The sequence below is a fragment of the Bufo gargarizans genome, unplaced genomic scaffold (assembly GCF_014858855.1).
Source record: "Bufo gargarizans isolate SCDJY-AF-19 unplaced genomic scaffold, ASM1485885v1 original_scaffold_1172_pilon, whole genome shotgun sequence".
Lineage (NCBI taxonomy): Eukaryota > Metazoa > Chordata > Amphibia > Anura > Bufonidae > Bufo > Bufo gargarizans.
This window is the reverse complement of record NW_025334267.1, coordinates 197,174-269,262: the sequence shown is the minus strand read 5'-3', so window position 1 is coordinate 269,262 and position 72,089 is coordinate 197,174. Positions and strand designations below refer to the sequence as shown.

Below are 72,089 nucleotides of genomic sequence, written 5' to 3'. Positions count from 1 at the left end.
TCCTGTTCGTCTGCCGGCAGCTTTTGCGAGGTTCCAGTTTGGAGTGCTATTTTGTATCCAGTTCGGGAGGTTGGTGTTCTGCAGTAGCTGTGCCTGTCTCTCAGAAAGGGGCATATCGCCTAAACGGATTTTAACCCCTTGTCTGCTGAAACGGTCCGTTACAGACACTAATATGGGGGAACTGTGGATGACACTATTATGGGGGATCTGTGGATGATACTATTACGGGGGATCTGTGGATGGCACTGTTATGGGGGATCTGTGGATGACACTATTATAGGAAATCTGTGGATGACACTGTTATGGGGGGTCTGTGGATGGCACTATTATGGGGGATCTCTAGATGGCACTGTTATGGGGGGATCTGTGGATGACACTGTTATGGGGGGATCTGTGGATGGCACTGTTATGGAGGAGATCTGTGGGTGACACTATTATGGGGGATCTGTGGATGGCACTGTTATGGGGGGATCTGTGGATGGCACTGTTATGGGGGGATCTGTGGATGGCACTGTTATGGGGATCTCTGGATGGCACTGTGATGGGGCATCTGTGGATGACACTGCTATGGGGGGGATCTGCGGATGACACTGCTATGGAGGGGATCTCTGGCTGGCACTGTTATGGGGGGCTCTGTGTTTGGCACTGTTATGGGGGGATCTGTGGATGACACTGCTATGGGGTGATCTGTTGATGGCACTGTTATAACATCTTATGCTTTGTGCCATCCACAGATCCCCCCCATAACAGTGTCCCTGCAGTGTGAATGACCCTGAAAACAGGGGCTGGGGGCCGGCATCTGGATTAGGAATGACCGTGGGGACCGGTGCAGTCCCTGTATTCTAATGCACCGGCCCTGCTCACTGTTGTATGATCTTATCTAACCTGCATTGCTAAGATATAATAATCATGTGTAATCCAGCTGTATTACTTACAACTAGATTCTGTAGCAGGGAGGACGCTGCCTGCTTCATTCATAAAGTGGGCGGCGCAGGTGCATGACGTAGTGAGTGACGCGTCGCCTGCCCGCCCTCCCGGCCTGCCTCCTCCCTCCTCCCTGCTACAGAACTTAGTTGTAAGTAATACAGCTGGATTACACATAATTATTATATCTTAGCAATGAAGGTTAGATAAGATTATACAACAGTGAGCGGGGCCGGTGCATTAGGATACAGGGACTGCACCGGTCCCCACTGTCATTCCTAATCCAGATGCCGGCCCCCAGCCCCTCCTCCCTCTGTTCATACAACCGCCGACCGCGCTGTGCGGCATCGCGGGCGGCCGTGTATCATTGTAGGTTATCACAGCATTTTTGGGTTGGCCAACTCACCATATCACAATCGTTGATTATCGGGATACGATTGCTTTGGCGATATATATATTTTTTTTAAATAGCACTCCTGCGCCCCGTTATGGCCCCCCACAAGTTCCGCGCTCAGTATTCCAATACGGAGAAATGAGGAGGAGGCGGAGTCTTTCTCTCTGGGCGTCTCCTTCTCCCTGGCTGTGACGCTCTGCGCTGCGATTGGACAGCTCTACCGCCAGGGAGAAGGAGACGTCCACAGAGAGACTCCGTCTCCTCCTCATTGCTCCGTATTAGCATACTGAGTGCGGAATTTGTGGGGGGCCAAAACGGGGCGCAGGAGCGCTATTTTAAAAACCAGGCAGGGTGGCAGCACAGATATTTATCTCAATTACTACACACCCAGGAAAGGTCCTCTTTAAAGGGATATGTCACAGAAGTCTTTACTGCCCGTTAAAACCAGACAGTGACACACAAGTCCTTTGGTTCTAATCTAGTTTCATGGCAGACTTTGTTCCTTCTATCTTCCGACCCGCACTGTGGAGGCAGCCATCTTGCCTGAGCGGTCTGACAGCAATTGCATTTTTTTTACGCATTCTCTTATTAGCTGTATGATGAGGGTTCTCTGGAAATGGTAAAAGCTCTGCTGTGCCCATTCACGTGACGCCGCCATGTCACTTTATTACTATTCGTCACAACGTTGGGATGCATACTTCTAGGCCTCTCACTCATTGTGGCTTCTCTACAGCAAAGCTTGGATGAACCTGTGTGCAGCCATAAGGTATATGTTGGCCGGTGCACTGAGGATATGACAGCGGAGGAGCTTCGCCATTTCTTCACGCAGTACGGGGAGGTTGTAGATGTGTTTGTCCCAAAGCCATTTAGAGCGTTTGCCTTTGTGACCTTTGCCGATGACCAGGTAAGAGGCAGCTCAGGTATATATTGTATCTGTCATCTGTTCTGCATGAGTAAATGGTTTTTAACGTGTTCATTCATACATTTTAAAGGGGTTGTGCCAAGTTTTCAAGCTGTCCCCTGCCCACAGGATAAGGGATAACGAAGTACCTGATTGGTGGGGGTCCAGTTTCCCACATACACCCTGCCCATCCTGCTGTAGTCTTCAGAGGCTCCCATGGAGAGTGAATGCAGAGTCAGGGCTGTGGAAGACTTGGGGCACTCCCTTTAAGTCTTCAGAGGCTCCCATGGAGAGTGAATGCAGAGTCACGGCTGTGGAAGACTTGGGGCACTCCCTTTAAGTCTTCAGAGACTCCCATGGAGAGTGAATTCAGAGTCAGGGCTGTGGAAGACTTGGGGCACTCCCTTTAAGTTTTCAGAGGCTCCCATGGAGAGTGACTGCAGAGTCAGGGATGTGGAAGACTTGGGGCACTCCCTTTAAGTCTTCAGAGGCTCCCATGGAGAGTGAATGCAGAGTCAGAGCTGTGGAAGACTTGGGGCACTCCCTTTAAGTCTTCAGAGGCCCCCATGGAGAGTGAATGCGGAGTCAGGGCTGTGGAAGACTTGGGGCACTCCCTTTAAGTCTTCAGAGGCTCCCATGGAGAGTGAATTCAGAATCAGGGCTGTGGAAGACTTGGGGCACTCCCTTTAAGTCTTCAGAGGCTCCCATGGAGAGTGAATGCAGAATCAGGGCTGTGGAAGACTTGGGGCACTCCCTTTAAGTCTTCAGAGGCACCCATGGAGAGTGAATGCAGAGTCAGGGCTGTGGAAGACTTGGTGCACTCCCTTTAAGTCTTCAGAGGCTCCCATGGAGAATGAATGCAGAGTCAGGGTTGTGGAAGACTTGGTGCACTCCCTTTAAGTCTTCAGAGGCTCCCATGGAGAGTGAATGCAGAGTCAGGGCTATGGAAGACTTGGGGCACTCCCTTTAAGTCTTCAGAGGCTCCCATGGAGAGTGACTGCAGAGTTAGGGCTGTGAAAGACTTGGGGCACTCCCTTTAAGTCTTCAGAGGCTCCCATGGAGAGTGAATGCAGAGTCAGAGCTGTGGAAGACTTGGGGCACTCCCTTTAAGTCTTCAGAGGCTCCCATGGAGAGTGAATGCAGAGTTAGGGCTGTGAAAGAATTGGGGGCACTCCCTTTAAGTCTTCAGAGGCTCCCATGGAGAGTGAATGCAGAGTCAGGGCTGTGGAAGACTTGGGGCACTCCCTTTAAGTCTTCAGAGGCTCCCATGGAGAGTGAATGCAGAGTCAGGGCTGTGGAGGACTTAGGGCACTCCCTTTAAGACTTCAGAGGCCCCCATGGAGAGTGAATGCAGAGTCAGGGCTGTGGAGGACTTGGGGCACTCCCTTTACGTAGATGAAATCTTCTGCAGAACTAAGCAGTGATGTCTGGGGGGCTGAGTGCAAGCGCTCACTTTCTCTTAACCAGGTATTCCTGTTTTATGGAGCAATTTACTAATATACATCTATTTAAAATTCTGTTCATGGACCTTTTTATATCCGTGCCTTTGTCACAGTCCATTGTAGTCCTGTAAAATGCATCCGTAGGAGGGCTGGTTAGGACTAAACATGGCGTCAGTAATGTCATACATTGTATGGTGAAGGGTGTGGCATGACGGCCATGGATACATTACACAGGACTGATACATGGGCTGTACCATTCTTCTTCATATAGGGTCAGCTGTCTGATATGAGAGGTATGTATGCAGAATTTTATATACATGCATATTAGAGGATTGTATCATTTCCTATTATATAAGCACATAAACATATCCCCCTGTATGTGGGCAATATAGCTCTGGCTTCCACAGATCAGACCTTCCATAGCACATCTATGGAGAAAATACTAATGGATCCAGTTCTTGCCTGAGCATTGGGTAGGTTCTGAAAAGTGCTCACACTGACAATTGTGGATATGACGGACCACCAGTTTTCTTAGCTTTCCCCTTTTTGGCATGTGGCTGTCTGGATTTAAAGGGGTTGTCCCATCTATACTTGTGGCACATCCACTGGTATGTCCTAAATGTCTGATGGAGGCAGGTCTCAGAAGTGGGACCAGCACAACAATCTTGAAAAGGGGACCCATGCTTGGCTATTTTTGAAACTTCCATAGAAGTGAATGGAGATCCATGCGTGCACAGCCTCCTATCAGGGTAAGGTAGGGCCCCGTTCTCAAGATAGTAGTGGGTCCAAGAGTTTATGCCCTTAATCCCCAGATGAGAGCACTCACTTACATTCCTAATACAAGTCATTAAAGGAGTGGCTGCGTCCAAAGCTGAACCTGATAGAAGCTCCCCTTTCCTTGCATCGTGTAGCTTGTTGTCAGCTGGTGACGTACCGAGCTTCACATCAGTATGCTAGGCAGAGACTTGTGCCTAGCAGGGAACCCGGTGATGCCACTGGCACAAATGGGCCGTGTAGATAGCTGTTCTGGGTGGTTTTAGAGGCAGTACCACTGATGCCCAGGACAGTGCTATACACTACCCATTTGTGTTGGTGACGTCACCAGGCTCACTGCTAGGTGGAAGTCTCTGCCTAGCATACTGATGTGAAGCCTGATCTGTCACCGGCAGTAAAACAGACCGTGCCCTGCACAAGTGGAGCATCGGAGCAAGGAAATGCTGCACTCCTACATGGTAATGGAGTGAAGGGGAGCTTATATCCGGCTTCAGCCCTGAACCTGGACAAGCCCTTTAACCCGTAGGACACCAGCACTGTACCTGTGCGGCGCTGGTATCAGGGTCACAAATCCCAGCACCATACGGCTACGGTGCTCTGTGCGGGCACAGGAGATGCTCCCGTCCGATCAGCCGCAGTGGTCCGGCAGTCACTGATAGTCGGACCTCTGCTGTATGAGCCAGCATCGGTGAAAACGCTGATGCCCGGTGCATTAACCCTTGCACTGCCTCGGTCAGCACTGACCGTGGTATCCTGCGGCGTGCCCAAACTATGCCAAAACAGCCATTTTTTTCCACCTTGCCTCACAAAGTTTAATACCAAGCGACCAAAATGGTACCAATCAAACGGTCACATCATCCCGCAAAAAATGAGCCCCCACGTAAGACAATAAAAACCAATGGCACCCGTAAACCAATCCATCAAAATCTGCGCTGCAAAAGCCATATGGCGCTCCTTCTCTTCTGAGTCCTGCCATGAGCCCCCACAGCAGTTTATCACCACACATGGGGTGTTACCGATTCAGGAGAAAATGGGTAACAAATTAGTTGATGCTTTTTCTCCTGTTACCCCTTGTGAAAATGAAAAATTTGGGGCTAAAGCAACATTTTATTGGAAGAAACAAAACTTCATTTTTACAGCGAAGCGTTTCCAAATTCCGTAAAAGGCTTAGGGGGTCAAAGTGCTCAATTCCAACCTTAACATAATCTTTAAGGGGTGTAGTTTCCAAAATGGGGTCACTTTTTGAGGGTTTCCACTGTAGGGGTATGTCAGGGTCTCTTCAAATACAAAATGGTGCCTAATAACCAATCTTGTGAAATCTGCCTCCAAAATGTTTATTTTGCTGTTAACCCTTGCTGTGTTGCAAGCAAAAATCGATTAATATAAAAAATCTACCAAAAAAGAGAAATTTAGAAATTTCACCTCCATTTTCCTTTAATTCTTGAGGAATACCTCAAGGGTTAACAAAGTTTGTAACATCAGTTTTGAATAATTTGAGGGGTGTAGTTTCTAAAATGGGGTCATTTATGGGGGGTTTCCATTACGTAAGCCCCTCAAAATCACTTTATAACTGAATTGGTGCTTAAAAAATGGTTTTGGAAACTTTGTTGAAAGTCTTCTAATGTCCTAAAAATAAAAGGAACATTTACAAAATGATGCCAACACAAAGCCGACATATGGGGAATGTTGGTTGGTAATCATTTTATGAGGCATTACTAGATGTCTTAAAAGTAGAGAAATTCTAATTTGGAATAATTTTATAAATAAAGGTGAAATATATCGACTGAAATTTCCCACTGTCATGAAGTACAATGTGTCACGAGAAAACGTTCTCTGAATGGCTTGTATAAGTAATAGTGTTCTAAGGTTATTACCACACAAAGTGACACATGTCAGATTTGCAAATATCAGCCTGGGATTTAAGGTGGAAAGTGGCCCGGTGCTGAAAGGGTTAACCAATGTGCCGTTGTTTAGAAGCCCGGTAATTCCAATGTTTTTCCCAGTCATTGGTGCTAGAATTGGATTTGTAGATGTCACCTCGGTGACTGAATGTCTTTATTTTTTTCCCAAGGTTGCGGAGTCTTTGTGTGGAGAAGATGTGATTATCAAAGGATTCAGTGTTCACGTATCGGCAGCTAAACACAATAGAAAGAGCCCTTTGGAGAGCGGTGGCAGAGTCCCAGGACCCATCTTTGGGAATTGTGGATATCCTAATAACAGGCCAAACAATGGAGGCCTTGCGCACAACCAGCCTAATAACATGGGGGATGGTGGTGGCATGAACTTTGGGCCATTCAGCATTTACCCTACAATGATGGCTGCTGCTCCGGCAGCCGTACAGAGCAGCTCGGGGATGATGGGTATGCTTGCTAGTCAGCAGAATCAGCTTGGTCCACAGGGTATCAATCAGTGGCAAGGAAATCAGCCAAGAGACCGGCCACAGAGTTTTGGCTCAGGTAGTAATTCTTATGGCTCGAACTCTGCTATAGGCTGGGGTTCTCCTAATGCTGGCTACTGGGTTCATTGGGGGCTTTAGCTCGAGTCCAAGTCCTCTGGTTGGGGTATGTAGATAGTATGGCTTAGTGAGGGGGGTGGGTAAGGCAACATTTCCTAATTTTATAGTAATTACAACTGTAAAATGTAATTTACAGACTTTTTCTCTAGAGGTTTTCTTCAAGCTTGCTGGTGGTTCAGCTGCATATCTTCTATGAAGGGATTAGGGTCCATTCACACATCTGTGTGTGTTTTTCAGATCCGCGGATCCGCAAAACACGGACACCGGCAATGTGCGTTACGCATTTTGCGGACCGCACATCGCCGGCACTTAATAGAAAATGCCTATTCTTGTCTGCAATTGCGGACAAGAATAGGCATTTTCTATTAAGTGCTGGCGATGTGCGGTCCGCAAAATACGAAACGCACATTGCCTGTGTCCGTGTTTAGTGGATCCGCAAAACACAAACCGATGTGTGAATAAACCCTGAGTACGCACGGCTGTGAGTTGGAACCGGAAGGCTGTTTGAACTGTGGGATTGTTGGTACCAAGGCATGAGAGGCTTGGGGTATGAGTGAGATCCAGAGAGCGAGCAGTGACCTGGGGGTGCATTTTGGGATTTTTTCTTTCTAAACGTTGGAGATGTGTCTCTCGAGCCAGTGGCCATAGTGAGCGCGTGCAGAGAGCAGTGGGAGCAAGTAACGCACCAATGTTCTTCTTCATTTGGAAGACTGGAGCTTATTTCATTCCCCGCCTAAAAGCTATAACTGTTTGAAATGCGTTTGTGTACAAATATAATAACTTTTCCTCTCCTTGAAATGTCTACTGCTGTGAATGCTGTATGAGGTGTGCGTTCTTTTCTGTGTCCTGACCAAAAACTCCTTTTAGAGGTCCTATCGATATGTTAAAACTTTAACCTCTATTATTGACTTTTAAAACTAAAATACTCGGAGAAACCAATACTACAAGGTCATTTAGAAATATCAGGTAGCAGTTTCGCACGCTGGGAGATCAGGCAGTTTGCCTCCAGACATTCGCACAATATTTATGGAGCTGGACAATGATTGCGACCCTACTGGTTGTAGATCTTGCCCTATACTGCAACCTGTCTAAAAATTGTAGATTGTCCCTACCCCGCGATGCGGCTTCATCAGGTGAGTTGGAGTAATAGCGTGACACGCTCTGTTTCGCCTGCCTAAACTATCTATCCCCTCCCAATCTATGGGTTCCACCAATCGAGTTGTGTTGCTGTGATTGACATGTGTACAATAGAAGCTCCTATACTTAGGACCTATAGGGACACCAAATAATTCACCATTGAAAACACACCTGGTAACCTGCGGTGATACATGGCCACAGAGTATCTATGACAGCGCCCCCAAAAAAGACATAAATTAACTGACTTAGCCCGAAACTGCTGCCTGATATTTTTAAATTGCCTTATAAGATTGGTTTCTCCGAGTATTTTAGTTTTAAAAGTAAATAATAAAGGTTAAAGTTTTAACATATAGATAGGACTCCTAAAAGGAGTTTTGGTCAGGTGACCATGGTTTGATTTTTGTTACAATCTCCTGAGGGCCCTATAGGGACAAACATCTGGTTCTTTTCTGTTTAACGCCAATGAGTCCTTGTGAACGGCATATGATGCTGGTGGCGGCGGGTGGTAAACGCTCTGGAGTGAAATGAAACATGCTCCTGTTCATAGTGTTGGGACGGTTTAGGTTTGTAGGTAATAACCAGAATGCTGTTTGCTGCAGTCATGTCTTCTGTGTTTGGATGTCAATGGATTCTTAAATAAAACTGTTTAAACAAATGCGTTTTGGTTTCTTTCCGTGGCCTTATAGTGGAAAAGATGCATTCCCTCCAAGTCATCTGTAGGTGCAATGGCCTGCATAACTTGAGCATTGCTGTGCATGGATGCCTTCCTCCACTCACAGCATGCTGCTAAAGGCTTTGGCCCAGGGGCGTAGCTAAAATCTCATGGGCCCTGGTGCAAGAGTTTAGCTTGGGCCCCGTCCCTCAGTGCTTGTTGGCAGGGGAGCACGTAGCCTTTCTGCTGCCTGAGGCAAACATTGAAAGGGCACCCCCTCATGCCAAATTCATCACCTAACCCCTTCCCTCCAGCCAATGGTGTAAATTGACCAGTATTCACCATCTGTAATGCCAGTGTCTTATGTGGCACAAAGGGTCTTTGGGCCCCCTTAGGCTCCTAGGCCCGGTAGTGACTGCTACCTCTGCACCCCCTATAGCTATGCCCCTGCTTAGGCCCCATTCACACAAACTTAAAGGGTTTCTGTCACCAGATTTAACCCCATTCAGCTAGCTGACATTAGCGGTGTGCTAATGTCAGCTAAACCTAACTAGCCTATTCCTACTTTTATCAGTGTCTGTGAGGCGCCTCCCCTGCTGGGATATCATCAGAGAATTATGATAAGTAAGCTCAGTGTACAAGGACATGTGGCTGTCCTGCAGTGTCTGTGAGGCCCCTCCCCCTGCTGGGGAATCATCAGAGATCTGTGATAAGTGAGCTCAGTGTACAGGAACATCTGGCTGTCCTGTAGTGTCTGTGAGGCCCCTCCTCCTGCTGGGGAATCAGAGAGCTGTGATAAGGGAGCTCAGTGTACAGTAACATGTTGCTGCCCTGCAGTGTCTGTGAGGCGCCTCCCCCTGCTGGGGAATCATCAGAGAATTATGATAAGTAAGCTCAGTGTACAGGAACATGTGTCTGTCCTGCAGTGTGTGTGAGGCCTCTCCCCCTACTGGGGAATCAGAGAGCTGTGATAAGTGAACTCGGTGTACAGGAACATGTGGCTGTCCTGCAGTGTGTGTGAGGCCCCTCCCCCTGCTGGGGAATGATGTTACCCCAGAAATCTAACTTTTATAATATGCTAATTAGCCTCTAGGAGCAGGGGGGGGCATTGTTCCTGCTCCTAGAGGCTCCGTTCTACCAACTTTGTTGCCTACCACCAAGTCCTGATTGACAGGGCCAGGCAGCGCTCACATCTGTCTGCCAGCCCTGTGCTCAGGTGAAATTTTGCGCCGTTCAGCATTTGGCGCAGGCTTGGTGAGGGAAAGACGCTCGAAGGCTGCCAGCTTCCTCACTGCGCCTGATTTCACTAGAGCTCAATGTACAGGAACATGTGGCTGTCCTGTAGTGTCTGTGAGGCCCCTCCCCCTGCTGGGGAATCAGAGAGCTGTGATAAGTGAGCTCAGTGTACAGGAACATGTGGCTATCCTGCAGTGTCTGTGAGGCCCCTCCCCCTGCTGGGAAATCAGAGAGCTGTGATAAGTGAGCTCAGTGGACAGGTACATGTGGCTATCCTGCAGTGTCTGTGAGGCCCCTCCCCCTGCTATGGTATCAGAGAGGGGTGATAAGTGAGCTCAGTGTACAGGAACATGTGGCTGTCCTGTAGTGTCTGTGAGGCCCCTCCCCCTGCTGGGGAATCAGAGCTGTAATAAGTGAGCTCAGTGTACAGTAACATGTGGCTGTCCTGCAGTGTCTGTGAGGCGCCTCCCCCTGCTGGGGAATCAGAGAGCTGTGATAAGTGAGCTCAGTGTACAGGAAAATGTGGCTGTCGTGTAATGTCTGCGAGGCCCCTCCCCCTGCTGGGGAATCAGAGAGCTGTGATAAGTGAGCTCAGTGTACAGGAACATGTGGCTGTCCTGCAGTGTCTGTGAGGCCCCTCCCCCTGCTGGGGAATCAGAGAGCTGTAATAAGTGAGCTCAGTGTACAGTAACATGTGGCTGTCCTGTAGTGTGTGTGAGGCTCCTCCCCCTGCTGGGGAATCATCAGAGAGCTGTGATATGTGAGCTCAGTGGACAGTAACACGTGTCCTGCAGTGTCTGTGAGGCCCCTCCCCCTGCTTGGGAAATCAGAGCTGTGATAAGTGAGCTCAGTTTACAGGAACATGTGGCTGTCCTGCAGTGTCTGTGAGGCCCCTCCTCCTGCTGGTGAATCAGAGATCTGTGATAAGTGAGCTCAGTGTACAAGGACATGTGGCTATCCTGCAGTGTCTGTGAGGCCCCTCCCCCTGCTGGGGAATCATCAGAGAGCTGTGATAAGTGAGCTCAGTGTACAGGAACATCTGGCTGTCCTGTAGTGTCTGTGAGGCGCCTCCCCCTGCTGGGGAATCAGAGAGCTGTGATAAGGGAGCTCAGTGTACAGTAACATGTTGCTGCCCTGCAGTGTCTGTGAGGCGCCTCCCCCTGCTGGGGAATCATCAGAGAATTATGATAAGTAAGCTCAGTGTACAGGAACATGTGTATGTGAGGCCCCTCCCCCTGCTGGGGAATCAGAGCTGTGATAAGTGAACTCGGTGTACAGGAACATGTGGCTGTCCTGCAGTGTGTGTGAGGCCCCTCCCCCTGCTGGGGAATGATCAGAGAGCTGTGATAAGTGAGCTTAGTGTACAGGAACATGTGGCTGTCCTGCAGTGTATGTGAGGCTTCTCCCCCTGCTGGGGAATCATTGAGCTGTGATAAGTGAGCTTAGTGTACAGTAACATATCGCTGTCCTGCAGTGTCTGTGAGGTTCCTCCCCCTGCTGCGGAATCAGAGAGCTTTGATAAGTGAGCTCAGTGTACAGGAATATGTGGCTGTCCTGCAGTGTCTGTGAGGCCCCTCCCCCTACTGGGGAATCAGAGAGCTGTGATAAGTGAGCTCAGTGTACAGTAACATGTGGCTGTCGTGCAGTGTGTGTGAGGCCCCTCCTCCTGCTGGGGAATCATCAGAGAGCTGTGATAATTGAGCTCAGTGTACAGGAACATATGGCTGTCGTGCAGTGTCTGTGAGGCCCCTCCTCCTGCTGGTGAATCAGAGATCTGTGATAAGTGAGCTCAGTGTACAGGAATATGTGGCTGTCCTGCAGTGTCTGTGAGGCCCCTCCCCCTGCTGGGGAATCATCAGAGAGCTGTGATAAGTGAGCTCAGTGTACAGGAACATGTGGCTGTCCTGCAGTGTCTGTGAGGCGCCTCCTCCTGCTGGGGAATCAGAGAGCAGTGATAAGTGAGCTCAGTGTACAGTAACATGTTGCTGCCCTGTAGTGTCTGTGAGGCGCCTCCCCCTGCTGGGGAATCATCAGAGAATTATGATAAGTAAGCTCAGTGTACAGGAACATGTCGCTGTCCTGCAGTGTCTGTGAGGTTCCTCCCCCTGCTGCGGAATCAGAGAGCTGTGATAAGTGAGCTCAGTGTACAGTAACATGTGGCTGTCGTGCAGTGTGTGTGAGGCCCCTCCCCCTGCTGGGGAATCATCAGAGAGCTGTGATAAGTGAGCTCAGTGTACAGGAACATATGGCTGTCTTGCAGTGTCTGTGAGGCCCCTCTCCCTGCTGGTGAATCAGAGATCTGTGATAAGTGAGCTCAGTGTACAGGAATATGTGGCTGTCCTGTAGTGTCTGTGAGGCCCCTCCCCCTGCTGGGGAATCAGAGAGCTGTGAAAAGTGAGCTCAGTGCACAGGAACATGTGGGTGTCCTGCAGTGTGTGTGAGGCCCCTCCCCCTGCTGGGGAATAAGAGAGCTGTGATAAGTGAGCTCAGTTGTCACGGCCATGGTCATGGTCGTTGTGCCGGCATACATACATAATTTCTCTGGGTAGCCATCTTATATGCTTCTGGCATATGTAAAAAAAACAGTGAACTCTCATCTTCCTGAAGCCTGGGTCACCTATGATATAGATGGACACTTTTATTACCACTACTCTTTGAGGCCAGCTATAAAAGGTCATAAAGTCTATACCAGGCCCAGCTCATCCTATCCTGTAAGATAAGATCAGCTCGCTGTCAAGCCTGGCTGGAGCGTGACGTCAATAATTTCCAGGTCTGGTTTGAGGAGAGCTAATAGCCCTTAATTAGCTCTGGGCATAAAACCAGTCCACTTTCATATTTCATTTATGAATCAACTTATGCCCTTTCTGACACCAGATCCAGGCTCTACAGAGTATTGTGGTTAATTGGGTATCAAATATGACTAGAGGATGTGATTCTGTAGCTGACCTATGGGTGGTAGAAGAACTACAGGTCCCAGCATTACCGTGTGTGGTCTCATTCTGTAGGTAAATAAATAAGGATCGCAAATATGTATTCTGTATAAAAATATGCCGATGTATCAGGGAGATACGAGCTTATGTATAATCCTCATTGTAGGAACTGAACTTTGATGGGGTCATAAAACACTTGGAGGCCAATCCCTAGGATTGACAGTCACTCTGCTGCCATTGGCTGACAGGAGTAAGTCTCCTGCCCATGGGAGAGTTCATAAAAATCCATGCACAAGGACAGAGGAGAGAGACCCATGGAACATCACCAGACACTTAATTGGACATTGACAGCATATCCCTGTATCAGAAGAACTTTGAGGGTCTCCCCTGATACATACTGAAAAGGAGTTTGCAAGGATTCAAAAAGGACATATGAGCGACCATCTGAAACCCTCCAGGGAAACTAAGTATTCTTTCATCTTTTTCCCTTTCATTTGTACTGTCGTGATTATTTATATTGTTATTATTATTCTGTAGATTTATAGTCATTTTCATTAGACTTGTCTGCACTGCTTTTTACCTCCTATTAAAGATTATAAAATCTAAGTGGCCAAGTCTTCCATATTCTAAGCTGCTGGACAACGTACCTTGCCTTTGAGGAGACGTTACCAGGTAGTTAGTTAAATTGCATTTAGGAATTGTAGCTGGGGGTGATTGACTGCGGTTGGTCAGTAAGTGATATCCGGATCATCCACTGATCTGTGTGATAGTGAATGACCCGGATAGTCGGCTCGTGGACCGGGAACCCACGTGGTGGCAGTTACCGAAGTGTAGTGGGGGGTGTTAGCCGAGTGGTAATACCCCGGTCACGTGAGGTCTCTGTGTGTGCGCAGACTCCGTCACAGACCACTACGTCAGAGCTGTGGGATCCGGAGCGATCGGATCCATAGTTCGTGACATTTTTCTGGTGGCAGCTTACGGGATTCTGTATGCTTAGAATATTAGTGCATGAAGTTATGTCCATAACTCTGTACTAAAGGATTGAAAAATTCTGGAAGACGAAGCACAGTGCATTAGTTTTGATAGAATAATAATTCACGACAGTACCCTCCCCTCTCTCTTGTTTTCTGTCCTATCTTTTATTTGGCAATAATGTCCGAATCCGTGAATTATGACGTCCTGAGCGTGGCTGATATCACAGCTCTGTGTGAGCACAAAGGCATCCAAGTATATGGGAAAAATAAGACTGTCCTTATCCAGGAGTTATGTGCACGGAGGAGTCAAGAGTCATCCCTGCAGGATTCAGAGAATGGAGGAGACTCTGGGGCCCCTGAGCCAGGTGACCCCTTCCAGAATGAGGATGATGAACTGGGAGGAGGACAGCCTGCTGGGGCTTGCAGTCCTCTAGCTGGACATAACTCTGTCTCTATGCCATCCCAAAATGGTCTGGACCAACTAATGCTTAGTAACCCGGACTTATATTTTCGGCTGCTGGAGGCACGTCGGGCAGAGCGCCAGGCTGAGCGCGAGGCTGCAGAACGGGAAGCTGTCCGCAGGCATGAACTGGACATGGCCCGAGTACAGCTTCAGGGGTCCGACCGGCATGCCACATCCACAGGCCCATCCCTGATGGTCAAGCCAAAACTGCCTGTGATGGAGTCTGAGAACTGTGACATTGATCTTTTCCTGCATGCTTTTGAAACCTCATGCCAGCAGTACCAGGTACCAGAGCCAATGTCCGCACTGAAGGGCAAAGCTATGGAGGCCCTGGTCGGACTACCATTAGCAGAGCGTACCAGTTACGCGGTCATCAAAAAGGCTATTCTGGTCAAGTACCAGCTGACTTCAGAGACTTACCGTTTACGGTTCCGGTCCCTGCGGAGAGGGCCCGGAGATACTTTTATGGACCATCTGGGCAAGTTGCAGACCACCTTCCAACAGTGGTCTGATCCCCTCACAGAGGACACCAAGCAGTCCCTGGCAGATCTGATGGTCCGAGAACAGTTTGTCTCCAATTGCCCCACAGATGTGCAAAAATATGTATGTGAGCACAAGCCGAAAAGTGCGCGAGAGGCGGCTGAACTAGCCGATGAATATGTTGCCATGCCCAGCACTCGGGCATTCAAAGACACTCTGTCCCGTCTGGGAGGAACCTCTTCATCTGCTTCTTCCTCCCGGCCAGCTTTGTCGATTCCTGTCCAGCGACCCTTTCACAGGCCTGCACAAAGATCTGAAGGAGTCAAGCCAGCACCGACAGACGTGCGCAAGTGCTATGCGTGCGGCAAGCCAGGACACCTCAGCCACTCGTGCCCGAAGAAGACAGCACCCCCTGGCAAGCTTGCCCGCAACCCATCATCTGTGGTGTTAGTGAATGGAGCTGCAAGACACACCGCAGACAACCTACAGTCGGTTACTGTGGGCAACCGGTGCACCACAGGCTTCTGCGATACAGGAGCCGAAGTCACACTAGTTCGGCCTGAACTAGTGGATGACGCAGACCTTATTCCCGGCAAAAGCCTCACCATCACGGGAGTTGGGGGGGTGAGCCCTAATGTTCCCCATGCTCGTGTTTTCCTTGATTGGGGGTCTGGGAGTTGAGTAAGGGAGGTGGGAGTCTCTGCGGAGATCCCCACAAATGTTTTATTAGGCACTGACCTAGGACGATTGGTCTCGTGCTACGTGCCCCCTGGAAGCACACATCACTCACCCGTCCCTATGGAGGTCCCTGGACATACCGAGGTACTGTGCAAGGATGTTTGCGTAACATCAGATAACCTTGGGGATGGACCTCGGGAGGTGGGAGGTGGGGTGTGTGGGAGCAGTTCTCCTATGACAGGAGATGTAGAGGGGATGGCGGGTGTATGTACGCAGATAGTGGACATGTGTTTAACTGATTCAAGTTGTGCAAATGTTAAATGTGATGACATTATTGTGCCTGTGTTGCCCGTCACTCGCAGGGCTGCAAAAGCCGCAGCGGAGCGCTCCATTGGGGAAGAGCAAGTGGAAGTGTCCCCTTCCACCGGTTCGTACCCCGTGGACTTAACCGCGTCAGAGCCTCAGCCACTGTCCCTGTTCGCCACAGGACAGCTGGCTGGGACTTGTAGTGCCGCCTTTGAGCAGGCCCTGCGAGATGACCCTACCTTGGAGCAGCTAAGAGGGTTAGCTGCCAGCCCTCCCACTGAGGGAGACAAATACCGAGTGTGTTGGGACAATGAGAAACTGTATAAGGAGGACATCTCCCACAGTGACAGTAGGGTGGGGCCACTCAAGAGGCAGCTCATTGTACCTGTGCAGTTCAGGGAACAATTACTGCAAGTGGCTCATGAGATCCCCTTAGCTGGTCACCTGGGAATAACCAAAACAAAGTCCTGGGTGATGCTGAATTTTTTCTGGCCTGGCCTCGGGGCAGATGTCGCCAAGTACTGCAGGTCCTGCGACATCTGTCAGCGAGTTGGCAAAGCAGGAGACCGTCACCGAGCTCCATTGAATCCCTTACCGATAATTGATGAACCCTTCAGGAGGGTGGCCGTGGACATCATTGGTCCACTGGCCATCCCCAGCAGTTCGGATGGGGATGCACTAGCCAGTGCTCCTGTGCTTCAGGCCCCAGATTTCACTCGGAAGTTTGTGGTCTACACGGATGCTTCCGCCTTTGGTCTGGGTGCAGTCCTGAGTCAGGTGAACCAGGCCGGGGAGGAGCATCCTGTACTATACCTGAGCCGTAAGTTACTGGCCAGGGAGACCAGCTACTCCACAATAGAGAAGGAGTGTTTAGCTATTGTGTGGTCCCTGCAAAAGCTACAACACTACCTGTATGGACACAATTTCACAGTGATCACTGATCACAATCCCCTCAGCTGGTTGGCACGTCTCGCAGGAGACAATATGAAACTGCTGAGATGGAGCCTGATTTTGCAGCAGTATAACTTCACCGTGCAGCACAGAAAAGGTAGTTTACATGGAAATGCCGACGGGTTGTCGCGGCAGGGAGAATCGGCCGGAGACGGCTGGGTTGCTGTGGAATAGGCTTGTGGCCATTTCCCCAGGCAACCTTTTAAAAGAGGGATGCGGTTGTCAGCGGTTTTGGTTTGGTTGTCAATCACAGGTGAGGGCTGTGGTATTTGCCTCACCTATGGTTGCCGCTGGCAACAGTATGTATGTGGCAGCATAGCAGTCTGAGCTGTATCGTGGCAGCTTTCTATGTTGTGCATGCGGTTGCGTTTGGTATGTGTGTATGTGTGCACTTGGTTTTATGCATTGTGTGCACTTCCCCTTTAAGTTGCTGTTTTCCCTTCCCTGGTGGTGGAAGGGTTAACTCCCTTTCTGTGTGTGTGTGAGACACTGGGTGTGTCTGTGTGGGTGTGGCCACTTAGTCCTATAAAGCCTCTGTGTTTGGCATGGCTCAGTGGGTTGCTTCAGCCATGCTTAGCTGGAGCAGCCTCCTGTGAACTACATCTGCCAGTGGGGGCCACCCTTGTGGTCATAAAACAAATTGTCATTCTTAAGTTTATGTCAAGTTTATGTGTGATGTCTATTTGATGTTTTCCTTGTTTTTCTGTGCAGCTATGGATCTGGGTCTCTGTGTGTGGATGCATTCGGATCTTCAGCTTGCCACCACAGGGATCCAGTCAGCAAGGCTGTGGCAGGTAGGTGGAACTGGTTCAGTTCACCTGCCATATCCATAGATCTGTTTGTGTTTCCCCTTTTCCCTGCAGCTTGGCCAGTGAGACCCCTGTTCCTCAGTGTCCAGAAGGAACAGGCCGTCTTACCCTGACTCCTAGTCCAGGGACCGGTCGGAGGGTGAGTTGGGGATCCGAGGTTCCGGAGCATGGGTCCTCCTACCTTTAAAGGTCGGCCCATGCAGCTAGGAGTTAGGGTCAGATTAGGGATGCTATTAGGAGGTGACCTGCTCCCTAATTCTGTCATCCTGGCCGAGCAGGGGTTAACATCATCTGGCATTGCATGGCTGAGGATTTTCCCCGTCCTCAGCCATGACATCAGTGTACAGTAACATTTGGATGTCCTGCAGTGTCTGTGAGGCCCCTCCCCCTGCTGGGTAATCATCAAAGAGATGTGATAAGTGAGCTCAGTGTACAGGAACATGTGGCTGTCCTGCAGTGTCTGTGAGGCCCCTCCCCCTGCTGGGGAATCATCAGAAAGCTGTGATAAGTGAGCTCAGTGTACAGGAACATGTGGCTGTCCTGCAGTGTTTTTGAGACCCCGCCCCCTGCTGGGGAATCTTCAGAGAGAGGTGATAAGTGAGCTCAGTGTACAGGAACATATGGCTATCCTGCAGTGTCTGTGAGGCCCCTCCCCCTTCTGGGGAATCATCAGATAGCCATGGGAAGTCAGCTCAGTGTACAGTAACATGTGGCTGTCCTACAGTGTCTGTGAGGCCCCTCCCCCTGCTGGTGAAATCAGAGAGCTATGATAAGTGAGCTCAGTGTACAGGAACATGTGGCTGTCCTGCATTGTGTGTGAGGCCCCTCCCCCTGATGGGGAATCATCAGAGAGCTCAGTGTACAGGAACATGTGGCTGTCCTGCAGTGATTGTGAGGCCCCTCCGCCTGCTGGGGAATCATCAGAGAGCTGTGATAAAAGAGCTCAGTGTACAGGAACATGTGGCTGTCCTGAAGTGTCTGTGAGGCCCCTCCCACTGCTGGGGAATCAGAGAGCTGTGATAAGTGAGCTCAGTGTACAGGAACATGTGGCTGTCCTGCAGTGTGTGTGAAGCCCCTCCCCCTGCTTGGGAATCATGCTCAGAGAGCTGTGATAAGTGAGCTCAGTGTACAGGAACATATGGCTGTCCTGCAGTGTATGTGAGGCCCCTCCCCCTGCTGGGGAATCAGAGAGCTGTGATAATTGAGCTCAGTAAACAGGAACATGTGGCTGTCCTGCAGTGTCTGTGCGGCCCCTCCCCCTGCTGGGGAATGATCAGAGAGCTGTGATAAGTGAGCTTAGTGTACAGGAACATGTGGCTGTCCTGCAGTGTATGTGAGGCCCCTCCCCCTGCTGGGGAATCATTGAGCTGTGATAAGTGAGCTTAGTGTACAGTAACATGTGGCTGTCCTGCAGTTTCTGTGAGGTTCCTCCCCCTGCTGGGGAATCAGAGAGCTTTGATAAGTGAGCTCAGTGTGCAGGAATATGTTGCTGTCCTGCAGTGTCTGTGAGGCCCCTCCCCCGGCTGGGGAATCAGAGAGCTGTGATAAGTGAGCTCAGTGTACAGGAAAATGTGGCTGTCCTGTAATGTCTGCGAGGCCCCTCCCCCTGCTGGGGAATCAGAGAGCTGTGATAAGTGAGCTCAGTGTACAGGAGAATGATGTTGTCCTGCAGTGTCTGTAGGGCCCCTCCCCCTGCTGGGGAATCAGAGAGCTGTAATAAGTGAGCTCGGTGTACAAGAATATGTGGCTGTCCTGCAGTTTCTGTGAGGCCCCTCCCCCTGCTGGGGAATCAGAGAGCTGTGATAAGTGAGCTTAGTGTACAGGAACATGTGGCTTTCCTGCAGTGTCTGTGAGGCCCCTCCCCCTGCTGGGGAATCAGAGAGCTGTGATAAGTTAGCTCAGTGTACAGGAACATGTGGCTGTCCTGCAGTGTCTGTGAGGCCCCTCCCCCTGCTGGGGAATCATCAGAGAGCTGTGATAAGTGAGCTCAGTGTACAGGAACATGTGGCTGTCCTGCTGTGTCTGTGAGGCCCCTCCCCCTGCTGGGGAATCATCATAGAGCTGTGATAAGTGAGCTCAGTGTACAGGAACATGTGACTGTCCTGCAGTGTCTGTGAGGCCCCTCCCCCTGCTTTGGAATCAGAGAGCTGTGATAAGTGAGCCTAGTGTACAGGAACATGTGGTTGTCCTGCAGTGTGCGCGAGGCCCCTCCCTCCTGCTGGGGAATCATCAGAAAGCTGTGATAAGTGAGCTCAGTGTACAGTAACATGTGGCTGTACTGCAGTGTGTGTAAGGCCCCTGCCTTTGCTGGGGAATCAGAGAGCTGTGATAAGTGAGCCTAGTGTACAGGAACATGTGGTTGTCCTGCAGTGTGCGCGAGGCCCCTCCCTCCTGCTGGGGAATCATCAGAAAGCTGTGATAAGTGAGCTCAGTGTAAAGTAACATGTGGCTTTCCTGCAGTGTCTGTGAGGCCCCTCCCCCTGCTGGGGAATCATCAGAGAGCTGTGATAAGTGAGCTCAGTGTACAGGAACATGTGGCTGTCCTGCTGTGTCTGTGAGGCCCCTCCCCCTGCTGGGGAATCATCATAGAGCTGTGATAAGTGAGCTCAGTGTACAGGAACATGTGGCTTTCCTGCAGTGTCTGTGAGGCCCCTCCCCCTGCTGGGGAATCTTCAGAGAGCTGTGATAAGTCAGCTCAGTGTACAGGAACATGTGGATGTCCTGCAGTTTCTGTGAGGCCCCTCCCCCTGCTGGGGAATAATCAGATAGCTGTGATAAGTGAGCTCAGTGTACAGGAACATGTGGCTGTCCTGCAGTGTGTGTGAGGTACCTCCCCCTGCTGGGGAATCATCAGAGAGCTTTGATAAGTGAGCTCAGTGTACAGGAACATGTGGCTGTCCTGCAGTGTGTGTGAGGCCCCTCCCCCTGCTGGGGAAACATCAGAGAGCTGTGATAAGTGAGCTCAGTGTACAGAAACATGTGGCTGTCCTGCAGTGTCTGTGAGGCCCCTCCCCCGGCTGGAGAATCATCAGAGAGCTGTGATAAGTGAGCTCAGTGAACAGGAACATGTGGTTGTCCTGTAGTGTGTGTGAGGCCCCTCCCCCTGCTGGGGTATCAGAGAGCTGTGATAAGTGAGCTCAGTGTACAGGAACATGTGGCTGCCCTGCAGTGTGTGTGAGGCCCCTCCCCCTACTGGGAAATCATTAGAGAGCTGTAAAAGTAAGCTCAGTGTACAGGAACATTTGGCTGTCCTGCAGTGTCTGTGAGGCCCCTCCCGCTGCTGGGGAATCAGAGAGCTGTGATAAGTGAGCTCAGTGTACAGTAACGTGTGGCTGTCCTGCAGTGTCTGTGAGGCCCCTCCCTCTACTGGGGAACAATCAGAGAGCTGTGATAAGTGAGCTCAGTGTACAGTAACATGTGGCTGTCCTGCAGTGTCTGTGAGGCCCCTGCTGGGGAATCATCAGAAAGCTGTGATAAGTGAGCTCAGTGTACAGTAACGTGTGGCTGTCCTGCAGTGTCTGTGAGGCCCCTCCCCCTACTGGGGAACAATCAGAGAGCAGTGATAAATGAGCTAAGTGTACAGGAACATGTGGCTGTCCTGCAGTGTGTGTGAGGCCCCTCCCCCTGCTGGGGAATCATCAGAGAGCTGTGATAAGTGAGCTCAGTGTACAGGAACATGTGGCTTTCCTATAGTGTCTGTGAGGCCCCTCCCCCTGCTGGGGAATCATCAGAGAGCTGTGATAAGTGAGCTCAGTGTACAGTAACGTCTGGCTGTCCTGCAGTGTCTGTGAGGCCCCTCCCTCTACTGGGGAACAATCAGAGAGCGGTGATAAGTGAGCTAAGTGTACAGGAACATGTGGCTGTCCTGCAGTGTCTGTGAGGCCCCTCCCCCTGCTGGGGAATCATCAGAGAGCGGTGATAAGTGAGCTGTGTACAGAAACATGTGGCTGTCCTGCAGTGTGTGTGAGGCCCCTCCCCCTGCTGGGGAATCATCAGAGAGCTGTGATAAGTGAGCTCAGTGTACAGTAACGTGTGGCTGTCCTGCATTGTGTGTGAGGCCCCTCCCCCTGCTGGGGAATCATCAGAGAGCTCTGATAAGTGAGCTCAGTGTACAGGAACATGTGGCTCTCCTGCATTGAGTGTGAGGCCCCTCCCCCTGCTGGGGAATCATCAGAGAGCTGTGATAAGTGAGCTCAGTGTACAGGAACATATGGCTGTCCTGCTGTGTCTGTGAGGCCCCTCTCCCTGCTGGGGAATCTTTAGAGAGCTGTGATAAGTCAGCTCAGTGCACAGGAACATATGGCTGTCCTGCTGTGTCTGTGAGGACCCTCCCCCTGCTGGGGAATCTTTAGACAGCTGTGATAAGTCAGCTCAGTGTACAGGAACATGTGGCTGTCCCGTAGTGTTTGTGAGACCCCTCCCCCTGCTGGGGAATCATCAGAGAGCTGTGATAAGTCAGCTCAGTGTACAGGAACATGTGGCTGTCCTGCAGTGTCTGTGAGGCCCCTCCCCCTGCTGGGGAATCATCAGAGAGCTGTGATATGTCAGCTCAGTGTACAGGAACATGTGGCTGGTCTGCGCTGATTCGACTCTGCATTGTCCCTGTCTGCTGAGTGAGGGAGCGTCTGCCAAGTGCAGGTCCAGCATTTGGTTGTAGGTGGACTGCCAGACTAACTCAGGTACTGACTGGCATGAGGTCAGGTACCTGGTTAGTCTTCCCTGGCAGGGGGAGATATGTGGCCAAACTAACCTCGCCACTGGGTTTTGGAGGGGCCTGTTTGCTAGCCTCTTGCACCAGGATTATGGTCCCTCTCATCAGCCAGGCTTCTTTTGTACACAAAGGACTTGTACTAACTTAAACCCCTGGTCTAATTCGTGCCATTTTGGGATGTTAAATGTATATGTGTATTGTAAAGGATGGGACATTGTATACGTTCAGTAGTGAGGTCTGTTCCATTGTCTCTCTGGGTGTATTGGCGATGTCCCTTTGTCCTGAGAGATAATTGAATTACAACTTGATTGTCTCCAGGACAGAGGACATTGTGTATTCTCCTGCCTGTGGTGATTATGTTAACCATGGTGTACCATGATTATATCACAGGCAGAGGGGAGGATTCCATGTGGGTTGTAGCCTTTGTGTTATTGGTAATTGTATTTTGTTGATTGCGTCTCAGACAATGCCAGTGTGTTAGTTAATTGCGTCAAAGACAATGCTCATTGTCTTTTGTTGATTGCGTTACAGACAGAGGGAAGGGGGTTTTGTGGACAATTGCTGGGAAGGTTTCAATACTGTAAATGAATGTGATTGGCTGTTTTTACAAAACCCTGTGGGTGGTAACCTTGTTGGAAGATGTGTATAAATCACTGCTGTGTGTTCAAATAAAGAGTTCCTATTTTACATTCAACATAGAGCCTCGTCTCGTGTGTGGGGATTGCTATGCGTGTATACTCCCCTGGCTATTACTCCTAGCTCTTGTAAGAGCTGTTCCTGGTTCCTGTGCTGGTATCGGTGTCAAGTGGAGTGCTTGGAGTCCTCGGGAGGCACTGGGAGCATCCATCAACGGAGGTACGCAGTTGGGGTGCCAGGAGATCCTTTACAATGTGTAATCCCAGACGTGCAGGATATCAGAGACTTTTTTCAGCCCAGTAACTAAAAAGCCGTATTTCTGGCCTAAATGTGACAGTCACTTATGCTCATGTGTGAGGGGATTGCTATACGTGTATACTCCCCTGGCTATTACTCCTAGCTCTTGTAAGAGCTGTTCCTGGTTCCTGTGGTGGTATCGGTGTCAAGTGGAGTGCAGCCCCGGGAGGAATGGGAAAAGGAATTGGAACTCCTAGCATGGCAGGAGCTCTGGCTGGAAGATGCCTACCAGGCGCTCTGGTGGTATGGGGCACAGTACCTACCCAGGACAGCTAAGCATGACAAGTCAGAGGGAGAGGATTTTGATGGTCCTGGTTTGTTATGGGAGACTTTTTCAGAGCTGGAGTTTGGGAGCCCTACAGAGTAACCAAAAAGCCATATTTCTGGCCTAAATGTGACAGTCACTTATGCACGTCTAATCCCAGATATGCAGTATATTAGAGGATTTTTCACCCCAGTAACCAAAAAGCCGCATTTCTGGCCTAAATGTGACAGTCACTTATGCTTGTCTAATCCCAGATATGCAGTATATTAGAAGGTTTTTTCACCCCAGTAACCAAAAAGCCGTATTTCTGGCCTGAATGTGACAGTCACTTATACCTGTTGGCCTACGACAAGGCTCCAGGCTCCAGTGGGTGAACCTCTGAGGAGGTAGCCGCTATCTGTGCACCAGCAGGAGAAGACACAGAGACGCTACCCCTTCCCGACCTATTGGGCAGTAACGACGGGATGACCCAGATAAAGAAAGTCCAGTTAGGTGAACAGCTGGAGCCGCAAGAGCGGGCTCAAGCTGTCCGCTTACTAGAAACAAAACAGGCCACATTCTCTCAGGAGCCTGGATACACACTCCTAGCCATACACAAGGTAGAGACTCCAGGACAGGCACCCCTGAGACAGCCCCCTTACTGTATCCCCGAAGCAGTCCGGGAAGGGATGCGGAAGGAAATAGATGAGATGCTTCGGCTAGGCGTAATCGAGCCCTCAGAAAGTCCTTGGGCCTCGCCGGTAGTCTTAGTGCCAAAGAAGGATGGGACAACCCGCTTCTGTGTAGATTACCGGCGCCTCAACGACAAGACAGTTACGGACGCCTATCCGATGCCACGGATGGACGAGCTGCTTGACCGTATCTCTGCAGGGAAGTATCTGACCACAATAGACCTATGCAAGGGATATTGGCAGATTCCCCTAGCAGAAGATGCCATACCCAAGTCGGCCTTCATCACCATTTAAACACACAATGTCACACCCTCCCAGCAACCACAGACATTTAACATATTCCCAGATAGCTCAAGTCTGAGTGCATATCATTAGGCGAATGGCACTCAGACCACACGAATACAATTAAACTAGCCATCTGTGTACCCTCACATAACAAAATACAATTCCAAAGACAGATGTAAGCTGTGCGGCCGGCCTGTCTTCTTTACAGTTAGTATGGGCCATAATCCTGAGGCAGGAGGCTGGCAACCAGCCCCCTCCAAAACACTGTGGCGAGGTTGGTTTCGTCACACCTGTCTAATCCCAGATGTGCAGTATATTAGAGGGTTTTTTCACCCCAATAACCTAAAAGCCGTATTTCTGGCCTAAAAGTGGCAGTCACTTATGCTTGTCTAATCCCAGATGTGCACTATATTTAACAGATGTATTTTATTAACCCCAGTAAGCAAAAAGCTGTATTTCTGGACTTGCAGACATGCAGATAGCCTGTGCTGGTGCACTACTGTTGCATAAAATGGCTGCCGATTATGTATTGATATTGACTAACTGAAGAAAAAAAAGTTTGTTTTCAGCAGTAGTTGGCTCAGGGCAGGCTTAAAAAAATTGTGCACTGCACCCACAAAACACATTTGCTGTAGATCGCTGAGTACAAAACAGTTCTTGATGAGATTTCTCCCAAATCTCTCCCTCACAGCAGCTGCAGCCCCTCCCTACACTAATCCTGAGCAGAGTGACGGGCGGCGCTACGTGACTCCAGCTTAAATAGAGCCTGGGTCACATGCTGCAGTTGGCCAATCACAGCCATGCCAATAGTAGGCATGTCAGTGATAGCCTTTTGGGGCAAGTAGTATGTCGCTTGTTGATTGGCTGCTGTGCAGCCTTTCAAAAAGCACCAAGAAAGTGCCGAACACCGAACCCGAACTTTTACGTAAGTGTTCGGGTTCGGGTCCAGGTGCCGAAAAACCTAAAGTTCGGTACGAACCCGAACTTTACAGTTTGGGTTCGCACAACTCTATTTAAGAATCCTACATTGCCAGGTCTTGTAAAAAGCCTCCAAACACAGAAGACATGACTGCAGCAAACACCTTCTGGTTATTACCTTACAAACCTAAACAGTCCCAACACTATGAACAGGAGCATTTTTCATTTCACTCCAGAGCGTTTACCACCCGCCGCCACCAGCATCATATGCAGTTCACAAGGACTCATTGGCGTTAAACAGAAAAGAACGCACACCTCATACAGCATTCACAGCAGTCAGACATTTCAAGGAGAGGAAAAATTATTATAAATGAACACAAACGCATTTCAAACAGTTATATCTTTTAGGCATGAAAAATAAGCTCCAGTCTTCCAAATGTAGAAGAAACATTGGTGCGTTACTTGCTCCCACTGCTCTCTGCACACCTCAGTATGGCCACTGGATCGAGAGACACATCTCCAACTTACCTACCCCCACACTAAGCCATACTATCTACATGTCCCAAACAGAGGACTTTGATTCCATGTTCGAGCTCAAGCCCCCAATGAACCCAGTACCAGAGCCACCATTAGGAGAACCCCAGCCTATAGCAGAGTTCGAGCCATGAGAATTACTACCTGAGCCAAAACTCTGTGGCCTGGTCTCTTGGCTGATTCCCTTGCCACTGATTGATACCTTGTGGACCAGGCTGATTCTGCTGACTAGCAAGCATACCCATCATCCCCGAGCTGCTCTGTACGGCTGCCGGAGCAGCAGCCATCATTGTAGGGTAAATGCTGAATGGCCCAAAGTTCATGCCACCACCATCCCCCATGTCATTAGGCTGGTTGTGCGCAAGGCCTCCATTGTTTGGCCTGTTATTAGGATATCCCCAATTCCCAAAGATGGGTCCTGGGACTCTGCCACCGCTCTCCAAAGGGCTCTTTCTATTGTGTTTAGCTGCCGATACGTGAACACTGACTCCTTTGATAATCACATCTTCTCCACACAAAGACTCGGCAACCTTGGGAAAAAAATAAAGACATTCAGTCACCGAGGTGACATCTACAAATCCAATTCTAGCCCCAATGACTGGGAAAAACATTGGAATTACCGGGCTTCTAAACAACGGCACATTGGTTAACCCTTTCAGCACCGGGCCACTTTCCACCTTAAATCCCAGGCTGATTTTTGCAAATCTGACATGTGTCACTTTGTGTGGTAATAACCTTAGAACACTATTACTTATACAAGCCATTCAGAGAACGTTTTCTCGTGACACATTGTACTTCATGACTGGTACATTTCAGTCGATATATTTCACCTTTATTTATAAAATTATCCCAAATTTTCCATTTTTTTTTTAAATTTACTCTTTTCTAATTAGAATTTCTCTACTTTTAAGACATCTAGTAATGCCTCATAAAATGGTTACCAATCAACATTCCCCATATGTCGGCTTTGTGTTGGCATCATTTTGTAAATGTTCCTTTTATTTTTAGGACATTAGAAGACTTTCAACAAAGTTTCCAAAACCATTTTTTAAGCACCAATTCAGTTATAAAGTGATTTTGAGGGGCTTACGTAATGGAAACCCCCCATAAATGACCCCATTTTAGAAACTACACCCCTCAAATTATTCAAAACTGATGTTACAAACTTTGTTAACCCTTGAGGTATTCCACAAGAATTAAAGGAAAATGGAGGTGAAATTTCAGAATTTCTCTTTTTTGGTACATTTTTTATATTAATACATTTTTGCTTGCAACACAGCAAGGGTTAACAGCAAAATAAACATTTTGGAGGCAGATTTCACAAGATTGGTTATTAGGCACCATTTTGTATTTGAAGAGACCCTGACATACCCCTACAGTGGAAACCCTCAAACAGTGACCCCATTTTGGAAACTACACCCCTTAAAGATTATGTTACGGATGGTATTGAGCACTTTGACCCCCTAAGCCTTTTACAGAATTTGGAAACACTTTGCTGTAAAAATGAACTTTTGTTTCTTCCAATAAAATGTTGCTTTAGCCCCAAAATTTTTATTTTCACAAGGGGTAACAGGAGAAAAAGCATCAACTAATTTGTTACCCATTTTCTCCTGAATCGGTAACACCCCATATGTGGTGATAAACTGCTGTGGGGGCTCATGGCAGGACTCAGAACAGAAGGAGCGCCATATGGCTTTTGCAGCGCAGATTTTGATGGATTGGTTTACGGGTGCCATTGGTTTTTATTGTCTTACGTGGGGGCTCATTTTTTGCGGGATGAGGAGACCGTTTGATCGGTACCATTTTGGTCGCTTGGTATTAAACTTTGTGAGGCAAGGTGAAAAAACATGGCTGTTTTGGCATAGTTTGGCCACGCCGCAGGATACCACGGTCAGCGCTGACCGAGGCAGTGCAAGGGTTCATGCGCTGGCATCAGCGTTTTCACCGATGCTGGCTCATACAGCAGGGGTCCGACTATCAGTGACTGCCGGACCACTGCGGCTGATCGGACGGGAGCAGCTCCTGCTGCCCGCACAGAGCACCGTAGCCGTATGGTGCTGGGATTTGTGACCCTGATACCAGCGCCGTACAGGTACAGTGCTGGTGTCCTACGGGTTAAAGGGCTTGTCCAGGTTCAGGGCTGAAGCCGGATATAAGCTCCCCTTCACTCCATTACCATGTAGGAGTGCAGCATTTCCTTGCTCCGATGCTCCACTTGTGCAGGGCACGATCTGTTCTACTGCCGGTGACAGATCAGGGTTCACATCAGTATGCTAGGCAGAGACTTCCACCTAGCAGTGAGCCTGGTGACGTCACCAACACAAATGGGTAGTGTATAGCACTGTCCTGGGCATCAGTGGTACTGTCCTCTAAAACCACCCAGAACAGCTATCTACACGGCCCATTTGTGCCAGTGACATCACCGGGTTCCCTGCTAGGCACAAGTCTCTGCCTAGCATACTGATGTGAAGCTCGGTACGTCACCAGCTGACAACAAGCTACACGATGCAAGGAAAGGGGAGCTTCTATCAGGTTCAGCTTTGAACGCAGCCACTCCTTTAATGACTTGTATTAGGAATGTAAGTGAGTGCTCTCATCTGGGGATTAAGGGCATAAACTCTTGGGCCCACTACTATCTTGAGAACGGGGCCCTACCTTACCCTGAGAGGAGGCTGTGCACGCATGGATCTCCATTCACTTCTATGGAAGTTTCAAAATAGCCAAGCATGGGTCCCCTTTTCAAGATTGTTGTGCTGGTCCCACTTCTGAGACCTGCCTCCATCAGACATTTAGGACATACCAGTGGATGTGCCACAAGTATAGATGGGACAACCCTCTTTAAATCCAGACAGCCACATGGCAAAAAGGGGAAAGCTAAGAAAACTGGTGGTCCGTCATATCCACAATTGTCAGTGTGAGCACTTTTCAGAACCTACCCAATGCTCAGGCAAGAACTGGATCCATTAGTATTTTCTCCATAGATGTGCTATGGAAGGTCTGATCTGTGGAAGCCAGAGCTATATTGCCCACATACAGGGGGATATGTTTATGTGCTTATATAATAGGAAATGATACAATCCTCTAATATGCATGTATATAAAATTCTGCATACATACCTCTCATATCAGACAGCTGAGCCTATATGAAGAAGAATGGTACAGCCCATGTATCAGTCCTGTGTAATGTATCCATGGCCGTCATGCCACACCCTTCACCATACAATGTATGACATTACTGACGCCATGTTTAGTCCTAACCAGCCCTCCTACGGATGCATTTTACAGGACTACAATGGACTGTGACAAAGGCACGGATATAAAAAGGTCCATCATCAGAATTTTAAATAGATGTATATTAGAAAATTGCTCCATAAAACAGGAATATCTGGTTAGGAGGAAGTGAGCGCTTGCACTCAGCCCCCCAGACATCACTGCTTAGTTCTGCAGAAGATTTCATCTACTTAAAGGGAGTGCCCCAAGTCCTCCACAACCCTGACTCTGCATTCACTCTCCATGGGAGCCTCTGAAGACTTAAAGGGAGTGCCCCAAGTCTTCCACAGCCCTGACTCTGCATTCACTCTCCATGGGAGCCTCTGAAGACTTAAAGGGAGTGCCCCAAGTCTTCCACAGCCCTGACTCTGCATTCACTCTCCATGGGAGCCTCTGAAGACTTAAAGGGAGTGCCCCAAGTCTTCCACAGCCCTGATTCTGCATTCACTCTCCATGGGAGCCTCTGAAGACTTAAAGGGAGTGCCCCAAGTCTTCCACAGCCCTGACTCTGCATTCACTCTCCATGGGAGCCTCTGAAGACTTAAAGGAAGTGCCCCAAGTCTTCCACAGCCCTGACTCTGCATTCACTCTCCATGGGAGCCTCTGAAGACCTAAAGGGAGTGCCCCAAGTCTTCCACAGCCCTGACTCTGCATTCACTCTCCATGGGAGCCTCTAAAACTTAAAGGGAGTGCACCAAGTCCTCCACAGCCCTGACTCTGCATTCACTCTCCATGGGAGTCTCTGAAGACTTAAAGGGAGTGCCCCAAGTCTTCCACAGCCCTGACTCTGCATTCACTCTCCATGGAGGCCTGTGAAGACTTAAAGGGAGTGCACCAAGTCTTCCAATGCCCTAACTCTGCATTCACTCTCCATGGGAGCCTCTGAAGACTTAAAGGGAGTGCCCCAAGTCTTCCACAGCCCTGACTCTGCATTCACTCTCCATGGGAGCCTCTAAAAACTTAAAGGGAGTGCCCCAAGTCTTCCACAGCCCTGACTCTGCATTCACTCTCCATGGAGGCCTGTGAAGACTTAAAGGGAGTGCACCAAGTCTTCCAATGCCCTAACTCTGCATTCACTCTCCATGGGAGCCTCTGAAGACTTAAAGGGAGTGCCCCCGGTCTTCCACAGCCCTGACTCTGCATTCACTCTCCATGGGAGCCTCTGAAGACTACAGCAGGATGGGCAGGGTGTACGTGGGAAACTGGACCCCCACCAATCAGGTACTTCGTTATCCCTTATCCTGTGGGCAGGGGACAGCTTGAAAACTTGGCACAACCCCTTTAAAATGTATGAATGAACACGTTAAAAACTATTTACTCATGCAGAACAGATGACAGATACAATATATACCTGAGCTTCCACTTACCTGCTCATCGGCAAAGGTCACAAAGGCAAACGCTCTAAATGGCTTTGGGACAAACACATCCACAACCTCCCCGTACTGCGTGAAGAAATGGCGAAGCTCCTCCGCTGTCATATCCTCAGTGCACCGGCCAACATATACCATCCGGCTGCGTACAGGTTCATCCGGGCTTTGCTGTAGAGAGGCCACAATGAGTGAGAGGCCTAGAAGTATGCATCCCAACGTTGTGACGAATAGTAATAAAGTGACATGGCAGCGTCACGTGAATGGGCACAGCAGCGCTTTTACCATTTCCAGAGAACCCTCATTATACAGCTTATAAGAGAATGCATAAAAAAAATGCAATTGCTGTCAGACCGCTCAGGCAAGATGGCTGCCTCCACAGTGCGGGTCGGAAGATAGAAGGAACAAAGTCTGCCATGAAACTAGATTAGAACCAAAGGACTTGTGTGTCACTGTCTGGTTTTAACGGGCAGTAAAGACTTCTGTGACATATCCCTTTAAAGAGGACCTTTCCTGGGTGTGTAGTAATTGAGATAAATATCTGTGCTGCCACCCTGCCTGGTTTTTAAAATAGCGCTCCTGCGCCCCGTTTTGGCCCCCCACAAATTCCGCGCTCAGTATGCTAATACGGAGCAATGAGGAGGAGACAGAGTCTCTCTGTGGACGTCTCCTTCTCCCTGGCGGTAGAGCTGTCCAATCGCAGCGCAGAGCGTCACAGCCAGGGAGAAGGAGACGCCCAGAGAGAAAGACTCCGCCTCCTCCTCATTGCTCCGTATTGGCATACTGAGCGCGGAATTTGCGGGGGGCCATAACGAGGCACAGGAGTGCTATTTTAAAAAAAACGATATATCGCCAAAGCAATCGTATCCCGATAATCAACGATTGTGATATGGCGAGTTGGCCAACCCAAAAATGCTGTGATAACCTACAATGATACACGGTCGCCTACGATGCCGCACAGCGCGGTCGGCGGTTGTATCAACAGAGGGAGGAGGGGCTGGGGGCCGGCATCTGGATTAGGAATGACAGTGGGGACCGGTGCAGTCCCTGTATCCTAATGCACCGGCCCTGCTCACTGTTGTATAATCTTATCTAACCTGCATTGCTAAGATATAATAATCATGTGTAATCCAGCTGTATTACTTACAGCTAGGTTCCGTAGAAGGGAGGAGGCAGGACGGGAGGACGCCGCCTGCTTCATTCATAAAGTGGGCGGCGCAGGTGCATGACGTAGTGAGTGACGCGTCGCCCGCCCGTCCTCCCGGCCTGCCTCCTCCCTCCTCCGGAACCTAGTTGTAAGTAATACAGCTGGATTACACATGATTATTATATCTTAACAATGCAGGTAAGATAAGATTATACAACAGTGAGCAGGGCCGGTGCATTAGAATACAGGGACTGCACCGGTCCCCACTGTCATTCCTAATCCAGATGCCGGCCCCTAGCCCCAGGGTCATTCACACTGCAGGGACACTGTTATGGGGGGGGGGGGGGGGGATCTGTGGATGGCACAAAGCATAAGATGCTATAACAGTGCCATCAACAGATCACCCCATAGCAGTGTCATCCACAGATCCCCCCATAACAGTGCCAAACACAGATCCACCCATAACAGTGCCATCCAGAGATCCCCCATAACAGTGCCATCCACAGATCCCCCGTAATAGTATCATCCACAGATCCCCCATAATAGTGTCATCCACAGATCCCCCATATTAGTGTCATCCACAGATCCCCCATATTAGTGTCACCCACAGATCTCCTCCATAACAGTGCCATCCACAGATCCCCCCATAACAGTGTCATCCACAGATCCCCCCATAACAGTGCCATCCACAGATCCCCCATAACAGTGCCATCCACAGATCCCCCATAACAGTGCCATCCACAGATCCCCCATAACAGTGCCATCCACAGATCCCCCATAATAGTGTCATCCACAGATCCCCCATAACAGTGCTATCCACAGACCCCCCATAACAGTATCATCCACAGATCCCCCATAATAGTGTCATCCACAGATCCCCCATAACAGTGCTATCCACAGACCCCCCATAACAGTGCCATCCACAGATCCCCCATAACAGTGCCATCCATAGATCCCCCATAACAGTGTCATCCACAGATCTCCTCCATAACAGTGTCATCCACAGATCTCCTCCATAACAGTGACATCCACAGATCCCCCATAACAGTGTCATTCACAGATCTCCTCGTAGACAGTGTCATTCAGAGATCCCCCATAACAATGCCATCCAGAGATCCCCATAACAGTGCCATCCACAGATTCCCCCCTAACAGTGCCATCTAGAGATCCCCATAACAGTGCCATCCACAGACCCCCCCCCCATAATAGTGTCATCCACAAATCTCCTCCATAACAGTGCCATCCACAGATCCCCCATAACAGAGTAAACCACAGATCCCCCCATAACAGTGCAATCCAGAGATCCCCCATAATAGTTTCTTTTGTTTTTTTACTCGTTTTATTGAAAAAAGAGTAACAAGGCACATACATGGCATAGACATATGCATATCGCAAAATCACATGCAGTAGGTTACAGCAAGAATAATGCAGACATACCGGAGTAGTCTACAGTACAGTACAATAAATAAAGAGTATACAGTCATACAGATGTCGTTATTTCCTTCACGAGCACAGTGTGGACGATCAAGCATATGGGAGAGCACTTAGAGGCGCTATACCCCGCTCAGGGGTTGTCTGACCTTACAGAATTGGGTGAAACGGTTAAAGAAGAATCGCACCATAAACCCCAAACTTTCTGAAATTTGTCAGGGCACTTCCTATTCACATAAAGTACTTTTTCGTACGGGACGATCTGATTCACTAGCCTTTTCCAAATACCCACAGTAGGAAGATCCTCCGCCATCCACTTAAGGGCAATCACTTTGCGGGCCATAAACAGGGATTCACTGAGTAATATTTTATTGTAGTGCGACCACCCGTCATTGTCAAATATACCCAGCAGACATACCTTGGGACATAGCGGAATCGGGCCCATACCCAATGACGACAAAACCCTAAGGATATCCTGCCAGTATAATCTGATATGGGAGCATTCCCACATCATGTGCCAGAAGTCCGCGTTAGTCTGTAAGCATCTAAGGCAGTTAGGCTGAGGCATCCTCCCCATCTTATGCAGCCTGGTAGGAGTCAGATAACTACGGTGCAACATATATAACTGTATCAATCTGTTGTTAACCGAGGGTGACACAGAGGTGACAGCCTCCAACGCCTCCGTCCAATCCTCTGCAGTAAGAAGAGGAATACTACCCCTCCACCTGGCTTCGGCTAGAATGGGTTGCGAGGACATTCGCAACCCCAGCAGATAAGTATAAAGGGCTGAAATCAAACCCCTAGGTCCTTGTGATTTAACTACACCGATTAAGGGATATGAAGAGATGGCCCTGCTCGGATCCCTAAACTGCACCTGCAGGGCGTGCCTGATCTGCAAGTATCTAAAAAATTGGGTACGCTCCAGGCCAAATTTCTCCTGAATTTGGGAAAAGGAACAGAGAACACCATTCTTATACAAGTCACGCAGCGCATGTATCCCTAAAGATGCCCAGACCTGAGTTCCCTCAATAGACTGTAGATGGGGAAGCAACGGATTATCCCACAGGGGTATATCATCTGCCCAGTCCTGATAACGCCTCAACTTGGAGTCTTTCCAAACTTGATGTGCCAGCTTGTGAATCTGCAATAGTTTCCCCGATAACGACCCTGCCCCTTCTAACACTGGCCATAAACTGGACAACCCCAAGTACTGCTGCAAGTAATATTCCATATTCACAAGAGGCTGCCCATTAACCCAACCGGCTAGAAATTTCAATTGACCCGCTAAGAAGTACAAGTGAAAATCCGGGAGAGCAGCGCCTCCCGACAACCTGGACCGCTGTAACGTGTGTAAGGCTAATTTATGTCTGGCCTTGCCCCAGATAAACTGCACCATTAAGGAGTGAAGCCTGTCAAAAAAATTCCTAGATATTGGAGTGCAGGCATGTTCCAATAAATATAACCCCTTGGGTAATAGGACCATCTTTATCAAGTTAATCCGTCCCATAATAGATATAGGCAACATTTTCCAGACTGCAAACTTGCTAGAAAACACAGATTCCAAAGGGGCAATATTTCTGGCATACGACTCCCTCGGCTCCTTGGTAATGAAGATCCCCAAATATTTAAAATTATCTACAATCTTCAGATTATGATAATCATTGGGCCAGTCTGCGCTCCATAAAGGCATGAGCGCCGACTTGGTCCAATTGATATGCAAACCCGAATACCGCCCAAACGTCTCTATAATACTGATCGCCCGCGGCAAAGACACCTCCAACCTGCTGATGAACAATATGAGATCGTCTGCGTATAGGCCCACTCTGTCCTCCCTCCCCCCAAGCTCTACACCCTCATATATTTGATCCCGTCGAATGCGAAGAGCCAGATGTTCAATGGCTATTGCAAACAGGAGAGGGGAAAGAGGGCAACCCTGCCTCGTTCCCCTTTGTAAATCAAAATAAGCTGAGGTGGTACCATTCACCAAGACATTGGCTCTGGGACTTTTATACAATACACAAATCCACTGCAGAAACCCAGGACCGAAGCCAAACTTCTCCATTACCTTCATCAGATAGGGCCATTCTAGCGAATCGAATGCCTTCGCGGTATCGAGTGAAGCCAAGGCCCACTGCCTGCCACCCTGAGTACCAATTTGGGCTACGACCTGAGTCCTACGTATATTGCTAGAGGTCGAGCGTCCAGGTATAAACCCAGTCTGATCACTATGTATTATGCTGGCTATCATCTTGTTCAACCTATTGGCGAAGATCTTTGTCAGAATCTTATAGTCAAGGTTCAGCAAAGATATCGGCCGATAGGAGGCACATTCCACTGGATCTTTATCCGGCTTCAAAAGCACTACTATAGTCGCTTCATACAAAGAATCAGGTAGCCTACCCAACCTCCACGCCTCTTGGAACATCACCTTAAGTTGAGGCCCAAGTATATCTACATATTTAGCATAAATCTCTAATGGCAGGCCTTCAGGGCCAGGGGCCTTCCCATTTGCCAGGTCTTCTATAGCTTCCCGTATCTCCTCGACAGTTATGTCCTCCTCTAACACCTGGCTATCCTCCACTGATAAAGTCAGATGGTCTATCTCAGCTAAATAAGCTTCCAATTCTACCTCCGAGTGCTCCGCTCGTGACCTGTATAGATCGCGATAAAAGTCGGCAAAACTCGCTAGGATATCCGGCACGGAGTCCCTCACCTCGCCATCCGTGGCCTTAATACGCAGAACCGGCGGGGCTGCCGAATTCCTATGGACAATCTGCGCTAATACTCTCCCAGCCCTATCCCCCACCTCGAAAGCCTGCTGTTTATAAAAGAACATCTTCCGACTACTCTTTTCATGCAAGTATACCATATACTGTACATCCTGCCCTTCTACAACCAATCCTGCCTGTTTCCCTCAGAGGGATCCGCAGCAAATCTCGCTTCAGCCTCCCTAACACATATGTTAAAGGAGTCCTCCTTCTCCCTGGTCTCCCTCTTGATATAAGATATAGAAGATTTAAGACATCCCCTAAGGTATGCTTTAAGGGTATCCCACAATAATAACGGATTCGTTTCCACATCCTGCACCTCTAGAAACACTCGCAACTGATCAGGAATCCTGTCCTGATCCTTCAGGAGCGTGAGCCAGAAAGGGTGAATTCTCAGTTTCGTTCCAGACCTCCTCTCCCGTGAATCATTCAGCCTAACTAGTAATGGTGCATGATCCGAGACGCTCCTGGGACCATAAGAAATATCCGACAATCCCAGGCACACCTCAGGGGAACCAAACACGTAGTCTATCCTAGACATTGCACCGGCGGAAGGAGTGAAACAGGAATACTCTATGGAGTCCGGATGTTTCTCCCTCCACAGGTCCAACCATCCCATCTCCGCAATCCAAGACGCCAATAAACTCGGCGCACCAGATGGCGGGGAAGCCGGATTAGCATGAAAACGGTCCAACCGCAGGTCCATAACCATGTTCAAATCCCCCATACACAGCAGCCCAGCATGCGGATACTGAGCTACAAAAATAGCCGCGGTCTGCAGAAGTGACATGTTAGCAGGTGGGGGGCAATAGATGTTTAAAATCACAAACGGCATATTATTCACATGCGCATGGACAAAAATATACCTGCCCTCTGCATCAGACTCAACTGCATGCGGCTCCCACCTAATAGAACAGTTAACAAGCAGGGACACTCCTCTTGAATGGGAAGTACCAAAAGAGTGACTGGCCCATTGGACCCAGGGTTTCTGTAATCTAGCTGCCGTTTCGGCCGTGAGGTGGGTCTCTTGTAAGCCAAGCAAATGTGGGTTATATCTACGGACATGTGCAAACACGGACATCCTCTTACCCGGAGCTCCCAGACCCCTCACATTCCACGACATCAACATAAAGGCAGCCATTTCTCCTGTGTCATCCGGCTACAAACAAGGCTGTCTACCCTCCAGGGACCTCTGTGCACACTCCTCCCCATTATGCTACACACATATATCCTGCCACCTACTAGCAATGTCATACCATATAGTGCCCATACACAATAAAACAACATAAATGTGAACCAACCATGCCTTAAACTAGCATTGAAAAACAGCGTATAATGCCAAAAGACAGGTAATATCTCCTGTGTGGCTACAGATTCAGGGACCAGCATGTCACGAGGTGGAAAACAGAACATGCCGGTATCTGACCAACTCCCTTAGCACGATATAGGTCGTGCTTGCAGCTATCATCATATGCATATAAACAGTGAAACAGCATAACTCACGCCGATATCGTAATGTCAGCCCTGTGCCTCGTTCGGGCAGCTAAGCACCACCTGTATGTACAGAATACGTCCCGGCCGACCCTTAAGGTCCCTTGGGTACAACAAAGGTAGGTTGCTGAAGTGCTGCTTTGCTTCATGGCGGCGGCGGTGATCTTCGCCTCTTCCTTGCGACCCAGTCATCCGCCTCCTTGGGATCCGTAAAAAAGACTGATCTGTCGCCATCCACCACCCGCAGCCTGGCGGGGTATGCCATAGAATATGGTAAGTTCATGTCCCGAAGTCTCCTTTTCACAGCAACGAAGGTCGCCCTCCTCTTCTGCAGGTCAGCGGAAAAATCAGGAAACAAAGACACCTTGGCATTCTCGTGCATGACGGTCTGCTTTTTCCTGGCGTGGGAGAGGATCAAATCCCGGTCTTTCCAATTCAGCATGCGGGCCAGGAGCGGTCTAGGCGGGGCTCCCGGAGGCGGCGGACGCGCCGGTACCCTGTGGGCCCTCTCAACTGCATACGCCATAGAAAACGCCGCCTCAGGAAAGGTCGATTTAAACCAGGCCTCCAGAAATGCCGCAGGATCCTGCCCCTCCGTCCTCTCAGGCAGGCCCAGAATGCGCACGTTGTTCCGCCTGGCCCTGTTCTCCAGGTCGTCGCACTTTTGCTGCCATAAGGAGACTGAACCCTCCAGGGCTTGGATCTTGGCAGGTAGCGGGCATGTGAGGTCCTCCAGCTCGGAGATTCTATCCTCCGTCCCCCTCACTCTGTCCCTCAGTTGCTGGACATCATGCCTGAGGAGGCCCACATCCACGCGCACCTCCTCTATCTTAGTTGTGAGGGAGGTCTGGCACACCAATATCGCGGCCATTAGCTGGTCATGCGCCTCTTTTGGGGTAAGTTCCACCGCCTCTGGCTCGTCCGCAGCCGCCTGCAATGCCGCCTGACCTCGGGTGTGCTGAGATCGGGGCGTGCCACTCGCCGCTGCGCCATGTTGGGTATCCTGGCGCGCGAATTCTTTCAGCCGGTCCGCCGCGGCTTGCGCTTTGCTGGGGCCCATCACGGACTGTAAGAAGGATCCAAGCTGTCGTCTGCCGCTTCAGATGAAATACAAAGCTGCTCTAGCACTCAGGATGGTTCAGGATGATATACGGGAGCCGGAGCTCAGATCATGTGCGACCGCTCATGTCGGCCGTTAGCCACGCCCCCCCCCCATAATAGTTTCATGCACAGACCCCCATAACAGTGCCATCCACAGATCCCCCATAATAGTATCATCCACAGATCCCCCATAATAGTGTCATCCACAGATCCCCCATAACAGTGCCATCCACAGATCCCCCATAATAGTATCATCCACAGATCCCCCATAATAGTGTCATCCACAGATCCCCCATAATAGTGTCATTCACAGATCCCCCATAATAGTGTCATCCACAGATCCCCATAACAGTGCCATCCACAGATCCCCATAACAGTATCATCCACAGATCCCCCATAATAGTGTCATCCACAGATCCCCCATAATAGTGTCATCCACAGATCCCCCATAACAGTGTTATCCACAGATCCCCCATAATAGTGTCATCCACAGATCCCCCATAATAGTATCATCCACAGATCCCCCATAATAGTGTCATCCACAGATCCCCCATAATAGTGTCATCCACAGATCCCCCATAATAGTGTCATCCACAGATCCCCCATAACAGTGTTATCCACAGATCCCCCATAATAGTGTCATCCACAGATCCCCCATAATAGTGTCATCCACAGATCCCCCATAACAGTGCCATCCACAGATCCCCTATAACAGTGTCATCCACAGATCCCCCATAATAGTGTCATCCACAGATCCCCCATAATAGTGTCATCCACAGATCCCCCATAACAGTGCCATCCACAGATCCCCATAATAGTGTCATCCACAGATCCCCCATAACAGTGTCATCCACAGATCCCCCATAACAGTGCCATCCACAGATCCCCCATAACAGTATCATCCACAGATCCCCCATAATAGTGTCATCCACAGATCCCCCATAACAGTGTCATCCACAGATCCCCATAACAGTGTCATCCACAGATCCCCCATAACAGTGTCATCCACAGATCCCCCATAACAGTGTCATCCACAGACCAATATTAGTTCAAAACCCACCAAAAGCACACCTTTTTCAAAATATAATTTTTCTTATTTTCCTACTCAAAAACCTAGGTGCGTCTTATGGGCAGGTGAGTCTTATAGGGTGATAAATCCGGTATATTCCCTTATATTGCTGCTGCTGACTATGGTGTTCTGTAAAACGTTCCTGTTTGTTCGGTGTTTGGATTGATCACATGTTCTTCTCTCTGTTCTATCGGATTTCTCCGTTCTGTGCAGCGCTAGTAAGAAATGGGAAGTTCTGTATTTCGCACTTTTGCAGTAATGAAATATGTTATTCCCTTTAGTAAGAGATGTTTTAGTGTGTAAAGCGCTGTGCGTTTCAGGTCTGGAGTTGGGCATAACTGCATTTCAGCATTACCAGTAATGTGTGTGTGATTGTACCTAGAAAATCCAAGCAAATAGACCTCTAGCGCAATTCCCTTAAAATATCGCATATCGTTATCGCAATTTCTAGGGCCCTAATCGCAATCGCACAAAGTTCCCATTTCGTGCAGCCCTAGTCAGATATTTATCTCAGTTACTACAAACCCAGGAAAGGTCCTCGTTACAAGATAGCCGCTTTCTACAGATCCGATCCAAAGCCATTTACATCAATCTTCCCATAAGAACCGCTACAGCCATCAAATGCATAATGCCATACACGTCCCGCATTATGTTCCAGGGATTGTATAGAGTGGGCTGCAGTGCCGAGCCCACCCCATATGCAGACGTGACGGCTATATAATAAAGCAGGCACCTGGCCACATTGAGCCCCACGGTACAGCTGTAGTTCTCAAGGAGCCCCACAGGTGGCAGCGCTCCATAACAAATATAGCAAATCTCCCGAACCTGCAGAGCAAGGAACAGGCGATCTGAAGATCACAGAGTATTTTACACTAAAGTTATCCCTCTTTCCCCATAATGAATTCGCCTTTCACATTCACGTTTTGGCTTCTGTCTGCGAGATCCGTTCAGGGCTCAGCGTCCAAAACGGATCAGTTTGCATTCTAATGTATTCTGAATGGAAAAGGATCCGCTGAGAATGCACCAGTTCAGTCTCCGTTCCGCTCTGGAGGCCGCAGCGTCTTGTGTCCGTCTGATGGACTGAGCCAAACGTCCTGGCACACAATGTAAGTCAATGGGACGGATCCGTTTTCACTGACACAATCGGGCACAATAGAAAACGGATCCGTCCTCCAGTGACTACATTGTAGTCCAGGACGGATCCGTTTTCACTGACACAATCGGGCACAATAGAAAACGGATCCGTCCTCCATTGACTTACATTGTGTGCCAGGACGGATCCGTTTTCACTGACACAATCTGGCACAATAGAAAACGGATCCGTCCTCCATTGACTTACATTGTGTGCCAGGACGGATCCGTTTTCACTGACACAATCGGGCACAATAGAAAACGGATCCGTCCTCCATTGACTTACATTGTGTGCCAGGACGGATCCGTTTTCACTGACACAGTCTGGCACAATAGAAAACGGATCCGTCCTCCATTGACTTACATTGTGTGCCAGGACGGATCCGTTTTCACTGACACAATCGGGCACAATAGAAAACGGATCCGTCCTCCATTGACTTACATTGTGTGCCAGGACGGATCCGTTTTCACTGACACAATCTGGGCACAATAGAAAACGGATCCGTCCTCCATTGACTTACATTGTGTGCCAGGACGGATCCGTTTTCACTGACACAAGTCTGGCACAATAGAAAACGGATCCGTCCTCCATTGACTTACATTGTGTGCCAGGACGGATCCGTTTTCACTGACACAGTCTGGCACAATAGAAAACGGATCCGTCCTCCATTGACTTACATTGTGTGCCAGGACGGATCCGTTTTCACTGACACAATCGGGCACAATAGAAAACGGATCCGTCCTCCATTGACTTACATTGTGTGCCAGGACGGATCCGTTTTCACTGACACAATCTGGCACAATAGAAAACGGATCCGTCCTCCATTGACTTACATTGTGTGCCAGGACGGATCCGTTTTCACTGACACAGTCTGGCACAATAGAAAACGGATCCGTCCTCCAGTGACTTACATTGTGTGCCAGGACGGATCCGTTTTCACTGACACAGTCTGGCACAATAGAAAACGGATCCGTCCTCCATTGACTTACATTGTGCGCCAGGACGGATCCGTTTCACTGACACAATCTGGCACAATAGAAAACGGATCCGTCCTCCAGTGACTTACATTGTGTGCCAGGACGGATTCCGTTTTCACTGACACAATCTGGCACAATAGAAAACGGATCCGTCCTCCATTGACTTACATTGTGTGCCAGGACGGATCCGTTTTCACTGACACAATCTGGCACAATAGAAAACGGATCCGTCCTCCATTGACTTACATTGTGTGCCAGGATCGGATCCGTTTTCACTGACACAGTCGGGCACAATAGAAAACGGATCCGTCCTCCATTGACTTACATTGTGCGCCAGGACGGATCCGTTTTCACTGACACATCTGGCACAATAGGAAAACGGATCCGTCCTCCATTGACTTACATTGTGCGCCAGGACAGATCCGTTTTCACTGACACAATCGGGCACAATAGAAAACGGATCCGTCCTCCATTGACTTACATTGTGTGCCAGGACGGATCCGTTTTCACTGACACAATCGGGCACAATAGAAAACGGATCCGTCCTCCAGTGACTTACATTGTGCTGCCAGGACGGATCCGTTTTCACTGACACAATCGGGCACAATAGAAAACGGATCCGTCCTCCATTGACTTACATTGTGCTGCCAGGACGGATCCGTTTTCACTGACACAGTCTGGCACAATAGAAAACGGATCCGTCCTCCATTGACTTACATTGTGTGCCAGGACGGATCCGTTTTCACTGACACAATCGGGCACAATAGAAAACGGATCCGTCCTCCATTGACTTACATTGTGTGCCAGGACGGATCCGTTTCACTGACACAATCGGGCACAATAGAAAACGGATCCGTCCTCCATTGACTTACATTGTGTGCCAGGACGGATCCGTTTTCACTGACACAAGTCTGGCACAATAGAAAACGGATCCGTCCTCCATTGACTTACATTGTGTGCCAGGACGGATCCGTTTTCACTGACACAATCTGGCACAATAGAAAACGGATCCGTCCTCCATTGACTTACATTGTGTGCCAGGACGGATCCGTTTTCACTGACACAATCGGGCACAATAGAAAACGGATCCGTCCTCCATTGACTTACATTGTGTGCCAGGACGGATCCGTTTTCACTGACACAATCGGGCACAATAGAAAACGGATCCGTCCTCCAGTGACTTACATTGTGTGCCAGGACGGATCCGTTTTCACTGACACAATCTGGCACAATAGAAAACGGATCCGTCCTCCATTGACTTACATTGTGTGCCAGGACGGATCCGTTTTCACTGACACAATCTGGCACAATAGAAAACGGATCCGTCCTCCATTGACTTACATTGTGTGCCAGGACGGATCCGTTTTCACTGACACAATCTGGCACAATAGAAAACGGATCCGTCCTCCATTGACTTACATTGTGTGCCAGGACGGATCCGTTTTCACTGACACAATCTGGCACAATAGAAAACGGATCCGTCCTCCATTGACTTACATTGTGTGCCAGGACGGATCCGTTTTCACTGACACAATCGGGCACAATAGAAAACGGATCCGTCCTCCATTGACTTACATTGTGCGCCAGGACGGATCCGTTTTCACTGACACAATCTGGCACAATAGAAAACGGATCCGTCCTCCATTGACTTACATTGTGTGCCAGGACGGATCCGTTTTCACTGACACAATCTGGCACAATAGAAAACGGATCCGTCCTCCATTGACTTACATTGTGTGCCAGGACGGATCCGTTTTCACTGACACAATCTGGCACAATAGAAAACGGATCCGTCCTCCATTGACTTACATTGTGTGCCAGGACGGATCCGTTTTCACTGACACAATCTGGCACAATAGAAAACGGATCCGTCCTCCATTGACTTACATTGTGTGCCAGGACGGATCCGTTTTCACTGACACAATCTGGCACAATAGAAAACGGATCCGTCCTCCATTGACTTACATTGTGTGCCAGGACGGATCCGTTTCACTGACACAATCTGGCACAATAGAAAACGGATCCGTCCTCCATTGACTTACATTGTGTGCCAGGACGGATCCGTTTTCACTGACACAATCGGCACAATAGAAAACGGATCCGTCCTCCATTGACTTACATTGTGTGCCAGGACGGATCCGTTTTCACTGACACAATCGGGCACAATAGAAAACGGATCCGTCCTCCATTGACTTACATTGTGTGCCAGGACGGATCCGTTTTCACTGACACAATCGGGCACAATAGAAAACGGATCCGTCCTCCATTGACTTACATTGTGTGCCAGGACGGATCCGTTTTCACTGACACAATCTGGCACAATAGAAAACGGATCCGTCCTCCATTGACTTACATTGTGTGCCAGGACGGATCCGTTTTCACTGACACAATCTGGCACAATAGAAAACGGATCCGTCCTCCATTGACTTACATTGTGTGCCAGGACGGATCCGTTTTCACTGACACAATCGGGCACAATAGAAAACGGATCCGTCCTCCATTGACTTACATTGTGTGCCAGGACGGATCCGTTTTCACTGACACAAGTCTGGCACAATAGAAAACGGATCCGTCCTCCATTGACTTACATTGTGTGCCAGGACGGATCCGTTTTCACTGACACAATCTGGCACAATAGAAAACGGATCCGTCCTCCATTGACTTACATTGTGTGCCAGGACGGATCCGTTTTCACTGACACAGTCTGGCACAATAGAAAACGGATCCGTCCTCCATTGACTTACATTGTGCGCCAGGACGGATCCGTTTTCACTGACACAATCGGGCACAATAGAAAACGGATCCGTCCTCCATTGACTTACATTGTGTGCCAGGACGGATCCGTTTTCACTGACACAATCTGGCACAATAGAAAACGGATCCGTCCTCCATTGACTTACATTGTGTGCCAGGACGGATCCGTTTTCACTGACACAATCGGGCACAATAGAAAACGGATCCGTCCTCCATTGACTTACATTGTGTGCCAGGACGGATCCGTTTTCACTGACACAAGTCTGGCACAATAGAAAACGGATCCGTCCTCCATTGACTTACATTGTGTGCCAGGACGGATCCGTTTTCACTGACACAATCTGGCACAATAGAAAACGGATCCGTCCTCCATTGACTTACATTGTGTGCCAGGACGGATCCGTTTTCACTGACACAGTCTGGCACAATAGAAAACGGATCCGTCCTCCATTGACTTACATTGTGTGCCAGGACGGATCCGTTTTCACTGACACAATCTGGCACAATAGAAAACGGATCCGTCCTCCATTGACTTACATTGTGTGCCAGGACGGATCCGTTTTCACTGACACAATCTGGCACAATAGAAAACGGATCCGTCCTCCATTGACTTACATTGTGTGCCAGGACGGATCCGTTTTCACTGACACAATCTGGCACAATAGAAAACGGATCCGTCCTCCATTGACTTACATTGTGTGCCAGGACGGATCCGTTTTCACTGACACAGTCTGGCACAATAGAAAACGGATCCGTCCTCCATTGACTTACATTGTGTGCCAGGACGGATCCGTTTTCACTGACACAATCGGGCACAATAGAAAACGGATCCGTCCTCCATTGACTTACATTGTGTGCCAGGACGGATCCGTTTTCACTGACACAATCTGGCACAATAGAAAACGGATCCGTCCTCCATTGACTTACATTGTGTGCCAGGACGGATCCGTTTTCACTGACACAGTCTGGCACAATAGAAAACGGATCCGTCCTCCATTGACTTACATTGTGTGCCAGGACGGATCCGTTTTCACTGACACAATCTGGCACAATAGAAAACGGATCCGTCCTCCATTGACTTACATTGTGTGCCAGGACGGATCCGTTTTCACTGACACAATCTGGCACAATAGAAAACGGATCCGTCCTCCATTGACTTACATTGTGCGCCAGGACGGATCCGTTTTCACTGACACAGTCTGGCACAATAGAAAACGGATCCGTCCTCCATTGACTTACATTGTGTGCCAGGACGGATCCGTTCCTCACTGACACAATCTGGCACAATAGAAAACGGATCCGTCCTCCATTGACTTACATTGTGTGCCAGGACGGATCCGTTTTCACTGACACAATCTGGCACAATAGAAAACGGATCCGTCCTCCATTGACTTACATTGTGCGCCAGGACGGATCCGTTTTCACTGACACAATCGGGCACAATAGAAAACGGATCCGTCCTCCATTGACTTACATTGTGTGCCAGGACGGATCCGTTTTCACTGACACAATCGGGCACAATAGAAAACGGATCCGTCCTCCATTGACTTACATTGTGTGCCAGGACGGATCCGTTTTCACTGACACAGTCTGGCACAATAGAAAACGGATCCGTCCTCCATTGACTTACATTGTGTGCCAGGACGGATCCGTTTTCACTGACACAATCGGGCACAATAGAAAACGGATCCGTCCTCCATTGACTTACATTGTGCGCCAGGACGGATCCGTTTTCACTGACACAATCTGGCACAATAGAAAACGGATCCGTCCTCCATTGACTTACATTGTGTGCCAGGACGGATCCGTTTTCACTGACACAATCGGGCACAATAGAAAACGGATCCGTCCTCCATTGACTTACATTGTGTGCCAGGACGGATCCGTTTTCACTGACACAATCTGGCACAATAGAAAACGGATCCGTCCTCCATTGACTTACATTGTGTGCCAGGACGGATCCGTTTTCACTGACACAATCGGGCACAATAGAAACGGATCCGTCCTCCATTGACTTACATTGTGTGCCAGGACGGATCCGTTTTCACTGACACAATCTGGCACAATAGAAAACGGATCCGTCCTCCATTGACTTACATTGTGTGCCAGGACGGATCCGTTTTCTCTGACACAATCTGGCACAATAGAAAACGGATCCGTCCTCCATTGACTTACATTGTGTGCCAGGACGGATCCGTTTTCACTGACACAATCTGGCACAATAGAAAACGGATCCGTCCTCCATTGACTTACATTGTGCTGCCAGGACGGATCCGTTTTCACTGACACAATCGGGCACAATAGAAAACGGATCCGTCCTCCATTGACTTACATTGTGTGCCAGGACGGATCCGTTTTCACTGACACAATCTGGCACAATAGAAAACGGATCCGTCCTCCATTGACTTACATTGTGTGCCAGGACGGATCCGTTTTCACTGACACAGTCTGGCACAATAGAAAACGGATCCGTCCTCCATTGACTTACATTGTGCGCCAGGACGGATCTGTTTTCACTGACACAATCTGGCACAATAGAAAACGGATCCGTCCTCCATTGACTTACATTGTGTGCCAGGACGGATCCGTTTTCACTGACACAATCGGGCACAATAGAAAACGGATCCGTCCTCCATTGACTTACATTGTGCGCCAGGACGGATCTGTTTTCACTGACACAGTCTGGCACAATAGAAAACGGATCCGTCCTCCATTGACTTACATTGTGCGCCAGGACGGATCTGTTTTCACTGACACAATCGGGCACAATAGAAAACGGATCCGTCCTCCATTGACAAAAGAGAAATTCCAGACAGCCGATTTGCCGTTTTTCCTCAGTCCACCTTGCACAAACACGGCCTGGTCGGTGACTAGCGGTGTGACTGACAGCTGCAGGTTGTGCATCCCAAACTCACAGCAGCCTAGGATCACTATGATGCTGCGAGTTCAGCTCACATGACCTGTAGTCAGGAAAGGCCATGGTCACAGGACACACGCAGCCACGTGGCGTGTTACCGCGGGGCAGCATTGCACTTTTTACACTGCAGGTTGTGTTAGTTTTTGGGGCATATATAATGTCCTAGTGGAGAAGGGTCTTCACTACCGACCACTTCATCATAACAGATGTGAACACATACACCAAAGTCTGAACATGGCTTTACCGTGGAATTAGCCAGCCTACAACGGCACCATCTTCCATCTATCTTGTGACGCAGGGACATCACCTTCACTTGGGTTTCATATTCCGTAAACCTTATGAAGCCAAAACCTCTAGAACTGCCGGTGTGGGCATCTTTTTTAATCTGGCAAAACATTGAGAAAAAGCGTTAAGTGGCAAGAACCATGAAACCACAGCAGGCACTGGGGGACTTTAGCAACATCAATACCAGGGCCATAAGAAGTTCCCCGTAGGTGCTGAAGTAGTCCTTTAGATCCTGCTCTGTTGTTTTCCATGATAAGTTAAGCACAATGAGATCAGAGGTTTTTGTCGCACCTCGCTTGGTTTTTACAGCAGAAGATGCATCAGTTTCTGCAACATAAAAAATAAAATGTAAAATGAATTAGAAACCTTCCTTAAAACTAGAGGGAGCGGCGGCTGCTGCAGAGCCCAACCAGGAGACTGCTAGGACTGCCTCTCACCGCACAGGGCAGGGGGTCGGGAAGTCTCCAGGTTAGAATCCAACTCAGGACTAAATGTCCTCTCCACAATTGCATAGGTTTCCTCCCACAGTCCAAAGACTCTCTAATAAGGAACTTATACTAGGAATCGTTTTACAAAGCACAACATCCTTGTAAGTAGAGGTAATGTCCCCCCATGCCCCTCTGCTTCCTCTCACACGTCCACCTGGTCAATACACATCAGACAGCCCCTGTAATAGGACAACACGTAAGGGGTATGCTGCACAGTGGCATTTTCAGGTCAGCTGTAAAGTCGTACGGGCTTCTGTTGGAACACCTCACATGATATGTTGAAGTTCACAACATAACCTCTGACAGGCCATCCTATGGAGGGATGGCACACTGCTCGGACATGGTTCAGGGGCCAAGCAATATGCCATCACTCCATGGGACGGGTGCTTTAACCCCCTCAGCCCCGCTAGCTGAAACCCCCTTAATGACCAGGCCACTTTTTACACTTCTGCACTGCACTACTTTCACCGTTTATTGCTCGGTCATGCAACTTACCACCTAAATGAATGTTACCTCCTTTTCTTCTCACTAATAGAGCTTTCATTTGGTGGTGTTTCATTGCTGCTGACATTTCAACTTTTTTTTATATTAATTGAAATTTACCGAATTTTTTGCAAAAAAAAATAATTTTTCACTTTCGGTTGTAAAATGTTTTGATTAAAACTACATTTCTATATACATTTTTCTCTAAATTTATTGTTCTACATGTCTTTGTTCAAAAAAATGCAATAATTGTATATTTATTGGTTTGGGTAAAAGTTATAGCGTTTACAAACTATGGTGCAAAAATGTGAATTTCCGCATTTTGAAGCAGCTCTGACTTTCTGAGCACCTGTCATGTTTCCTGAGGTTCTACAAGGCCCAGACAGTAGAAACACCCCACAAATGACCCCATTTCGGAAAGTAGACGCCCTAAGGTATTCGCTGATGGGCATAGTGAGTTCATGGCAGTTTTTATTTTTTGTCACAAGTTAGCGGAAAATTATTATTATTATTTATTTTTTACAAAGTCTCATATTCCACTAACTTGTGACAAAAAATAAAATTTAACATGAATTAACCATACCTCTCATGGAATACCTTGGGGTGTCTTCTTTCCAAAATGGGGTCACATGTGGGGTATTTATACTTCCCTGGCATTTTAGGGGCCCTAAAGCGTGAGAAGTAGAATGCCTTGTGAAATCCTGAAAGTACTCATTGGAAATTGAGCCCCTTTACCCACCTTGGCTGCAAAAAAGGTGTGACACATCTGGTATCGCCGTACTCAGGAGAAGTTGGGCAATGTGTTTTGGGGGGTCTTTTTACATATACCCATGCTGGGTGAGAGAAATATCTCTCTAAAAGACAACTTTTCCCCTTTGTATAAAAAAAAAAAAAAAGTTGTCATTTTACAGAGATATTTCTCTCACCCAGCATGGGTATATGTAAAATGACACCGCAAAACACATTGCCCAACTTCTCCTGAGTACGGCGATACCACATGTGTCACACTATTTTGTAGCCTAGATGCGCAAAGCGGCCCAAATTCTATTATGGTATCTATTAAGGCCTCATGCACACGACCGTTGTGTTCATCCGTGGCCGTTGTGCCGTTTTCCTTTTTTTTTCGCGGACCCATTGAATTTCAATGGGTCCGTGGAAAAATCAGAAAATGCACTGTTTTGCAGCCGAGACCGTGATCCGTGTTTCCTGTCCGTCAAAAAAATAAGACCTGTCCTATTTTTTTTGACGGACAACAGTTCACGGACCCATTCAAGTCAATGGGTCCGTGAAAGAACACGGATGCACACAAGATTGGCATCCGTGTCCGTGATCCGTGGCCGTAGGTTACTTTCGAAGATCCGTCTGCATAAAAGCTTTTTCAGAGCTAAGTTTTCACTTCTGAAAACTCAGATCCGACAGTATATTCTAACACAGAGGCGTTCCCATAGTGATGGGGACGCTTCAGGTTAGAATATACTGAAAAACTGTGTACATGACTGCCCCCTGCTGCCTGGCAGACCCCCCCCCCCCTGTTTTTAACTCATTGGTGGCCAGTGCGGCCGCCCCCCCCTCCCCTGTAGTTAACTCATTGGTGTCCAGTGGGCCCCCCCTCCCTCCCCTGTAGTTAACTCATTGGTGTCCAGTGGGCCCCCCCTCCCTCCCCTGTAGTTAACTCATTGGTGTCCCGGTTGCCATGGTTACCGATCGGAGCCCCAGCGATTACACTGGGACTCCGATCGGTACTCTCCACTGCCACCAATGATAGGGGGGCGATTTTAATTAGGAGGGGGAGGGAGGGGAGAGGGCCCACTGGCCACCAATGAGTTATCTACAGCGGAGGGAGGGGGGCCCACTGGACACCAATGAGTTAACTACAGGGGAGGGAGGGGGGCCCACTGGACACCAATGAGTTAACTACAGGGGCGGGAGGGGGGGCCCACTGGCCACCAATGAGTTAAAAACAGGGGGGAGGGGGGGTCTGCCCCCTGCTGCCTGGCAGCACCTGTCAGGCAGCAGGGGGCAGTCATGTACACAGTTTTTCAGTATATTCTAACCTGAAGCGTCCCCATCACCATGGGAACGCCTCTGTGTTAGAATATACTGTTGGATCTGAGTTTCACGATCTAGCTCATATCCGACAGTATATTCTAACATAGAGGCGTTCCCATGGTGATGGGGACGCTTCAAGTTAAAATATACCATCGGATTGGAGAAAACTCTGATCCGATGGTATAAAAGGGACTCCAGACTTTACATTAAAAGTCAATGGGGACGGATCCGTTTGCAATGGCACCATATTGTGTCAACATCAAACGGATCCGTCCCCATTGACTTGCATTGTAATTCAGGACGGATCCGTTTGGCTCCGCACGGCCAGGCGGACACCAAAACAACTTTTTTTTCATGTCCGTGGATCCTCCAAAAATCAAGGAAGACCCACGGACGAAAAAACGGTCACGGATCACGGACCTACGGACCCCGTTTTTGCGGACCGTGAAAAAAACCTGTCGTGTGCATGAGGCCTAAGAGGGCATTTTTAGGCATTTGGATTCTCACACTTTAGGGCCCCTAAAATGCCAGGGTAGTATAAATACCGCACAAGTGACCCCATTTTGGAAAGAAGACACCCCAAGGTATTCCGTGAGGGACATGGCGAGTTCCTAGATAAAAATATTTTTTAATTTTTTTTTGGGCACAAGTTAATGGAAAATGATTTTGTAAGAGAAAAAAACAAAAAAATTATTCTATGAACTCGCCATGCCCCTCAAAAGTGATCTTTTTTTAGCGCCACAGCGATTTTACGGTGTTTTTGCAGTGATCAGAATAAAAAAATTCTGTCACTGCGGTGGGGCTGAACTGAAAAATTTAGGAGCCAAATCAAATTTTTAGTCACCGATCAGATCGGCATAGGGTTGTTTTGATACCAAAATTTTGATTCACTTTCGTCACCATAAAAAAAGTATTGTGATACTCAAGACCGCGCAAAAAAAACAACACCAAAAAAAGCAGCGTGCATTTCGCATTTTATAAAACATTCGGCCCATAATAGAACAGTCCTATCCTATTTTTTGGGGTGACAAGGTGACTAAAAAATGGCGATTGCTCACCGCATAGGAGATATTTTTTAATAATTTAATAGTTTGGACTTTTCGGATGCAGCGCTATGTAATATGTTTATTTATTTATTGTTTATATATTTTATATGTAAAATTGGGAAAGGGGGGATTTAACCTTAATATTTTAGGGCACTTTCACACTAGTGTTTCTCTTTTCCGGCATAGAGTTCCGTCCTAGGGGCTCAATATCAGAAAAGAACTGATCAGGCATATCCCCATGGATTCTGACTGGAGAGCGATCCGTTCAGGATGCATCAGGACGTCTTCAGTTCAGTCATTAGGACTGTTCAGGTAAAATATAAAAACGCAGTATGCTACGGTTTTATCTCCGGCGGAAAAAAAACGGAAGATTTGCCTGAATGCCGGATCCAGAATTTTTTCCCATAGGAATGTATTAGTGCCGGATCTGGCATTCAAAATACCGGAATGCACCCGCACTAAATCCGGACCCATTCACTTCTATAGGGCTGTGCACATGAGCGGTGATTTTCACACATCACTTGTGCGTTGCGTGAAAATCGCAGCAAGCTCTATGTTGTGCGTTTTTCACGCAATGCAGGCCCCATAGAAGCTAATGGGGCTGCGTGAAAATCGCAAGCAAGTGCGGATGCGGTGCGATTTTCACGCATGGTTGCTAGGATGAAAGTCTATTCACTGTATTATTTTCCCTTATAACAGGGTTATGAATACAGAACGCATAGTAGAAGGTCAATATAATTAACATTGGCGCAGTGCGCCCCCCCATCACCCCAGTATGATAAACATTGGTGGCGCAGTGTGCCCCCCAATATAATACACATTGGTGGCGTAGTGCGCCCCCAACACCCCAGTATAATAAACATTGGTGGCACAGTGTGCCCCCCTCAATATAATAAACATTGGTGGCGCAGTGTGCCCCCTCAATATAATAAACATTGGTGGCGTAATGCGCCCCCCTAACACCCCAGTTTGATAAACATTGGTGGCGCAGTGTGCCCCCTCAATATAATAAACATTGGTGGCGTAATGCGCCCCCCCAACACCACAGTTTGATAAACATTGGTGGCGCAGTGCGCCCCCCCCCCCAATATAAGAAACATTGGTGGCGCAGTGCGCCCCCAACACCCCAGTATAATAAACATTGGTGGCGCAGTGTGCCCCCCCTCAATATAATAAACATTGGTGGCGTAGTGCGCCCCCAACACCCCAGTATAATAAACATTGGTGGCGCAGTGTGCCCCCTCAATATAATAAACATTGGTGGCGTAATGCGCCCCCCCCCAACACCCCAGTTTGATAAACATTGGTGGCGCAGTGCGCCCCCCCCCAATATAAGAAACATTGGTGGCGCAGTGCGCCCCCAACACCCCAGTATAATAAACATTGGTGGCGCAGTGTGCCCCCCCTCAATATAATAAACATTGGTGGCGCAGTGTGCCCCTTCAATATAATAAACATTGGTGGCGTAATGCGCCCCCCCCAACACCCCAGTTTGATAAACATTGGTGGCGCAGTGCGCCCCCCAATATAAGAAACATTGGTGGCGCAGTGCACCCCCAACACCCCAGTATAATAAACATTGGTGGCGCAGTGTGCCCCCCCTCAATATAATAAACATTGGTGGTGCAGTGTGCCCCCCTCAATATAATAAACATTGGTGGCGCAATGCGCCCCCCCCCCTCAATATAATGAACATTGGTGGCGTAGTGGGCAGTGCCAATGAGGGTTAAAAAATAAAATAAAAAATTAACTCACCTCCTCCAATTGATCGTCTCCTGTTCTTTCTTCGGGACCTGTCAAAGGACCTGTGGTGACATCACTGTGCTCATCACATGATACATCACATGATTCATCACCATGGTAATGGACCATGTGATGAGCTCAGTGACATCACCACAGGTCCTGAAGAAAGAACAGGAGACCGGCAGCTACGCAATCAACTGGAGGAGGTGAGTTAATTTTAAAAAAAAAATGTAACCCTCATTGGCACTTCCCACTGAGCCACCAATGTTTCTTATACTGGGGGGGGGCACACTGTGCCACCAATGTTTCTTATACTGGGGTGTGGGGGGCACACTGTGCCACCAATGTTTCTTATACTGGGGTGTGGGGGGCACACTGTGCCACCAATGTTTCTTATACTGGGGTGTTGGGGAGCACGCTGTGCCACCAATGTTTCTTATACTGGGGGGGGGGCACACTGTGCCACCAATGTTTCTTATACTGGGGTGTTGGGGGGGGGGGGAAGGCACACTGTACCACCAATGTTTCTTATACTGGGGTGTGGGGGGCACACTGTGCCACCAATGTTTCTTATACTGGGGTGTTGGGGAGCACGCTGTGCCACCAATGTTTCTTATACTGGGGGGGCACACTGTGCCACCAATGTTTCTTATACTGGGGTGTGGGGGGCACACTGTGCCACCAATGTTTCTTATACTGGGGTGTTGGGGAGCACGCTGTGCCACCAATGTTTCTTATACTGGGGGGGGGGCACACTGTGCCACCAATGTTTCTTATACTGGGGTGTGGGGGGCACACTGTGCCACCAATGTTTCTTATACTGGGGTGTGGGGGGCACACTGTGCCACCAATGTTTCTTATACTGGGGTGTTGGGGAGCACGCTGTGCCACCAATGTTTCTTATACTGGGGGGGGGGCACACTGTGCCACCAATGTTTCTTATACTGGGGTGTTGGGGGGGGGGGAAGGCACACTGTACCACCAATGTTTCTTATACTGGGGTGTGGGGGGCACACTGTGCCACCAATGTTTCTTATACTGGGGTGTGGGGGGCACACTGTGCCACCAATGTTTCTTATACTGGGGTGTTGGGGGGCACACTGTGCCACCAATGTTTCTTATACTGGGGTGTTGGGGGGGGCGGCACTGCGCCACCAATGTTTCTTATACTGGGGTGTTGGGGGGGGGGGCACACTGTACAGGGAGTCTAAGAAAGAATCGAATGAGTCACTAACTGAGTCGGATCTTTAGTTCTTTTCACCTGCGACTCATTCGATTCTTTCATCCTGTACTTGTCAGTGACTCAGAGCTGCTAGTGCTTGCCTTGCCTCAGCTCTGATTGGTTGGTGGGCGGGGAGGGGAGGGGCTGGCAGCAGCAGCTTCCACTCTAGGATCAGATTACACTCCTCCCGAGCCCCTCCCCTCCCTGCTGCCAGCGGCTCTGCTATTGTGCGCTGTGACTCACTGCCTCAGCTCTGATTGGTTGGTGGGCGGGGAGGGGAGGGGCTGGCAGCAGCAGCTTCCACTCTAGGATCAGATTACACTCCTCCCGAGCCCCTCCCCTCCCTGCTGCCAGCGGCTCTGCTATTGTGTGCAGTGACTCACTGCCTCAGCTCTGATTGGTTGGTGGGCGGGGAGGGGCTGGCAGCAGCAGCAGCTTCCACTCTAGGATCAGATTACACTCCTCCCGAGCCCCTCCCCTCCCTGCTGCCAGCGGCTCTGCTATTGTGTGCTGTGACTCACTGCCTCAGCTCTGATTGGTTGGTGGGCGGGGAGGGGCTGGCAGAAGCAGCTTCCACTCTAGGATCAGATTACACTCCTCCCGAGCCCCTCCCCTCCCTGCTGCCAGCAGCTCTGCTATTGTGTGCTGTGACTCACTGCCTCAGCTCTGATTGGTTGGTGGGCGGGGAGGGGCTGGCAGCAGCAGCAGCAGCTTCCACTCTAGGATCAGATTACACTCCTCCCGAGCCCCTCCCCTCCCTGCTGCCAGCGGCTCTGCTATTGTGTGCTGTGACTCACTGCCTCAGCTCTGATTGGTTGGTGGGCGGGGAGGGGCTGGCAGCAGCAGCAGCTTCCACTCTAGGATCAGATTACACTCCTCCCGAGCCCCTCCCCTCCCTGCTGCCAGCGGCTCTGCTATTGTGTGCTGTGACTCACTGCCTCAGCTCTGATTGGTTGGTGGGCGGGGAGGGGAGGGGCTGGCAGCAGCAGCTTCCACTCTAGGATCAGATTACACTCCTCCCGAGCCCCTCCCCTCCCTGCTGCCAGCGTCTCTGTGTGCTGTGACTCACTGACTCAGGCTGAGAAGAACATCGGCGGCGGCAGAGAACTATCAGCTCCTGTGCCCGTCGCTGTTCTACTGCAGAGCTGCCGCGGAGGGTCTAGTCGCAAATGGCGACAAGACTAAAAAGTCTTGTCGCCATTTGTGAATTCTAAGTCGCATTGGCGACCATTTTGGTCGCCATCTGGAGCCCTGAAGTGTGCGCACAAGATCAGGCCTGATCGGGCGAACACTGCGTTTTTTGTAGAGCCTATAGAACATGTCCTATTCTTCTCCGCAATTGCGGACAAGAAAAGGCATTTTCTATATAGTTCTGGCAATGTGCGGATCCGCAAAATGTGGAAAGCACATTGCTGGTGTCCGTGTTTTGTGGATCCGCAAAACACATACAGACGTCTGAATGGAGCCTGACAGGGGGGTGATCAGGGAGTTAATAAGTGACGGGGAGTGTAGGGTGGCGCTTGGTGCTACTTACTGAGCTGCCTGTGTCCTCTGGTGGTCGATCCAAACAAAAGGGACACCAGAGGACCAGGTAGCGGAATATCAGACACGGTTATCAAAACAGCGTCTGATATACCTTTCAAGGGTTAAAAGATAAATAAATCGCATCTACAGCCTGCCAGCACGTGATCGCCGCTGGCAGGCTGTAGACGCACTCGTTTACCTGCCGTTTTCTGTGAACGCGCGCTCCTGCGTTCACAGGAAATCTCGCATCTCGCGCCGAAGATGCACAAACCGGCCGCCTCCGGACCGCAATCCTGCGTTAGGCGGTTAACCAGTAATAGTCCAGCTTTCTGTCGCACCACCATCTTCCTGGGGGATTTCACGTGGTTGTAACTGGGGATGAGCACATTTCATATTTTGACATTAGTTTTTCGGTTCGGTTGTGGTATTTACTGAATTGCGTTATGGATTCCGGTACCACGCACCCTAATGCAATCCCATAACGGAAAGCCTTTAGAGGCATTCCGTCATAATAGAAGTCTATGGCCTGTATAACGGATCCGTCCGGTTTACGTTACGCTGGAGTCCTCTCCTGCATAAGGGCACTTTCACACTGGCGTTTTTCTTTTCCGGCACCGAGTTCCGTCACAGGGCTCTATACCGGAAAAGAACTGATCAGTTTTATCCCCATGCATTCTGAATGGAGAGCGATCCGCTCAGGAAGCATCAGGACGTCTTCAGTTCAGTCATTTTGACTGATCAGGCAAAAGAGAAAACCGCGGCATGCTACGGTTTTCTCTCCGGCGAAAAAAACTGAAGACTCGCCTGAATGCCAGATCTGCCATTTTTTCCTATAGGAATGTATTAGCGCCGGATCTGGCATTCAGAATACCGGAATGCCGGATCCATTGTTCCGGCATGCGCATGCGCAGATCAGTAAAAATGAGAAAAAATGTACAAGATGGATCCGTCTCACAAATGCTTTCAGTCAGCGGCAGATCGGCGGATCCGGTGGCCAGTTCCGACGACGGAACTGCCCGCCAGATCACACTGCCGCTAGTGTGAAAGTAGCCTAACATAAACCGGACGGATCCGTTGTGCAGGCCATAGACTTTTATTATGACGGAATGAATAACGGAATGCCTCTAAAGGCTTTCCGCTATGGGATTGCATTAGGGCGCGTGGTACCGGAATCCATAACGCAATTCACATTATACCACAACCCGGAAACAAATGTCTAAATATGGAATTCGCTCATCCCTAGTTGTATCTGCAATGTCTCCCCCCGATCACTGCTTCCTCATAGACCTTGGTGGTGCAGTGGCATCATACTGATGACCTACTACCCTCAGGACAGGTTAATATCCTGCGACGGATCTCAATAGCGGAAAGGGAAAGCGCAGGTGTGAGACTAGCCTAAGCCAGTTTTCCTCCACACCAGTTTGGATTAATCTCCCCAGGGCCGTCTTTGCCGCAGGGCAAAAGGGGCAGCTGCCCTGGGCCCAGTTGCTCCTGGGGGCCCTCGCGACTCCCATCCACTGACTCTGACTGTCTATGCAGCAGTCTTCTTCACTAGAACAACTTGACCTTACAAGCGAAGCACTTCGGCGCCCGTCACGTGATAGAAGGGGGTGTCCCTCACCTCAGCCTGGTGAGTGGTGCCACGGCTGAGTAGCCAGCAGCAGGGACTAAGTCCCCGCCTCCGGTCCGGAGCTAAAGGGGTTGGGTGGCGGTGGTGAGTCGCCTCACGTGACCACTGCCAGACCAGACCGGGGACTCACTCACATGATGTCACCGTCCTGACCTAATAGTAGTAGTACCTTAACCACCTCCGGACCGCCTAACGCACATGTGCGTTCCGGAGGTGGCAGCGCTGCGCACAGTCACGCATATACGCGTCATCTCGCGAGACGCGAGATGACGCGACTATGCGCGCGCGCATGCGCAGTTCGCGCCGGCATTTCGCACAGAAGTATTTCGTCAGCAACCTGCCAGCCAATGATCGTGGCTGGCAGGTTGCTGATTTTTAAAAAAGCCAATCAAAGGGCCAGATAGCAGATCATATTTGTAAATATGATCTGTTATATGGCTGCCTGCTCCTCTGCTGGTTCTTTTCGTCGGTTGGATCCAGCAGAGGAGCAGGCTTCACAGTGAGTACACCAAACACTACACTATAGCCCCTGATCACCCCCCTGAACCCCAATTAACCCTTTGATCACCCCTTTGATCACCCCTGTCAATCACAAGTGAAAAGAAAAAAGTGATCAGTGCAAACTGTCACTTTTTTTTTTCACTGTTATTGACCGTTAGGTTTTAGGTATAGTTTAGGTCCCTTGGTTAGGTAGTTAGGGATCAGTTAGCGCCCAGCCCACCGCACCGCAGTCCGTTATTCGCTGATTAGCGTATCGCTAATCAGCATTTGTACTTTTATAGTATCTGGAAGTGATCAAAACTGATCACGGTCAGATCTATAATAGTACTAGTGTCACTTTAGTTCGCCCTCCACCCAAAACGCAGTGTTTGTCCGATCAGGCCTGATCGGTCGCCCACACGTGCGTTCGCCCACACCCGCCCCACCGCAGTGACAAAAAAAAAAATTTTTTTTGATCACTGCACATTCACTTTACACGCACTGCGGCGATAAAAAAATCAGTTTTGATATTTTTTATCAACCGCAGCGGCCTCCGGTACTTCGCTAGCCTCCCTTTTGTAAGACAGGCTTGCTTTTTTTTTCTTGGGTAGTCTCAGGGAATACCCCTAAATTTAGTTGCCCACATGTCTAACAGGGGGTATTCCTCTGAAGAGGCCTACAGGCTTCTGACCCAGTCGGATGAGGAGTGGGAGCCCTCATCTGATGAATCCAGCGGGTCAGAATACGAACCTGTAGAAAGCAGTGGCTCTCTGACCCAAAGTTCGGACGAGAAGGCTGAGGTCCCTGATACCACCAGGCGTACCCGGCCCCGTGTCGCTAGACCACAGGTTGCGCAGGATCCGCTTCAAGAGCAGCAGAGTGGGGCTGGTGCTGTCGGATTACGTGGTGAGGCATACACCAGCAGCCCAGCCCTCCCTGGACCTAGTACCAGCACTGCCGTACAACCTGGTGAAGTAGCGAGCACCAGAAGGGCAGTTGAAGCTGGTACGGTGGCACGTGCAGTAGTGACCCCGTCGCAGCCACCGCAAAGACGTGCCCGTAGAGCCCCTAGAATCCCAGAGGTGCTGGCAAACCCTGATTGGCAGTCCCCAACTTCAGCCGCACCTGTAGTTTTCCCTTTCACTGCCCAGTCTGGAGTTCGGGTTGAGACGGCTCAGATCGGTTCGGCCCTGGGATTTTTTGAGCTGTTCTTGACTGCGGAGCTTTTAGACATAGTTGTGGCCGAAACAAACAGGTATGCCACACAATTTATCACCGCTAACCCGGGAAGCTTTTATGCCCAGCCTTTCCGGTGGAAACCAGTCCAAGTTTCCGAACTTAAAACTTTTCTGGGCCTCCTCCTCAACATGGGCCTGACAAAAAAACATGAATTGCGGTCATATTGGTCCACGAACCCGATTCATCACATGCCCATGTTCTCTGCTGCCATGTCCAGGGCACGTTTTGAGGCCATCCTGCGGTTCCTGCACTTTAGTGACAACACCGCCTCCCGTCCCAGGGGCCACCCTGCTTTTGACCGGCTCCACAAAATTCGGCCCCTCATAGACCATTTCAACCAGAAATTTGCAGATATTTATACCCCAGAGCAAAACATCTGCATAGACGAGTCCCTGATACATTTTACCGGGCGCCTTGGCTTCAAACAATACATCCCAAGCAAGCGCGCCCGGTATGGGGTCAAATTGTATAAGCTCTGTGAAAGGGCCACAGGCTATACCCACAAATTTCGGGTCTATGAGGGAAAAGATCAGACCCTGGAGCCGGTCGGTTGCCCTGACTACCTGGGGAGCAGTGGGAAGACAGTTTGGGACTTGGTGTCACCCTTATTCGGCAAGGGGTACCATCTTTATGTGGACAATTTTTACACAAGTGTGGCCCTCTTTAGGCATTTGTTTCTAGAACGGATTGGCGCCTGTGGTACCGCGCGAACTAGTCGCGCGGGCTTCCCCCAACGGCTCGTTAGCACCCGTCTTGCAAGGGGGCAGAGGGCCGCACTGTGTAACGAAGAACTGCTCGCGGTGAAATGGAGAGACAAGCGTGACGTTTACATGCTCTCCTCCATTCACGCAGACACGACAATACTAATTGAGCGAGCAACCCGTGTCATTGAAAAGCCCCTCTCAGTCCACGACTATAACCTTCATATGGGAGGGGTGGACTTCAATGACCAGATGTTGTCTCCGTATTTAGTTTCCCGACGCACCAGACGCTGGTATAAGAAGGTGTCTGTATATTTAATTCAATTGGCTCTGTACAATAGTTTTGTTCTCTACAGTAAGGCTGGGAGAACTGGATCCTTCCTCAAATTTCAGGAAGAGATCATCGAGAACCTCCTGTATCCAGGAGGTTCCGTGGCCCCAACCACCAGTGTAGTTAGCCGTCTACACGAGCGACATTTCCCCAATGTCGTTCCTGGTACCTCAACCCAACCGTCACCCCGAAAAAGATGTCGTGTCTGTAGCAGGAGTGGAATAAGGCGTGACACCCGCTATTTCTGTCCTGACTGTCCGGACCACCCTGCCCTATGCTTTGGAGAGTGTTTCCGGAAGTACCACACACAGGTACACCTAGCATAGGGATCACATCTCACCAGGACAGGCACACAGGGCTATTAGGGCCCATTCACTCACAGCTGCTGCAAACGTCTCCTTTCACATGGGACAAAGTGCATAACGCACTTCGCCACATCTTTGGGCGATTTGCGCTTTGCACATTGACCCATGGGGAAGGAGAGGTTTGTTCTATAAAGGTAAAAAAACAAAAAAAAACAAAAAAAAAAAAAACAGGTAAGCAAACAGGTTAATGTTTAGTTCCAAAAGTTAAAGTTACACGTTCTGTTCCAAAGTTAATAAAATTATTGCGTTGTGGCCTGGTTTTTTCTTCTTTTTTTTTTTTTTTTTGTCTTTTTACCTTCCAGGTGGACCAACCGATCGACCAGCTGCAGCACCGATGTGCATTCTGACAGAAGCATTGCGCTGCTGTCAGATTACACGCAAGTCGGTGTATGCGGCGCTGCAAGACGGGATTTTCTCCTCTGCAGTGACAGATACGTTTGCCAAGGCATACGAGCTGAGGAGGAGGCGGCGTTCCTATGCTTTGGCAAACACTTTGTGTATATATATATATAAAAAAAAAAAAATCCCGGCAATGATTTATTCATCCACATCGATTGATGCGAATGGAGAAATCTGGTTTGCCAGGGCATACGAGCTAAGTGGGTATGGATGTTGGGCGGAGCTCCTATGTCCTGGCAGACGCCTTTCCCCTCCATTTTTTTTTTTTGGCAGAGATTTTTTCATCCACATTGATCGATGCGAATGAAGAAATCTGTGCCGTTCATTTTTTTCTTTCAGCCCAGAGGCTGAACGGAAAAAAAAAATCTCATTACCTGTATGCTCAATATAAGGAGAATAGCAGAAACTCCTAATGCTGGCCATACATGTAATGATTGCGGAGACCCTCAAATGCCAGGGCAGTACAAACACCCCACAACTGACCCCATTTTGGAAAGAAGACACCCCAAGGTATTTGCTGAGGGGCATATTGAGTCCATGAAAGATTGAAATTTTTGTCCTAAGTTAGCGGAAAGTGAGACTTTGTGAGAAAAAACAAAAAAAAAATCAATTTCCGCTAACTTATGCGAAAAAAAAAAAAATTCTATGAACTTGCCAGGCCCCTCATTGGATACCTTGGGGTGTCTTCTTTCCAAAGTGGGGTCACATGTGGGGTATTTATACTGCCCTGGCTTTTTAGGGGCCCTAAAGCGTGAGAAGAAGTCTGGGATCCAAATGTCTAAAAATGCCCTCCTAAAAGGAATTTGGGCCCCTTTGCGCATCTAGGCTGCAAAAAAGTGTGACACATCTGGTATCGCCGTACTCAGAAGAAGTTGGGGAATGTGTTTTGGGGTGCCATTTTACATATACCCATGCTGGGTGAGAAAAATATCTTGGTCAAATGCCAACTTTGTATAAAAAAATGGGAAAAGTTGTCGTTTGCCAAGATATTTCTCTCACCCAGCATGGGTATATGTAAAATGACACCCCAAAACACATTCCCCAACTTCTCCTGAGTACGGCGATACCACATGTGTGACACTTTTTTGCTGCCAAGGTGGGCAAAGGGGCGCATATTCCAAAGTGCACCTTTCGTATTTCACCGGTCATTTTTTACAGATTTTGATTGCAAAGTACTTCTCACACATATGGGCCCCTAAATTGCCAGGGCAGTATAACTACGCCACAAGTGACCCCATTTTGGAAAGAAGACACCCCAAGGTATTCCGTGAGGGGCATGGCGAGTTCCTAGAATTTTTTATTTTTTGTCGCAAGTTAGTGGAATATGAGACTTTGTAAGGAAAAAAAGAGAAAAAAAAAAAAATCATCATTTTCCGCTAACTTATGACAAAAAATAAAAAATTCTAGGAACTCGCCGTGCCCTTCACGGAATACCTTGGGGTGTCTTCTTTCCAAAATGGGGTCACTTGTGGCGTAGTTATACTGCCCTGGCAATTTAGGGGCCCAAATGTGTGAGAAGTACCTTGCAATCAAAATGTGTAAAAAATGCCCTGCAAAATCCGAAAGGTGCACTTTGGAATATGTGCCCCTTTGCCCACCTTGGCAGCAAAAAAGTGTGACACATCTGGTATCGCCGTACTCAGGAGAAGTTGGGGAATGTGTTTTGGGGTGTCATTTTACATATACCCATGCTGGGTGAGAAAAATATCTTGGTCAAATGCCAACTTTGTATAAAAAAAATGGGAAAAGTTGTCTTTTGCCAAGATATTTCTCTCACCCAGCATGGGTATATGTAAAATGACACCCCAAAACACATTCCCCAACTTCTCCTGAGTACGGCGATACCACATGTGTGACACTTTTTTGCTGCCAAGGTGGGCAAAGGGGCACATATTCCAAACTGCACCTTTCGGATTTCACCGGTCATTTTTTACACATTTTGATTGCAAAGTTCTTCTCACACATTTGGGCCCCTAAATTGCCAGGGCAGTATAACTACGCCACAAGTGACCCCATTTTGGAAAGAAGACACCCCAAGGTATTCCGTGAGGGGCATGGCGAGTTCCTAGAATTTTTTATTTTTTGTCGCAAGTTAGTGGAATATGAGACTTTGTAATAAAAAAATAAAAAAATAAAATCATCATCATTTTCCACTAACTTGTGACAAAAAATAAAAAGTTCTATGAACTCACTATGCCCATCAGCGAATACCTTAGGGTGTCTACTTTCCGAAATGGGGTCATTTGTGGGGTAGTTATACTGTTTGGGCATTGTAGAACCTCAGGAAACATGACAGGTGCTCAGAAAATCAGAGCCGTTTCAAAAAGCGGAAATTCACATTTTTGTACCATAGTTTGTAAATGCTATAACTTTTACCCAAACCATTTTTTTTTTATCAAAGACATGTAGAACTATAAATTTAGCGAAAAATTTATATATGGATGTCGTTTTTTTTGCAAAATTTCACAGCTGAAAGTGAAAAATGTCATTTTTTTGCAAAAAAATCGTTATATTTTGATTAATAACAAAAAAAGTAAAAATGTCAGCAGCAATAAAATACCACCAAATGAAAGCTCCATTAGTGAGAAGAAAAGGAGGTAAAATTCATTTGGGTGGTAAGTTGCATGACCGAGCGATAAACGGTGAAAGGAGTGTAGTGCCGAAGTGTAAAAAGTGGCCTGGTCATGAAGGGGGTTTCACCTAGCGGGGCTGAAGTGGTTAAAGTCCCCACCAAAAACCACTTGCCGGCTTGTAAAAAGGAAAGGCTTAATCCTCATAAAGAGACATTTCCTGTCCCACTTGGACTGAGGCCCATAGATATTAATTAGGCGCAGTTCCTGTCCCTTCACGAGGATATCCAAAATCAAACACCTCCCCATTTCCAGCTCAACCACCCGTCGGCATTCTACCGGTACGGTGAAAAGAACCGCCACTCCGCTATACGGCTCAGCCGCAAGAGACCAGAAGGAGGGCCCAGATCTCCACTCCCTCTTTGCCTTGTGGACTTCTGCCAAGTTTGACAGTCTGGTCTCCTGCAAAAATAAAACGTCAGCTTCAACACGGCTGAAAAAATCAAAGGCTGCGTAGCGAGCCGCATCAGATTTTACGCAGGCGACATTAATGGTCGCCAGTGTGAGTGGAGTGGGTACCGCCATACTTGGTGTTTAAGCTGAATGTCCTCCATCCTTCCCACCCCTCCTACCCCTCCCGGGGCTATCCTCTAAGGCAGAACGACCTCTTTTGAGAGAGACGGTGGTGTCCATTCCTTCTGTCACCACCGCTCCCTCTTGCGTACCGCCCCTGCCTTTCTTAGTTCCGGGAATCGGGTTTGCCTCCTCCTCTGGGGACCTTACATCCACACCAGAGAGGGGCACGGGGCCTCCTGGAAGCCCTCCCACCTTCGCCCCCGGCACCCCACTTCTTACCTCCTCCCCGGATGAAGAGGAGGCGGAGGTCTCATCCAAAGTGAGGTACCGGTTGGAGAGCTCAAGAGGGGAGCCAGTTACACCTTCCTTGGCTACTTTGGTCGGGCTCGTTCTCTTTTTGGAGTACCGCTTCCGTCTGTTGGTATAGGACCCAGTCTCACCACCCTCTGATACGCTTTCGTAGTGCAAAGACTGAGTCCCACCGGCTTGGTCTAGTCTCTCGACCTCCGCACTTAGCTCCCTGTCCCCTAGGGTCTCCGAACTACGGGAGTCAGCCATTTGGGGGGAGGCAGACATCATCCCATTGTGGCGAGGCTCCTTCTGCTCCCTCTCCGCCTGGCGTCTCTCCCTCCGCCTCTGCCGGGACGGACCGCTCTTGGTCATCACTGACCCCTCAACTCGACTGTCTCCGCCAGCACCCGTCTCAGCCGAAGGGACCTCCCGGCCCGCTCCTGCGTGAGCTCGGGCCGCATTAACCTCTGAGAGGGGACAACGACTAAATGGGTGTCCGAGCACACCACACAGGTTGCACCTAATCTCCTTACAAGATGCAGCAAGGTGACCTGTCCCTCCACACATCGCGCACTTCTGCACTTGGCAGCTGGCGCTGAAGTGTGAAGGGCTGCCGCACTTGTGACAGAGCTTAGGCTGCCCCCTGTAGAAGACGAGAATCCTATCCCGGCCGATGAAGGCAGAGGATGGAATGTGGGAAACCGTACTTCCCAGACATTTCAACTTTATATTGAAAGTCCAGGCTCCCGACCAAATGCGTCCAGGTTTTTAGATGGCACACCCTGGACGTCGCCGTACCTGCTAAGCCAGGTCAGAATGTCAACGCAAGAAAGTGATTCGTTACGGGTCAAAACGGTCACTTTCTTAACGTTGTTCTGACGGGATATCGCCTGGGCGAAAAAATCCCTTCCAATCCGGTGAGTTCTTCGCCAGCTCATACCCGGACCAGAAAAGCTCTAGGCCCTCCGGCCGGGCAAAGCTAACGTCGAACTTCCTGGAACCATAGGGATGTATCAGGGCGAAGATGTCAACCACCCTGAAACCCATCCCAAGCAGGAGCTCCACCACCCTTTTCCTTGTAGGGCAGGCATCATTGCTTCTCCACTTGAGACAGACTACATTCCGTCTGGTCCCAGGTCCGGTTGTGGGCAGGGACCAGGTGGTCTCGCCCCCCCTTTCCTCTCGGAAAGCCAGCAGGCCGTGCCTGTCTATCCATAAGGATAGGTCAACTTTCTCACCCTCTACTAACATCGAACTCTCACCCCTTTTGAGGGCCTCCAGGAGTCGCCGCTGCAAGTCACCAACCGCGACTCCCGGGAATGAGGAAGCCAACGAGGATAGCCCCTCCCCCCCACGGCCGCAGCCACACTGGCATAACTTCTGCCAGGTGCTACGGCCGCAGGAGGGGCAACCGAACCGGCACCCCCCACTACATTACCGCCAGATGCCGCACCGGATCCCTCCGGAGGGCGGACACCATGAGCCGCAGCCACCGCTTTTTCAGCGACGGTCCGCTGACCCCCAGCATCCACCCTGCCTTTGGGACCAGATGCAGCACCCCCACCAATACTACCACCAACACCCCGCTTGCACTCACCCCCTTCCACTGCTGGGACAGCTGGTGCATCAGATGTCATCACATTACTTACATTATTTACATTTTTATCTTTTTGCACACTGCCACTTTCATTGCCACTGGCCAAGCCCCCCCCCCCCCGCTGCCCTTAGAACCTGGGCATGGATGATCATACTCCCCCTCCCCCCAGCACTTGATTCAGCGCCGGAGGAGGAGGCAGAAACAGAGGGGGCCCGTCCAGTGGCAACGTACACCGCCATATTTTCTGGCGCAATAACACCTTTTTTTACCGAGGACCGGAGCGCCGCAGACCCATTCTTCCCGGCAGCCCCGGCCCCCGGATCTTCAACGCGCGAACGTTTCATTGTGCCCGCACGTCCACTTTCTCCTCCAGGAGTGCGCCCAGGGGCACGACCGGGCACCCCCCCAGCCGCGCCCATATGCGCGCCGACAGGAGGGCGCCCGGGCACACCCCCAGACACACCCCTAGCCACGCCTCCAACCGCACTCTCTGCCTTTTCCCCGGATCCCCGCCGCAACTTGGCAGCCGCAGGAGGAGTCTCAGGTTCCATGTTGCGATGTGTGGGAGGAACGGTGACCCCATCGCACCGCCCCAGCACCACCCTACACGCCGGAGCGGCGGGCAGAGCGGTGGGCGGGGCCACCTTTTTCACGGGGGCTAACTCCGGCGCCGGACCACACCCCCCTCCCACAGGGGAGTGGCCATCAGCTTCGGAGGTCCGTGACTGGGCAGTATTGCCCACCACATCAGCGCCCGCTGCCATCTTCAACACTTTAACCGCTGCACTGCCCGATCCCAACACAGATGAACCGGGCAGTGCAAACGGGACTCTCGCCGGCAGAGCACCCGGCACGGACACCAAGCGCTCCGCAGGCACATACACAAAACATGTCTGCTCTTTTTTTTCCTTTTTCTTCTCTTTTTTTTTTCTGTTTACCACTGCCTTCTTCCAGCAGCTCGTCACCAAAGGCAAACCCCTGCAAGTCAACAGGGGATTCCAGCAACTTTATCTCCTTTAATAGTCCACCACCGCCATCTTCCTCACTATACATTCCATCATCGTCTGATTCAGACGAGGGCAAGCGAAACTGCTCTGGGGGTATGCCACTGTACGTCTCAATTGCCACTGAGTCCATAGGCAGGGGGGGGGCATGCTCCGGTAGTATGGGTTGGGATCCTGCCTGGGATCCTGCCTGGGATGCCAGGGATCCAGAGCATACCTCTTCCCCCTCATCCCCACACAGATCCTTTTTAATTTCAGCTTCCATGTCTGAGAAGCGCTCACCATTTAGGAGTTTCTCCTTGAAGTAACCGCTGCCTTCCAGCAGGCTCTCTCTCCGTTTTAGAGAGTCCTCTAACCTCCCCTTCAACGCCTGGATCTTTTCATTTATGGGGGGCCTCTTCTTCCTACTGGCATTGCTGGCCATCGTACGCAGAGTTTTTAACTCCTGTCTCAGAGCTTTGAGGTGCCGTCCCAGCTCCTCATACTCGCGCAGGTGGGCAGCAAGACGAGAGCTGTAGGCGAGGGAACTCTCTCCCTCCCACCGGTACCCCCAACCTACCTGGCACGACACCTCATGATCCTCCGCTGGATGGCTTCCTCCTCCACGCGACTCCGGGTCTTCAGGGGGGACACCACTGCGTCCGGATGTAGAAACCCCCTCGCCGCCATCACTCCTGGTCGGTTGCTGTGACCCTCTACTCCCCTCCGACCCACGCCGGGGAGCAGAGGCACCCTTGCGGGCTGACATTGCCACAGGACCCCTCCAGCTCCCTAGGGAGAGGCAGGGCCTGGGCTGGGGAGCAAGGTGACAAAGCTCCCCACAAGCCTGGTTCCGCCCAGGGGATTCAGATGAAAATAAAATCCCCTGGGCCTTGCTGCTCTGCAGGTTCTGGAGCTCCACCCAAGCACGTCCTCCCTCCTTGCTGGCTGAGGGTGGAGTTACCGCGGCTGCTGGCACCAGACTTGCCCTCCAATAGATCCTCGTTAAAGGATTTAAAGTGTACTCATTCCAATTACAGGGCCTCGAAAGAGTCCTGTATTGTTATTTTTCGTCACTACCTCCCCGAGTCGGGAGTGGGTAATTTGCGCGCCTGCTGCCTTCCTTGGATGTGGTAGCCGTTTCTCAGGCTCCCTCTCTGGAATCGAACCCTGATTCCCCGTTACCCGTGGTCACCATGGTAGGCGCAGAAAGTACCATCGAAAGTTGATAGGGCAGACATCCGAATGGATCGTCGCCGTCACGGGGACGTGCGATCGGCCCGAGGCTATCTAGAGTCACCAAAGCGGCCGAGGAGAGCGGCGACGGGCGGGAATCGGTGAGGCCGAGACCACCCCCGCTGGCCCTCGGATTGGTTTTGGTCTGATAAATGCACGCATCCCTGGGGGTCAGAGCTCGTTGGCATGTATTAGCTCTAGAATTACCACAGTTATCCAAGTAACGGTTGGAGCGATCAAAGGAACCATAACTGATTTAATGAGCCATTCGCAGTTTCACTGTACCGGCCGTGCGGACTTACACGTGCATGGCTTAATCTTTGCTTTCTTTGCTGAGGTGTCAGATACAAGTGAAGTGGTTGATGATGACGATGGATGCCACGTGGGTGCCTGCTCGAAGAGAAGAAGAAGAGGGGGAAAGTTCAGAAGGGGAGACAGAGAGAAGGAGGAGACGAGTTGGAAGCAGGGGGAGGTCATCGCAAGGAGCTAGTGGCACAGTCAGACAGCATGTATCTGCACCCGGGGTCAGCCAGACAGCACGCCAATCAACGCATGGTGTTGCCACCACCAGAATGCTGTCATTGCAAAGCTCAGAAATGTGGCATTTTTTTGTGTGTCTGCCTCTGACAACAGCGATGCCATTTGCAACCTGTGCCAAAAGAAACTGAGTCGTGGGAAATCCAACACTCACCTAGGTACGACTGCTTTGCAGATGGCACATGATCGCACATCAAAAACGCCTATGGGATCAACACATGATGACGAGTAGAAGCAGCACACAAGCTCAAAGCCAACATCCTCCTCCTGGTCCAGCATCTTCAGCCACGTCAACCACTGCTGTCCTCCTTGCCCCATCTCAACCACCCGCCACTCCGCCTCTCACCTTCAGCAGTTCCATCTCATCTGCCCACAATCAGGTGCCTGTAAAGGAAATGGTTGATTGCAAGAAGCCAATGTAACAGAGTCACCCCCTTGCCCGGCATCTGACAGCTGATGATTTACACCATCTCCCCCGGATTTTCAAGGGCCATCGAGAGCTCACCGGACGCCGCCGGAACCGTGACGCTTTCCAAGACGCGGGCCCCTGTCTCGGGGCGAATCCATTCCAGGGCGCTCTGCCCTTCACAAAGAAAAGAGAACTCTCCCCGGGGCTCCCGCCGGCTTCTCCGGGATCGGTTGCGTTGCCGCACTGGACGCCCTCCCGCCGCCTCCCCCGCCCTGCGACGGGGGGGGGGGAGGGGAGAAGAAGGGGCGCCCGTCTCCGCCGCTCCGGGTTCGGGGATCTGAACCCGACTCCCTTTCGATCGTCCGAGGGCGACGAAGGCCATCGCCCGTCCCTTCAAAATGGGCCCGACGCTCCAGCGCCATCCATTTTCAGAGGTAGTTGATTCAGCAGGTGAGTTATTACACACTCCTTAGCGGATTCCGACTTCCATGTCCACCGTCCTGCTGTCTATATCAACCAACACCTTTTCTGGTGTCTGATGATCATCACATCGGGCGCCTTAACTCAGCGTTCGGTTCATCCCGCAGCGCCAGTTCTGCTTACCAAAAGTGGCCCACTGGGCGCTCGCATTCCACGCCCGGCTCCGAGCCGGCGTGCCGGGCTTCTTACCCATTTAAAGTTTGAGAATAGGTTGAGATCGTTTCGACCTGAAATCATTCGCTTTACCGGATAAAACTGCTTTGAGAGGGTTGGTACGAGTGAGCGCCAGCTATCCTGAGGGAAACTTCGGAGGGTACCAGCTACTAGATGGTTCGATTAGTCTTTCGCCCCTATACCCAGGTCGGACGACCGATTTGCACGTCAGGACTGCTGCGGACCTCCACAAGAGTTTTCTCTGGCTTCGCCCTGCCCAGGCATAGTTCACCATCTTTCGGGTCCTATCGCGCGCGCTCATGCTCCACCTCCCCGACGGTGCGGGCAAGACGAGCCGGTGGTGCGCCCGCCCCGGGTTTTTGGGGCCCGGGGGCGGGATCCCACCTCAGCCGGGGCGCCCTGGTCCTTACCCTCATTGCGCCAGCAGGGTTTCGTAGCGAGCCCTCCGACTCGCGTGCGCGTTAAACTCGCGTTAGACGCGCGCGCGTTAGGCCAGCGCGCACGCACCCCGTGCGGGTGGTTGCCCGATACCGTTAATGATCCTTCCGCAGGTTCACCTACGGAAACCTTTTTACGACTTTTACTTCCTCTAGATAGTCAAGTTTGAAGAAAGTCCTCAAAGGATTGTCTCACCTCTGCTTCCTCCAGGAGGGCCGAATTCAGCTTCCAATACCCTCTTCCCATGCGGGGAGACTCTGCAATGTTCAGAGAAAACATAATTAAACAGTGATCGGAGAATTCCACCTCCACAACCTTTAAAGGTGAGAAGATAGCCTCCTCCTTTAAATAAAACCTATCTATTCTAGACCTAACATTACTACCCCTATAGTATGTGAATCCTGTGCGGCCTGGGGTATGCCTAATGTGGACATCCACCAGGCGAGCCTCGCTAGCTATACTATTAAGGGAAATGCTATCATAAGCCAGCCGGTCTCTGGCGCCTCCTCTATCCTGGGGCCTTGTGATGGTATTAAAATCCCCTCCAAAGACCACCTGCCGGCTCGAAAAAAGGAAAGGCTTGATCCTCATGAGGAGGCTTTTCCTCTCCCACTTAGATTGGGGCCCATAGATATTAATCAGGCGGAGTTCTTGCCCCCTCATGAGGACATCCAAGATCAAACACCTCCCCATTTCTAACTCGATTATCCGTCGGCTTTCAACCGCTGCGGTAAAAAGGATCGCCACTCCGCTATACGGCTCAGCCGCAAGAGACCAGAAGGAGGGCCCAGATCTCCACTCCCTCTTGGCTTTGTATATTTCTGCCAAGTTTGACAGTCTGGTCTCCTGCAAAAATAAAACGTCAGCTTCAACACGGCTGAAAAAATCAAAGGCTGCGTAGCGAGCCGCATCAGATTTTATGCTGGCGACATTAATGGTCGCCAGCGTGAGCCGAGTGGGTACCGCCATACTTGGTGTTTAAGCTGAACGTCCTCCTTCCTTCTTACCCCTCCTACCCCTCCCAGGGCTATCTTCTAAGGCGGCACGTCCTCTTTTGAGGGAGACGGTGGTGTCCATACCTTCTGTCACCACCGCTCCCTCTTGCGTACTGCCCCTGCCTTTCTCGGTCCCAGAAGTCCGATTTGCCTCCTCTTCTGGGGACCTTACATCCACACCAGAGAGAAGCACGGGGCCTCCTGGAAGCCCTCCCACCTTCGCCCCCAGTACCCCACTTCTTACCTCCTCCCCAGATGAAGAGGAGGCGGAGGTCTCATCCAAAGTGAGATACCGGTTGGAGAGCTCAAGAGGGGAGCCAGTTGCGCCTTCCCTGGCCACTTTGGCCGGGCTCGTTCTTTTTTTGGAGTACCGCTTCCGTCTGTTGGTATAGGACCCAGTCTCACCACCCTCTGATACGCTTTCGTAGTGTGAGGACTGGGTCCCATCGGCTCGGTCTAGTCTCTCGACCTCCGCACTTAGCTCCCTGTCCCCTAGGGTCTCCGAACTACGG

General features: G+C 49.8%; 2 protein-coding genes across 2 annotated transcripts; one reads left to right on the top strand and one right to left on the bottom strand.

Annotated features, from left to right (window-relative positions):
• Nucleotides 1–2,111: 2,111 nt before the first annotated feature.
• LOC122923100 (TAR DNA-binding protein 43-like) lies at nucleotides 2,112–6,971 on the top strand. The gene is made up of 2 exons (XM_044273829.1): nucleotides 2,112–2,222; nucleotides 6,507–6,971. Exons 1-2 carry the CDS (start codon nucleotides 2,112–2,114, stop codon nucleotides 6,969–6,971), a joined length of 576 nt encoding a protein of 191 aa, XP_044129764.1.
• Nucleotides 6,972–25,902: 18,931 nt separating this feature from the next.
• On the bottom strand, nucleotides 25,903–65,100 carry LOC122923099 (TAR DNA-binding protein 43-like). The gene is given in 7 exon segments (XM_044273828.1): nucleotides 25,903–26,043; nucleotides 26,045–26,413; nucleotides 30,520–30,690; nucleotides 47,551–47,691; nucleotides 47,776–47,918; nucleotides 48,029–48,131; nucleotides 64,717–65,100. Coding segments are annotated over 7 exon segments (1,452 nt in total).
• Between the last annotated feature and the right edge of the window lie 6,989 nt (nucleotides 65,101–72,089).

Bases quoted from the DNA above. Each gene is read 5' to 3' on its own strand.
- LOC122923100 (XM_044273829.1), top strand. From the start codon at position 2,112: ATGACAGCGGAGGAGCTTCGCCATTTCTTCACGCAGTACGGGGAGGTT. The intron at 2,223-6,506 runs GTAAGAGGCAGC...TTTTTTCCCAAG, and splicing joins TGACCTTTGCCGATGACCAG to GTTGCGGAGTCTTTGTGTGG.